We start from the raw sequence: 71,890 nt of genomic DNA, 5'->3' as shown, positions 1-71,890 counted from the left end.
TTCATCATCCAGTTATCCGTTCTGTGGGATCCATCAACAGGACAGAATCCCTGGATGAGAGTTAAGATGATTCAATGGCATTGAAATCCACATTCAAAAGTTTGGGCCAGTTTTGAGTTCTCCCAAAATTCTTTAACATCCTAAAAAAAGGAAAATAAAGAAACTGGAGAAGAATCAACCATTTATATCAATCATGCACAGTTATATCAACTATGAAGTGCACAGCTTTAAGTCAAATGCAGAATGGTAGTTATGAAGTGTTGGTATCAAATTATAGTTCAGCTTCAACCAAAACAATATGAGAGCACACAATAGATAATGAACTCATGGTAAACCGATGCAAACTAGACTGCAGAAAATATGATTTCAGCAACAGAGTGATCAATGCCTGGAATGCACTACCTGACTCTGTGGTTTCATCTCCAAACGCCCAAAACGTTAACCTTAGACTGTCTACTGTTGACCTCACCCCATTCCAAAGAGGTCTGTAAGGGGCGTGCATAAGAGCACCAGCGTGCCTACCGTCCCTGTCCTAATGTTTTCTTTTATTCATACCCTTTACATGTGTTTATAATTATGTTTACATTTGTATCTGTCATAAAATACATGGTGAAGAAAATAAATAAATAAATAAAATAATAAATGGTCTAAACCTGTTAAAATAAACTAATGGCATGGCTTAGCGTGGCTTATCCAGAGAATGTCCAGCAAAGGCAGTTTGAGCAGGAAAATATGGCCTTGATCCAACCCCAGACAAGCTTCCTTTGTTCTTCCAATTAATTTAGCTTCTACTTAGCATGTGGCAAATCTACAATTAGCTCTCAAACGAGACCAAAAACAAAAAAGTTCTTCTTGAATAAACGAAGTGAAGATCCCAAAGAGACCATCTAGCTGGCTTTGCCAGTGTGCTTCTCGTTGTATCGTTTTCCATTTAATTACTCCACAGCTAGCTTCTTTAAAGCAATTCCATGGGTCTGGTATTCCCCACTGGGGTAGGGAAGCAGTGGGGCAGGAAAAGTTGCTGGAGAGGTATTTTCTGCAGAGGGAAGGGATGCAAAACTGCCATAAAGTTTGACATTTGAGCTGCATCTCATAGGGTTTTTAACATTTGGAGGGAATGGGAGTTATAAATCAACTGGAAACGCCTTTTTAAAAGAGCATAACACCAGAAAACAATTAAAAATTCATCAGGACACATTTTCCTTTTGGAGGACAAAGGCTTCCTAACTTTATTAAAAAGGAGGAGGAGGAGGAGGAAGAAGAAGTGGAAGAGGAAGAAGAAGGGGAAGGGGAATAGGAATAAGAATAAGAATAAGAGGAAGAGGAAGAGGGGGAAGGGGAAGGGGAAGGGGAAGGAGAAGGGGAAGGGGAAGAGGAAGAAGGAGAAGGGGAAGAGGAAGAAGGAGAAAGGGAAGAAGAAGAAGAAGAAGAAGAAGAAGAAGAAGAAGAAGAAGAAGAAGAAGAAGAAGAAGAAGAGGAGGAGGAGGAGGAGGAGGAGGAGGAGGAGGAGGAGGAGGAGGAGGAGGGGAGGAGGAGGAGGAGGAGGAGGAGGAGCAGGAGCAGTACGACGAGGAGCAGGAGGAGGAAGAAGAAGACGAGAATCAATAAAACCAAGTTGAAAAAGTCAACTTATAGGCGAAATCCTTGAGATATTGAAGGGTTCCAAAACTCAAATCTTTCTTCCATGTGCTTCCTCTTGGCACTTTCTTAAAACAGCTTTGAGACGTGATGGGAAACCCTCCCAAAAATGTCTTAGACCTCATCACCATATTATTATTATTAAATTAATTTGCTGCCCATCTCAGCATAAGGGTATTTAGGCAGATTACAACAATAATAATAGCCTACTAAGATATGATGAAATGTCTTCGGAAGCGCTGGCTCTTCGTCTTTGAAACGGAGATGAGCACCGCCCTCTAGAGTCAGGAACAACTAGCACATATGTGTGAGGGGAACTTTCACCTTTACCTTAAGATATGATTTATCCTGGCTGGAATATCTGCATTGGTTCATGCAACACACTAACCAATAAACAAAGCTACAAAAACCTACAAGGGTTTTTGCAATTTGCTAAGCCCAAAATAAACCAGGACAATGAAAGTTTAACCTCACACCTGCCAGTACCAATCAAGTGACTGCTTCAAAACTTTCAGAGTTGGCTTGATGTCAGCATTCCAAGTATGCGCATTTTCTATGCACCCATAGAAAACAGAACTCCGAGGCAGGCAGGCTCATCAAAGAACAGTTTGTTGCAGGAGTCTCCAACCTTGGCAACTTTAAGACTTGTGGACTTCAACTCCCAGAATTCAACTCTCAGAGCTGGCTGAGGAATTCTGGGAGTTGAAGTCCACAAGTCTTACAGTTGCCAAGGTTGGAGACCCCTGGTTTATTGGATACTTCATATTGGCACAACTGGTGAAAGCCAACTCTGAAAGCTCCCACGGCTTTCACCTAATTAAAAGTTTTCCCCTTTCCCTCAAGTCACTGGTCATGCTGTCCAATCCAGGTGCTGTCCGGTTGCTTGGTTACTTGCCCCTCCTCTGGCCAGCCACCTATGAGAATGTCCTTGGTTCCCACAGGGAAAACTTTCTTGTTTTGGCTACAAAACCCCATCTCACTATTTTCCCCCCCTCCCACTGTTGTGTGGCAACCCTGAAGCCTCCAAGATGGCCTCAGCCCGGTTCACTTCAGGGTTGACATCTGTTTTCCCCACATCCTTCATTCAAAAGGATCAAACATTGTTCAGTTGAGCACTTCACTTATACGATTCTGTGTGAACCAGCTCGACTTTCTGCAGAATTCATCCTATATACAGATCGGTTTTGTAGGAAGAACTGTGTGTGTGTGGGGGGGTAATCCTTAACCTACAATCAGAATTGAATCCGAAATGTCTATTCTTAAGCAAGGCAGTTATTAAGTGAGTCTTGTCTCGTTTTACGACCTTTCTTGCCACAAGGTGTTAAATGCACCCTTGCAGGTGTTAAGGGCCTCTGGTGGCTCAGACTGCTAAGACAATCTGTTATTAACACAGCTGCTTGCAATTACTGCAGGTTCAAATCCCACCAAATCCCATCCTGACTCAGCCTTCCATCCTTTATAAGGTAGGTAAAATGAGGACCCAGATTGTTGGGGGCAATAAGTTGACTTTGTATATAAATATACAAATAGAATGAAGACTATTGCTAACATAGTGTAAGCCGCCCTGAGTCTTCGGAGAAGGGCGGGATATAAATGCAAATTTAAAAAAAAGAAGAAGAAATTGCAAGTCATAAATATGAACCAGTTGCAAGTGTCTGGATTTTGATCCCGTGAGCACAGGGATGTTGCAATGGTCGTTAAGGGCGAAAAACAGTCATAAGCCCCTTTTTTTCAGGGCTGTTGTAACCAGTCACTGAATGAATGGTTGCAAGTCAAAAACTACCTATCTGTACAGGAAACAGAAGCCTGCTTTCCTATGTCATAGTGTTAATGCTAACAAAGTTTTGTTCTGCTTTTCCTAGTTCTCTTCAAACTGCAAAAGAATGGTATCTAAGTCAACTGTGGAAGACTTTATTGGGCATTAAAGAAGCCTCAGGGAACATAATGGAGAGTAGTAAGATTCCTTCATGAAGCTTTTACATCCCAAGAGGTTCTATTAAATACTTCCTAGCTCTTTCCACTTCCTTAAAATGCAACCACTCCTGAGATTTAAGCCTCGTTGTTCAAATTCCCAAATCATTTACAAGCCTATATGTCTTTAGCTTGCTCTTGGGAACGTAGGCATGCAAGTTAAAAGCTAAATTGCAGAATGAGCTGATAATTAATCCCTGGTAACATTTATTTTTTTTTACACAGCAGGCTGCACAACATGATGGAAGAGGGGCTGGTAATAAAAACGCAAGGACGGCATGTTGACCAGTAGCAAACTGGACATTGCTGGAAAGAAAAGATGATTGCCTGCTAGGAGTTTCCATTGTGACACACAGCACAATGTTTATAGAGCCATTGATGCCCTGATAGGATCTCCTGCCTGAGCAGGGGGCTGGACTAGAAGACCTCCACGGTCCCTTCCAGCTCTTGTTGTTGTTGTTAGTTGCGAAATCATGTCCGACCCATCGTGACCCCATGGACAATGTTCCTCCAGGCCTTCTTGTCCTCCACCATCCTCTGGAGTCTATTTAAACTCATGCCTTCTGCTTCAGTGATTCCATCCAGCCACCTCATTCTTTGTCGTCCCCTTCTTTTTTTGTCCTCAATCTTTCCCAGCATTAGGCTCTTCTCCAGTGAGTCCTTCCTTCTCATTAGGTGGCCAAAGTATTTCAGTTTCATCTTCAGGATCTGGCCTTCTAAAGAGCAGGCAGGGTTGGTCTCCTCTAGGACTGACTTGTTTGTTCTCCTGGCAATCCAAGAGACACGCAGGAGTCTTCTCCAGCTCTGTTCTGATTCTAATTTTTCAGGATGTATTTCAGCACCACGGATAGCACCCAGGTTAGGAGAAGTGCTGCTCCATTGGGTCATAACTGAATCTTTCACCCAATCAGCCACCTTTTTAAATTGGATTTGGCATATTTCTCCTTCCCCAGGGATGACAAAGTCCTTCCCCAGGGACTTGGCAAAGGCAGACTTTGTCATAGGAGGGGGTTAAAGGTCGCATATTGTAAACTGTTCCAAGTAAAGCTGCCTTGTTGTTATTATAGTGCGACACAAGAGTCCCGCTCCGACAGTAAAATTCTCCAGCTATCTCAGGCAGCCAGTGCGAGGCCATGTTGTTGCCAGGAAAGTAATGGCACACAAACCTTAGTACAAATAAGATACAAAAATAAGTTAAAATTCAGGGCCTGCGTTCTGTCATTCTAGACAACTGTGCACTAGAGGGCAGCATATGATCTACGAGTGGATTTGGATTTAAATTTCTAAAAGTTGAGAAGCACCAAGGAGAAGGTCAGTCAAGGAGAAAGCAGTTGATTCTTTCTGCTGACCAAGTAACAACTTTAGTTGCTAAGTAATAGCGAGAGAGAGACACAGAATAGACCTGGTTGAGCTTCCAAAATCCAAATCAAAAGTAATAACAACAGAATTGGAAGGGACCTTGGAGGTCTTCTAGCCCAATCCCCTGCCCAGGCAGGAAACCCTACACTACTTCAGACAAATGGTTATCCAACATCTTCTTAAAAACTCCCAGTATTGGAGCATGGAACTTCTGGAGGCAAGTTGTTCCACTTATTAATCCACTTATTAGTTCTAAGTTGCTTCTCTCCTTGATTAGTTTCCACCCATTGCTTCTTGTTCTACCCTCAGGTGCTTTGGAGAATAGCTTGACTCCTTCTTCTTTGTGGCAACCCCTGAGATATTGGAAGACCGCTATCATGTCTCCCCTAGTCCTTCTTTTCATTAACTAGACATACCGAGTTCCTGCAACCGTTCTTTGTATGTTTTAGCCTCCAGCCCCCTCATCATCTTTGTTGCTCTTCTCTGCACTCTTTCTAGAGTCTCAACATCTTTTTTACATTGTGATGACCAAAACTGGACGCAGTATTCCAAGTGTGGCCTTACCAAGGCCTTATAAAGTGGTATTAACACTTCACGTGATCTTGATTCTATCCCTCTGTTTATGGTAGTGCTTGTGATAGTATCCATAAAGGGGAAAACCCTACAGCCTATAGAACAGGATCTCTGCTTTCTCTCTCGTAAGAGACAGGAATTAAAAAAACGAAGAACAATAACCTGTCCAGCTAGGAATCAGCATGAAGGAAAAGGTTAAAACTTTTCTCTGAATGTTGAAGACTCTCATGCAAATCAGGGGATCTAAACAGATGGATGGATTTATAATTGCCTTTTGGAAGCGGGCGGACATGATGGGGGTTTTATTGGACGAGTAAATCCATCTTCCTGTTGGCTCTACGGTGTCCATGTGAGGCCTTACCGAGCTGAATGCTAAGGAAGCCATTAGCTTGCTGACATTTAAAAATAAAATTAGAAAGGATAAATCTCCCAAGTATCTTTTGACAGGGAATACAGCACCTCCTCTGCCACGGAGGGGAAGGAACCACAATCTAAGAGTTGCGTTACTATCTAGGCCTGATATCAGGAGTGGGCTGCTGGGGGTTCGCAGGGGTTCGGGAAAACCTCTAGCTAAGATTCTGTGTAGCTTGGAGAACCCCCAAATCCCACTCCTGGCTGGCCCTCCCCATCCCACCCCACCCCTCCCAGGAGTCTCCACGTGGCCCGTTTTGGATGCAGGTAAGGGCAGGGTGTGCGCTGAGGCTTGGGGAAGGCAAAAAATGGGCCTATCGGAAGTTTGGGAAGGCTGGAAACAGGCCCGTTTCTGGCCTCCAGAGTAGGGGCCTCCAACCTTGGTCCCTTTAAGACTTGTGGACTTCAAGCTTTGCTGGCTGAGGGACTCTGGGAGTTGAAGTCCACAAGTCTTAAAGGGATCAAGGTTGGAGGCCCCTGATCTGGAGGGTCTCCGGAGCCTGGGGAGGCCGTTTTGCACCCTCCTGGAGGCTCGAGGAAAGCCTCCAGAGCCCGGGAAGGGCAAAAACGGCCCCACCTGCCATGGTGCAGGAGGCTGACTAGACCACGCCCACCATGGCCACGCCCACCCAGCAACCAGGCAGAGAACCCCTTGATAAAAATTTTGAAGCCTACCCCTGCCCAATATCCACTTTATCCAAAGGCTGTGTGTTTCCTAGGAGGGCACTGGGAATGGGAGAGGGGGGACAAATCAGTGGGAATATTTCGGAAATGAAGAGGCGGAAGGAGGAGGCTTCCTGCTACAAATCCTCTAGCATCATTGATCTGTAGAGTTTGTAAAAAAAATGCAAAACTGCACCCATGGTCCTAGGACACCAATGTCAGCCCATTGCTACTGCACACAAGCAACTTTTGCTGAAAAGTGTAAAAAAAATATCCTATGCCTTGTGGTCCCCTGTGGTCTTGAAACAGATCGAACCATGTTGAGTTGTTTTTTTTAACCCTTGGGGAGAAAAGGTTACTCTTAATATCCTTTCTTTGGAGAAAGAGCTTTTCTGTTCAGACAATAAATCATCATCATTATTATTATTTTTTGGAGCAGAACACTTGCAATAAATTGCTTGGGATTTGCAAAATATCCATTAGTAACAAATAAGTGATTAATTGGGCAGCCTTTGAAGGCAAATCCCTATCCGTGCAGCACTTAATCTTTATACAGGTTTCAAAAAGTCCCCAAAAATATACTGCAATATTTCATCGTGTCATAATATCACCAGAGGAAGGTCATTTGGGGGCTGAAGTAGTATTCTTTAAATCTTTTGTTTGGATATGAAAAGTAGGTCCAGGTACAGGTGCAACTGTGACTTTTGCACTCGAGTCTTTAGCTATTAATAAAACTTTCTGCGCATCAGCTGTTTAGCAGAAACAAAGGCTCAAGATTCTGCTGCTGAAAAAAATATATTGGGGTTATTTTTCTGCTTGTTGGGGAAAATTTTGGATAACTTTATCGATACTGTCTGTTGGAACAAATTACAGGTAGTCCTTGACTTACGAATGGTCACTTAGCAAGCACTGAGTTACGACGGATCCAAATAAAGGGGACTTAACAATCAACATCCAAAATTTGGATGGTCGTCCACCCAGTCATATCACCATACTTTGGGCGCTTGGCAAAGTGGCCACATTTATGGATGACGGCAGTGTCCTGTGGTCACACGACAGCATTTTATGACAGTTTTGCCCCAAACTATCACACGTTTCTGGTTTTTGACAAAACTGCTCCCCTTGTCAATCATGAATTTGATTAAAAACTCCGGTGTTTGCTTTATGGACAACACACACACACACACACACACAAAAGGTCAAAATATCGGGTTGGCCACCATGTCCAACTCATTTTGTGACTATTGCAATTTACAACCGTAGTGGGCAGGCTCCATTAGGGTCGTAACTCGAGGGTTTCCTGTAATTTATTTTGAGCAATTCGGTATTTACACTTCCAGCTTTCCAAGAAAAGAACGAAATTGTCCATCAAATGATGACTTGGAATATCAATACTCCGCTGTTTCTGAAAATACTCTTACGGAAGAAGAGTGTTTACTGCTCCTCACATCCCGTTTACTGCTACTTTTTAAAGCCAAAAAGTTCTTGAGAACTTCTGCTCCGGACTCATCTCCTGGAAAATGTTCATGAAGCTCTCCAATTTCTCAGCAAAACCTTTAGCCAGATTGTCCCAAAGGAACTTTTCCAAAAGGGCTTTCTTGGTTTTGTTTTTTCTTCCTTGAAAAGTTTTCGCTTCTCATCTGAGGAGCTTCTTCAGTTTTGCAGAATGAATTGAATTCTATAAAATGAACTGCAGAACTGAAGAAGCTTCTCGGATAAGAAGCAAAACATTTTCAAGGAAAAAACCCCAAGAAAGATTCAGTTTGTAATTTTTTTTTGGGGGGGGGGGGGGGAGATCCTTTGGGACAACCATGACTTGGATGACTGAGAATCTCCATAAACCTTTAGCAAGGCTATCGGGACAGCAATCGAACTGCAACAGGATAAGCAAGCAACTGCCGTACGTTTCACTGCCACACTTGGGATATAGAGGAATGCTTTTCAACCCACACACTTTAAAAACCCACCAAAAATCAAAACTAAGAAAAATAACTTGCCGGAAACTCTACTTTGCAAGTCAGCATTGGCCATCCAGATGCTTCAGGGAAGCTCAGAAGCAGATGGAAAAGCAAAATCCTCCTGTTGTTTATCCAGAGCTGATAACGTTAAGTGCCTCTAAAGTTTTGATAGATCCTGAAGGTGCCAATTCCCTTTTTGCAGCCATTAAAACCTGCAGTGATTGGCCCGGAAGGAAATAGAACTTAACTGCGCAGTAAATAAAGTGCTTCTATTTTCTCAGCCCAAAACCTGCCTCCGAACCACCACCTGTGAGTCAAGCAAACTGGAAAAGAGGCTCCAATTACATCATCTACAGTATAGAGAAATACTGAGTGGCATTTCAGCATTTTATTTAGACATGTTTAACAGCAGCAGGGTCAGAAAGATCTCAGGCTGGTTATACAGGGTATTATTTCGAACCGTCTCCCTCTGCTTTTCATATAACACGACTTCACTTGACAGGTCAAAAAATGATTATTTGGATGTCACCAACCATCGCTTTCTACTCTGCTCCATTAAGAAATATACAGCAGAAATTCTCCAGGGAGAGAGAGAAAACAATTAATCAGGGGAACAACTTGCCTGCAGAAGTTGTGAATTCTCCAACAACTGGAAGTTTTTTAAGAAGAGATTGGACAACCATTTGTCTGAAATGCTATCGGGTTTCTTGCCTACACAGGGGGTTGGACTAGAAGACCTGACTAGGTGGCTACTGAGCTTGTCGATCAGAAAGGCAGGCAGTTTGGTGGTTCGAATCCCTAGTACAGGTCTCCTGGGTGAGCAGGGGGTTTGACTAGATGACTTCCAAGGTCCCTTTCAATTCTGTTATTCTATTCTATTCTTTAGGGATACAGTTTCCTAACTGTATTTTTGTGGGATCGAGCACAAGATACGGCAAAACCGTTTGTTCAGCCGCTGCCAGCGTTCAAGGGAACAAAAACACACACCAGAGGGCATAAAAGAGCATAAACTTGGAAGGAAGAGCAGAGTCCCAAATCCAGGAAAATGTCTGTTTCCACCCCAGCAAGATCTACACAGTGAAGCAAAGGACCCACTGTTCTTTTTTTTTTTAATGCTCCTAACCTATTTCTGAAACAAACACTCCCAGGAGAGGGTCCCTGCTGAGCTCTGGCCAAGTTTATTCTGCAGCTTTAGAAGCTAGGGCAGTAATGCTCTAATCCGCTCATGTCCTCAACAGCTTAGCACTCCGAATACAAGACTTTTCCCTAAGAAGGCCGCATAGAGTAACTTGAGAGAGATTTTTAGCATGTTTACCACAACTGTCCATGGTTACCTTGAGCTAAAACTATACGTTCCCGAGGTTTAGGATCCCCAGTGGGATTGACCTCAATTGCTGCACATGCTTATCACAATTCCACCGAACCCTGGATTAAAATACTAACTTCCCTCTTTTAGCCATCGGAGGGAGATTTTATTTGGACACCGCAGACCCAAAAGCGCGTTTTCAGCCGTGATTTTATAAAGGCGCCTTTCAGGCATTAGAACAGCTTCAATATTAGATGCACCTAAGCAGTCATTTTGCAGCTACCGAGATGTAAAGGACAACCCTGAGTCTTCGGAGAAGGGCGGGATATAAATGTAAATAAATAAATAAATAAATAAATAAATAAATAAATAAATAAAAAACAGGGACTTCCAAGAACAGAAATCTACTGGTCATCTTTGAAAGAAAATGTGCATTTTATTATAAATCCAAGGAACTGGTCTCCATGGTTAGAACTATCAAGTGTCCTGCTTAAGGGGTACCCAGCCAATAACAAAATACTGTTACCATGCCAATATTATTGACAATTTACTTTAAAATGATTAACCGCTCAAATTTTTTCAATTATTAGCTTCCTCAAATCAATAACAGAAAATGAAGAAGAGTTACAGCTCAAGGGCTCCAAAACGGATTGTTTCCTACGTTAAACTTATTACTAACAGAGTAAGAGATCTGTAAATGACTCACAACACATTTTCATCCTTGTGCACAAAATAGGCTGACAGAAAGCACAACATTGTCGACCCACTAAGGAAAAGGAATTACAAAAAAGGAACCAGGGAAAGGAACGTTTTTAACATCCAAATCCACAAAAGTTCACTTGTATAGCATTAGCACTGTAGTTGACTCGTCAAGCTATCAAATTATGTTTTAATAATTACAATTAGTATAGAACATGTCAATTCCAAAAAGTGTGTGAAACTCACAATGCACAAGAAGTCAGAATAGAAACTGTTCCAAATCTAGGTATACAAGGTACATTAAGAACACAAGTTCTACAGCTGTAGAAAAATGTTTTTTACACACTAGTCGTTGGAAAAATAAAAGAAAACAAAAAAATGGTGTCTGGAAACCAGTGTAGGCTTGTAAAAATGTCTTTTTTCTGTGACCATCATAGATTATTGGCAGGCTGTTGAGAGAAAGATAGAAGAATTAGTAAGGATTGTCAGAAGAAAAACCAGTCACGTTCCCAAGTGAAATTTTAAAAGGTTGCATCCTGTACATTCCTAAAATGATACAAGTGGGATATTTACCTCATTCAGCACTTAAAAAGCCCAGTCAGTACTTATTGACATTGACAATTTTGTTCACTTTTAAGTGTGTGCAACTCTTTACTTTTCCCTCCTCTTATAAGCAAATAAAACAAATAGATAACCCTTGACTTAAGAGTGTAATTGAGCCTGGCAATTATGGCCGTAATTTGTGATGGCTTGTAAAGTTATGTCCTGACCAGAAGTGTTTTTACAATCTTTTCTGCAACGGTTGTTAAGCAAATGCCACCGTCCTTAAATGAACCCATTGCAAGGTGTTGCAAACGGCCATAAATGAGGGTCAATTGTTGAGTGCCCAAAATGTAGTCAGTTATATGACTGTAGGGGAGGGGGCAACGTCATAACTTTGAAACCAGGTTGCAAGTAGCTTTTTTTTGGGGGGGAGGGTCTGTTGTAACTTACAGCTGTAAGTTGAGGACTATCTGCATTATATCACATGCAGGTTGAGAACCTATATATTTAATAAATTCCTGTGCCATCCATGTCTCTTACATGTCTCATCCATTACATTACATTACATTACATTACATTACATTACATGTCTCATCCATGTGCGACGGAAGCCACAAAAGCCAATGCAATCCTAAATTGCATTAACAGAGGGATACAATCAAGATCCAGGGTGGTAGTAATACCACTCTATAAAGCCTTAGTAAGACCGCACCTAGAGTACTGCATCCAGTTTTGGTCACACTATAAAAAAAGATGTCGAGACTCTAGAAAAAGTGCAAAAGTGCTTAGGGGACTGGATGCTAAAACATACGATGAACGGTTACAGGAACTGCGCCTGGCTAGTCTAGTGAAGAGAAGGAGACAGGATACCAGCCTTCCAATATTTGAGGGGCTGCCACAGAGAGGAGGGGATCAAACTATTTTCCAAGGCATCTGAAGGCCACATAAGGAATAATGGATGAAAACTGATCAAGGAGAGATTCAACCTAGAAATAAGGAGGAATTTTCTGACAACGAGAACAATCAACCCATGGAACAGAAGATGCCTTCGGAAGTTGTGGGAGCTTCATCCCTGGAGGCTTTCAAGAAGAGATTGGACTGCCATCTGTCAGAAATGGTGTAGGATCTCCTGCTTGGGCGGAGGGGGAGTTGGACTAGATGACCTGCAAGATCCCTTTCAACTCTGTTAATCTGTTAAGGTGACTCCGGGCAGTTTACAAATTATTAAAAGTAGGTGAAAAATAATGTAAAAGATTGGTGATCCCAATCCAGCAATTGAGAGCCATTTCAGTCCTCCCACCCCCATTTAATTAGCAGTAACAGAGTTGGAAGGGACCTTGGGGGTCATCTAGTCCAGGGGTCTCCAACCTTGGCAACTTTAAGACTTGTGAACTTCAACTCCCACAGTTCCTCAGCCAGCTTTGCTGGTTGAGGGATTCTGGGAATTGAATTCCACAAGTCTTAAAAGTTGCCAAGGTTGGAGACCCGATTCTAGTCCAACCCCCTGCTAACGCAGGAAACCTGTACTAGGGATTCGAACCAACGAACTGCCAACCTTTCTGATCAACAAGCTCGATGACTTAGCCACTAATCTACAGAAACATGGAATCCTTTCAGAGTCAAGCTCACTTGAAGTCTTGGTGGTGGCCGCCTTGTTTTCTCCTCCTTCCAGTTCCTCCACTCCGGCCTGGGTCATGAGATCCGCGATGTTCTTCTCCAGGTCATCAATGCGGCAGCTCATGTCGTCAAGTGAAACCCGATTTAAGGAAAAACCACCCAGAGAAATGCAATTGAAGGGGAAACCCCCCCCCCATTTTTGACCCTCGATCATGGCATTCCTACCCCCCCAACCACGTGACTGACATTTTAGCAAGCCAATGGGGAAGTCAGCAGGAAGTCACAAGACACGTGGCGTTGCGCTGAATGACATGCAGCGATCCGCTTAACAACCGCAAGCAGGAATGACCTTGAAAGTCAGTGTGGGCACGACCTCACACTTTTAACAACCACACTGCTTGGTCACGGATTTGCAATTGTTAAGCCAGGAGCATCTGTACATAGGTAGCAAGTTTCTTTAGTTTAGGTGCATTATTTAAAAGGAGAAAGTGTCCAATATTTGTCCCAAAGGTGCTGTTTTTTTTCAAGAGGCAAGTAGACTTTCTGGTTTTTCCCTGAAGACGTTTTGCTTCTCGTTCAAGAAGCTTCTTCAGCTCTCCATTCCCCACCATCCAGTCAGAGCTGAAAAAGCTTCTTGGATGAGAAGCAAAACGTCTTCAAAGAAAAACCAGAAAGTCCACTTGCCTCTTGGGGAAAAAAAGACTGAGAATCTCCATATCTGACATTTGCACACTGAGTGCTGAAGTTGTACAAACTTTGGACAGCACATTTGGGAAGTGCGATCGGGGACACTCATCCTCTCCTAAACGCTGGAGGGGGCTGTTTCTTAAAAGAGAGAAGCAGAAGCGTGATACGATTCCCATGCAATTGTCACAGGGCTGTGCGGCTTTGCTTCGGGGTGGGGTGGGGGGTGGAGTGTCTCCCCCACACGTGGCGGGGTTCTGGCCCAAGGAAACCCTGCGGTGAAAACCATCCAGGTGGTCTTGGCTTCTTCCTCTTCCTTCCACGCTCGAAAGGATATTCCTGCCAATGATTTGGTCCGACATGATCTGGAACTTGTCCTGCATTTGTTGCAGGAGGGTCTGCACCTGATTTGGGATGGGGGGGGGTTAGGGGAGGGGGAAAAAAAGAATGTGGTTTTTAAATTCAACTGGGTCTAAGTGTTCCCAGTGCCACTGGCTTCCCTTGCAGGCCTGGCCCCCCAAAAAAGGCCACCTCAAAGCCCCCACCCAGGCGAAGGACAACCTTGGAGAAAGGCAAGGGCCGCATTCTCACAACCCGCCTCAACCCGGGAGGCTCTTAACCCGAGTTGCCGTCTGAAACGCAAACCCCTGGCTAAATGGACACGCGCTTTTGAGCATCCCCACCACCACCTCCGTTTCCACGGCAACAGACACCCCTCCCCCGAACCGCATCGCCTCCCGCCGTCTCCAGGGCGACCCCAACGGCCGCGCCCGGTTCCCTAGCAACGCTGCCACCGCCCTCACCCGTCTCCATGGCAACTCCTCCCTCTCATCTCCCCCCTCCTCCCAACCCCACCTCCCCCACCCAGGCTCCCCGGCGACCGCTTTTCCGTCCCCGCCGAGGCCGCTCACCACGGCCGTGAGGTCCTGCACGGTCTTGGGGTCCGTCTCCGCCATGTCGGTCCGCTTCGGCTGGCTTCGCCTCCCGGTCACCCGTCCAGGCCCGACTCCCAGGCGCTTCTGGCCTCCTCCGCGAGAACGCCGGCCCAACCGCGGACCTCTCGCCGAGTCTCGCGAGAGCTAGGCCCGAGAGTTGCACTGTGGGAAATGAAGTGCTTTCCCCGGTCGGGGACGCTCGCGGGCCTTTTAGGCTTTCTTCAATGACCCGGAGGGTGGAGAGGGGAAAGAATGTGGTTTTTAAATTCAACTGGGTCTAAGTGCTCCCAGTGCCACTGGCTTCCCTTGCAGGCCTGGCCCCCCAAAAAAGGCCACCTCAAAGCCCCCACCCAGGCGAAGGACAACCTTGGAGAAAGGCAAGGGCCGCATTCTCACAACCCGCCTCAACCCGGGAGGCTCTTAACCCGAGTTGCCGTCTGAAACGCAAACCCCTGGCTAAATGGACAAGCTCTTTTGAGCATCCCCACCACCACCTCCGTTTCCACGGCAACAGACAACCGCCCGCCCCCCCGAAGCCCATCGCCTCCCGCCGTCTCCAGGGCGACCCCAACGGCCGCGCCCGATTCCCTAGCAACGCTGCCACCGCCCTCACCCGTCTCCATGGCAACTCCTCCCTCTCATCTCCCCCCTCCCTCCTCCCAACCCCACCCTCCCCCCCCACCCCAGGCTCCCCGGCGACCGCTTTTCCGTCCCCGCCGAGGCCGCTCACCACGGCCGTGAGGTCCTGCACGGTCTTGGGGTCCGTCTCCGCCATGTCGGTCCGCTTCGGCTGGCTTCGCCTCCCGGTCACCCGTCCAGGCCCGACTCCCAGGCGCTTCTGGCCTCCTCCGCGAGAACGCCGGCCCAACCGCGGACCTCTCGCCGAGTCTCGCGAGAGCTAGGCCCGAGAGTTGCACTGTGGGAAATGAAGTCGGGGACGCTCGCGGGCCTTTTAAGCTTTCTTCAATGACCCGGAGGGTGGAGGTGAGGGGGAAAGTAAGGACCTGAACCCCGCACCGCTGTGTCTCTGGGGATGATGTGAATTGTAATCCCAAACCAGGAGTTCCGCCTTTAACCAAGCGGCGGGGGCGCTCTAGCCCTTTGCACCTCCACTGCACTGGACCAGTGACCGGAAGTGTTCGACTTGGGGAACTTGGCCAGTCAGCAATGATTGTCACGTGACAAGACAGTTGCAGGAGCATTCTGGGAAATTCAGTTCCAGTTTGGACACAGTGCATTTCCCTCCTATCAAACATGCAAAGGGGTGGGGGGGTTATTGGACTCCAAGGATCATGGTGCTCTGCCAAGAGTGGTTTTTGTGACCCTGTTGTTCCAGAGTTCGAAGCAAAGCGCTTGTTTTGGGCTGGACTACAGCTCCCATCAATCTCAGTCAACACGGAAAGAGAATGGGATCATGGGTATTGTAGTCCACAGCCTTTTCCTTTCTAGACTGTAATTCGAGCAATTTTATATATGAAAGAGATTGCCGGTTGAACTAGAATTGGCAATAAATTTAAATATAAAAAGCCATTCAACTCTGGGTATCTGTCTGTGTATATATAAAATTAGATTTTATAATAAAATATTTTATAATAAAATATAAAATAAAATATAATATAAGAAAAGCCAAAAATTAGATTTGAATACACACTTTCTCTCTCACACACACACACACACACACACAAATGTGTGTATATATAAAAATATAAAATGCAGAATAAAAATTAAACAATATGGTTCTAGCTGCATGAAAATCAGGAGAATTAAATGTTTGTATGGAGCCAATAATGGATTTCTGCCAATCTAAGGGATACACTCAAGTTCAACTAATAAACTTTCAAATTTTGATGCTTGAAAGCAGTCCATGTTTATTAGACTAGACCACACAAAGTTTAAACACATCATTCTGTTGTATATTTTGAGGACAAACATGGACGCAAAAAGAAACAATTGCAGTGGAAGAATTTGGGGAAAAGATTACGCATAGACTGACATGAAACTATTCTAAATACATGGTCTGTTTCTTAAACTTTCTCTCTCTCTGCAGCCCTTCCCACTTTTAAAAATTACAAAGGACCCAAAAAGAGGTTGTTGTTTTTTTACATGGGTTTTATTTATCAATATTTAGTGGACTAAAAATGAAAACTGTTAAAATGTGGTAACATTTTGTTTCCTTTTTATAAAATGTGGTTATTTTCATTTCCTTTGGCTGGTGCTATGCCCAAAGAAAATATTCCTTGTGTTAAGATTTTATTGTATGCACTGTTTCTCCATGACATCATCTTGGAAATAATAAACCGGAGAAACAATTGATCAAGCATTGCATCCTGTTCAAATTTGGGGAATGGACCAAACTCACATCAAAAAAACTCACTGGAATAACAGTCCCTTCAGACTGAGACAGCGACAAATCTCATATGTTTTCCATTGTAGTGCCAAATGTATCGTAGCTTGTCACAATGTTTTAATTTAATTTTATTTTGTTAAATTTATATGCCACCCACCTCACTCTGCACAGCGACAGTGGACTTTTTAAATCTGGCTTGGTATTTGCAATGCTGATCGCCTTGATTTTTGCACAAGCATAGGTGAAGCAAGCCAAACGTGGTTTATTCACCAAACCCTGGTCAAGAAAAACATGTGAAAAACGTATGAAGAACGGTTGCAGGAACTGGGTATGTCTAGTTTAACAAAAAGAAGGACTAGGGGAGACATGATAGCTGTGTTCCAATATCTCAGGGGTTGCCACAAAGAAGAGGGAGTCGGGCTGTTCTCCAAAGCACCTGAGGGTAGAACAAGAAGCAATGGGTGGAAACTGATCAAAGAAAGAAGCAACTTAGAACTAAGGAGAAATTTCCTGACAGTTAGAACAATTAATAAGTGGAACGACTTGCCTTCAGAAGTTGTGAATGCTCCAACACTGGAAATTTTTAAGAAAATGTTGGATAACCATCTGACTGAGATGGTGTAGGGTTTCCTGCCTGGGCAGGGGGTTGGACTAGAAGGCCTCCAACTCTGATGTTATGTTATGTTATATGTTATGTTATGTCTTTGAGAAAGCGTGAAGCCTGTCCTTTTCTAACTTAAGCTTAGCACGCTCTGGAAACGGTTTCCTTTACTCTGTGCTAAACCAGGATATCAGAGCAAACATTTTTATAAAGTCTGTTTGTTTCTTAAGAATTGCAGGTAGAAAATGATCGTTAACTGCACTCCGCAGATGCTATATTACCACTTCCCAAGCAGCTAGAGCTCTGCATAAGATGATAAAGGACAAAGCACACACACACTGTGTTAGCTCACCAACTAATACATTGACACACTAGTTCCTCCAAATTCCACCTAGCTCTGCTCAATTGTCTCTACCGCCTCGGCCAAGCTGGGCCAAGCTGGTCAAGTTTTCACGCCCTCAGGGCCTTCCACGCCTATGCAGAGCATCAAAAATGGGACTTGATTATGTCAGGGTCAGAGGTGGGTTTCAGCAGGTTCTAACCAGTTCTGCAGAACTAGTAGCAGAAATTTTGAGTAGTTCGGAGAACCAGCAAACACCACCTCTGGCTGGGCCCCAGAGAGGAGTGGGAATGGAGATTTTGCAGTATCCTTCTTCCAGGAGTGGGAAGGGAATGGAGATTTTACAGTATTCTTCTCCTGCCACGCCCACCAAGTCATGCCACGCCCACCAAGCCACACCCACAGAACTGGTAGTAAAAAATTTTTGAAACCCATGATTGGTCAGGGTGAGTGGGCGGAGTCTCCCACTGCCGGTTCGCCCCAACTGGATAGAACCGGTTGAAAACCACCATTTCAGGGGATAGAGACCTGCTTTCTCTTTCTCTTGGCCTTTTAAATAAAAGTGGGGAGAGGGCTTCTCATCTAGCCCAGATCCATGTCCAGAATAGTATCTCACACAGGACAGCTCTTGAGGAAGACTGCAACCCAAAGGGCATCATTCTCCTTCCCCGGCCCAACAAAACCCAAACCAGAAATGTTGAATGCTAGGAGGATTGCATTGCATTCAGCAAACCACACTGGTTTTCACCCTTTCCTGTATCATTGGCTCCCTGAGTTTGGTTGTTTCCTTGCAGACGTTTCACGACCCAACTAGGGAATATCATCAGTGCTAAAAAGGGAGGGGGCTTTGTGGAGGAAAGGAAGGAGACTGTGGAGTCCTTGGTGCTCTCTGAGCTGGGTGGTTTTCTTGGAGACATTTCATTACCCAACTAGGGAACATCATCAGTGCTAGAAGAGAGTGGGGTTGCTGTCTGTTTCTATAAACATGGCTTGGCCTGCCAGTGTTGGTTAGGAAGAGAGGGAGCATAACTCCATGTCTGGAGGCCCAGATTCGTTCGGGGCAAACTTTCAGACAGAGATCAAATGGTTGGGAGAACATCAACCAACGGGACATCATTACGAATCAACAGCTCCCAGTAATCTGGAATTGGCTCTTTAGCAAATATACAGCCTCAAAATGAGAAAAAGAGGTGGTGGGGGGGAAGAGGTTGGAGCAGGAGTTTGGAGGAAAGCCAAAAACAATTCGACTAAAGCCAAAAATAATTAATTGGCTGTGTGTAACAGACTGGGCAACAGCCGGTTTGCCCTATGGATAATGCGTTTGGAAGGCAAGCGTCTGGATTTTCGTTGTAGGCCTGCTGAGCAGGCTAAAACTAACGAACATCGAAATCCAGCTTGCTTCATTACAGCTTTGTCTCCCTCCTCCCTTCCCCCTCCCCCACCCCCCCCCCCAGTGATGGATGGCAAGGTTAGGGGATGTCATGAAAATTATTGGAGCGGAGAAAGTTTTCTCATGCTTAATGACATCAAGCAGAATGTGGAACACGGACGGCAGATTAATTAAAGAGAGGCAAAGTCTCGGGCCACGGGAAGTTCTTCCAGACGATTTTGCTCGTCTGGGGCGGCGAAAAAGCCGAGAGCCCTCCGAAGTCGGTCACAAGATTCTCTTTCCACCACAAAGGTGTGACTGGGAGTGGCGTGGAGCTGATTTCAACACACACACACACACACACACACACACACACACACACACACCAAAAAAAGATGATGAAGGGGTCAGCTTGCAGGGGTGTGAGGAGGAGGAGTTCTGATAAATGGCTTCGGAAAAGTAGCAGGAGGAAGTATGCATTTGCAAGAAGTGTATAGACAATACAGGGGTTTTGTGTATCTTTTAGGCAAAAGTATCATCTAGTTAAGTTAACAGGGCAGCCTGTTAAAAGTTGTCTCATTATCTATCTACTTATTATCTATCATCTATCTGTCTATCTCCCATCCCTCCCTCCACATCCCTCTATCTATCCCTCCATTCCTCTATCATCCATCCATCCATCCATCTTCAAGGTGTTGGTTACTACCTTTAAAGCGCTCCATGGCTTAGGGCCCGGGTACTTACGGGACCGCCTTCTGCTACCGAATACCTCCCACCGACCCGTACGCTCACACAGAGAGGGGCTTCTCAGGGTGCCGTCCGCCAAGCAATGTCGGCTGGCTAGCGGCCCCCAGGGGAAGGTCCTTCTCTGTGGGGGCTCCTACCCTCTGGAACGAACTTCCCCCTGGATTATGTCAACTGCCTGACCTTCGGACCTTCCGCCGCGAGCTGAAAACCTATTTGTTTATTCGCGCAGGACTGGCTTCGTGATTTTTAAATTTTATAATTTTTATAAATTTTAGAGAGTTTAATTTTAATGGTATATTGTTTTTAAATTTTAGCCGATATATAATAAGTTTTTTAATCTTTGTTTTATTTGTATATTGTTCTATTTTTATTATGGCTGTGAACCGCCCTGAGTCCTTCGGGAGAAGGGCGGTATAAAAATCTAATAAATAAATAAATAAATAAATAAAATCTCCCTATCTATCATCTCCCTATCTATCATCTCCCTATTTATCCCTCCCCATCCCTCTATCTATCCCTCCATTTCTCTATCATCCATCCATCCATCCATCCATCCATCCATCCATCCATCCATCCATCTATCTATCTATCTATCTATCTATCTATCTATCTATCTATCTATCTATCTATCTATCTATCTACCTTTGTCCAATACTTACAAATGAATACCTTCAGCTAAAGTTTGGCAATTGATGCTGCTTCTTACTGTTCTAAAAATGGGAAGTCCGCTCTAAATTAGATTTCTTTTAAAATTACTGTACAGGGACAGCTGAATTAATGCATTTTAAAGTGAATTTCAGCGACTCGCTCTCAAAACTGCAGGCTGCAAAGTCAAAGGACTTCGGGATGTGTCAAGATAATTCTAAAGCCTGAATCTCCAGTCTCCCTTCTCTGACAGCAATTAGCCCTGCCAAAAAGTATTTCCCCCTATGCTTAATATTTGTAATAGGATTTTGTTCTTGTGTCCCCGCTGCAGATCTGATTCTTTGGCTTTCTCCCTGCCTCTCTAAAGGTCAGGTAAATTGTTAGTTGCGAAATCGTGTCCAACCCATCGCGACCCCATGGACAATGTTCCTCCAGACATTCCTGTCCTCTACCATCCTCTGGAGTCCATTTAAGTTCATGCCTACTGCTTCAGTGACTCCATCCATCCACCTTGTTCTCTGTCCTCCCCTTCTTCTTTTGCCCTCAATCTTTCCCAGCATCAGGCTCTTCTCCAGTGAGTCCTTCCTTCTCATTAGTGGCTAAAGTCTTTGAGTTTCCTCTTCAGGATCTGGCCTTCTAAAGAGCAGTCAGGGTTGATCTCCTCTAGAACTGACCAGTTGGATCGCCTTGCAGTCCAAGGGACTTGCAGGAGTCTTCTCCAGCACCAGAGTTCAAAGGCCTCCATTCTTTGGCGCTCAGCCTTCCTTATGGTCCAACTTTTATCGCTTTCTTAAGGTCCAACTTACTTCAGGTAAGTAAGGACCATGAATTTAAAGTCTAGTTGCTGTGGATGGTGATCTCAACTTCCGTGGGCCTGACTCTAATTTCCTTCTTTTCCTGGTGCTGAACATTTCAATCATAGGACAAATGATACTATTGATAATCGTCATCATCAGCAGCATCATCATCATCTTTTAACGATCCCATAATCCCTTGCAGGGTGGAGTCTGAGCAACTGAAGAGCTGAGAGTTTACTGGCCAGATGCCCTTCCTGTTGCCAATGCGGAGTTTTGTTCCGCAAACAGATTCTCAGTTTGCCCAGAGAGAGAAATATCTGCCTCTACCTAGGATCGAACTCACAGCATCCTGATTGTGAGGCGACAGCTCACCTCTAGGCCACTGCACCACTCACCAATGATACTTTTGATGTTTGGGGATGAATCAGAGATGGGTTTCAGCAGGTTCTGACCAGTTCTGGAGAACCAGTAGCAGAAATTTTGAGTAGTTCGGAGAACCAATAGTAAAAATTCTGACTGGCTCCGCCCCCATCTATTCTCTGCCTCCTGAGTCCCAGCTGATCAGGAGGAAATGGGGATTTTGCAGTAACCTTCCCCTGGAGTGGGGTGGGAATGGAGATTTTGCAGTATCCTTTCCCTGCCACACCCACCAAGCCACACCCACAGAACCGGTAGTAAAAAAAAATTGAAATCCACTACTGGAATGAATGTTTACCAAAGCTGTTGGGAGACACTGATGGTCAGTCCATGTCTCACTACCTCCCTGTATGGTTTATCTTGGGAGCTCCTTGGACATGAACCTCTCCTTCTCCAGTGGTCAAGGACAGTGAAGTGATTTGGACCGTTTCTGAGCCTAAATCCAGGAAAATAGTCCTGCCTAGCATTTCTCTTAGGGAGAACTTTTGACAACGTTTTAAGGAAGAGCAGGGTTTCCTTAAGCAGTGAGAAAAAGGCTATTTCAAAAAAAAAAAAAACAGGAATAAGAATGAACTGTTATCATTCAAAGCCACATACTTTCTTTCTGGCCGATGGGGAAGAGTTGCAGAAGAAAACTCACGCTGTTCGTTCATCTGCAAGAGAGCCTGTAGTGAGAGAGACTTTTTGTATTTCTGCACCATCTGCTAAGCAGGAATCAAACAAAGGATCCAATGTGCTCATCAAACACCACAAAAATAGTCGAGCATAAATCAGGGATGAGGCTGTGGGGGAGGGGCTCTCGTTGAGACTCTCCTTCCCCATCCATCAGGGTGGAATCAGTGGTGGGTTGCTACCGGTTTGCCCCAGTTTGGGCACTGTCCCAGGTAGTGGCGGCGGCGGGAAGCTCCGCCCACTCACCCAGATGCTTCTGTGCATGCGCAAAAGCGTCGCGCGCGCACACGAGTGAACCGGTAGCAAACTAAACTGAAACCCACTAAATTACACTGAAATGGGTGGAATGCAGGATTAGCGATATAGATTGGAGATATTGGATTATTTGCAATGGTGTGTTATTGGGAGTTTTTGGGGGGTATCTCACAAAGGCATCATTTTTTTAGGAAGGAAGACGGGAGGGAGGGAGGGAGGGAGGAAATGAGGAGAAGGAAGGAGGAGAAGGAAGGAAGTTGAAATAGGAAGGAAGGAAGGAAGGAAGGAAGGAAGGAAGGAAGGAAGGAAGGAAGGAGAGGAAGGAAGGAAGTTGAAATAAAGGAAGGAAGGAACTGAGAAGGAAGGAAGTTGAAATAAAGGAAGGAAGGAACTGAGAAGGAAGGAAGTTGAAATAAGAAAAAGGAAGGAAGGAAGGAAGGAAGGAAGGAAGGAAGGAAGGAAGGAAGGAAGGAAGGAAAATGAAATAAAGAGAAGGAGGGGAAGGAAGAAAGTTGAAATAAGGGAAGGAAGGAAATAAAGAGAAGGAAGTTGAAATAAGGGAGGGAGGGAGGGAGGGAGGGAGGAAAGAAGGAAGTTAGTTTAGCAACATTATTCTCAATACTCGTGGCATATTCATGGAAAAGTCCTAGTGGCTTCACGCTCAAAAAAAATCCCAAATGACAGAGATGCTCATTTGCTTATGGCACAGAAGACTACTGTATGCCTTTTGTCTCTCTGCCAATCTAGGGGGTTTCTTTGCTTCTCAAACCAGAGGAAACCCCTAGATTACATCACTCTTTCCATGCATTTCCTGCTGAGGATTGTGGGAAAAGCCATCCCCATTTTTCAGCGGTTTGAGCAGCTCTGAGACCTCTCCAAAGAAAAAGCAGGGTTTAGAGGTCACATGAAAGTCGGGGCTACTGGTCAAGGGTGTCTGCCCCAGGGATGGAATCTACTGACCTTCCTTACTGGTTTGGAAGTGCACAGGCCGTGTGCGCAGACCTTCTGCGCATCCACAGAAGGTAAAAAACACATTACTTCCTGGTTAAAATAATAGATACAAACTCAAGGTAAACTGCTCCAAACTTGATTGCAGAAAATATGACTTCAGTAGCAGAGTGGTCAATGCCTGGAATGCACTACCTGACTCTGTAGTTTCTTCCCCAAACCCCCAAAACTTTATCCTTAGACTGTCTACTGTTGACCTCATCCCATTCCTAAGAGGTCTGTAAGGGGCGTGCATAAGCGCACCAGTGTGCCTACCATCCCTGTTCTAATATTCCTTTTTACTTACTCTTTTCATTTATCCAAATTATGTTTATACTTTTACCTGTTATCTTATATATGATTGACAAATAAATAAATAAATAAAATAAAAAAACAGGAAGTAATGACACCTGGGCAAGTGGGCGGAGCTTTGCTCTGCCATCGCTCCCGGATCGCCAAACCACCAGCCACGATCGCTACCGGATTGCGAGATCCGGTCAGAACCGGAAGCATTTTACCCATGGTCTGCCCTACTTGCATCCTTGCTTGAGGCAATTGCCCGATTACAAATGATGATTCGTCCAATGCTTTAATGGGTGGTTTCCTTCCCCTTTGCTTCCCGTGACATTTTTCCACAGCAAAATTGGATTTTTTTTTCTTTTTGCAGTTCGAGATTAAAGGAGACAAAAATGGTAAATTCAACGTGCTGAAGCTTCTCTGCACTCTCCCATCCTGGGAACCGAAAGAGGGATCAGACCAATTTAGAAAGGCTATTCAAGGAGTAATTAATAGGAAATGTTGGTTACTAACCCCCAGCTGTGCTCAACAGGAAAGCAATAAAACCAGCAGAACTTATGGTCGGTCGGCATTGGGGGGGGGGGTTATCTTGTTAGCGCTTAGCTTCACGCTGCAAATGGCAGAACTATGAGTTTGTTTTGTTACTTATTCATCCCCAAACACAACGAAGTTAACCCTGCAGTCAAATGTGAGATGACAGATAATTTTCGACTTAGGACCGGCCACTTAGCAACTATTCAATGTTACGAGGGAACCAGTGGTGGGATTCAAAAATTTTTACTACTGGTTTTCTGGGCGTGGTTTGGTGGGCGTGGCAGAGGAAGGATACTGCAAAATCTCCATTCCCTCCCCACTCCAGGGGAAAGATACTGCAAAATCTTCATTCCCTCCCGACTCCAGGGGAAGGATACTTTATAATCTCCATTCCTACCCCACTCCAGGGAAAGGATACTGCAAAATCTCCATTCCCTCCCCACTCCAGGGGAAAGATACTGCAAAATCTCCATTCCCTCCCCACTCCAGGGGAAGGATATTGCAAAATCCCCATTCCCTCCCGATTGGGGCCAGTCAGAGGTGGTATTTACCATTTCTCCGAGCTACTCAAATTTTCCGCTCCTGGTTCTCCAGGACTGGTCAGAACCTGCTGAAACCCACCTCTGGAGAGAACTCCCCCAGGCTTGGAACCTATTTAATTTTGATTTGATCGGTCAAACTTTAGGTGCACTGGAATGTCTTCAGATGAGATGAACAAGTTTTTTTGAACAGTGTCTCTCTCTATAAAAATAATTGATCCAAGAAAATCTTGGTTGCCTTCCAAACTCTGTTGGGCCAGGTCTTCAAGGTGGGCCAAGTTAAGAAACCAAGACTGCCAAGGTTCCAGAAATTATAGGGTACATAACAGAGTCTTGAAGGCTTCTGAAGATCTTCACTGCTGCCTTTTTGAGGGCAAGTTCAAGGCAGAACTGTTTGGAGCAGAGGTCTCCTATCTTGGGAACTTTAAGCCTAGTGGACTTCAATTCCCAGAATACCTCAACCAACAAAGGGGAATTCTGGGAGTTGAAGTCCACCAGGCTTAACGTTCCAAGGTTGGAGACCCCTGTTTTTAAGGCTCTTTCTCCTGCTTTTTTTTTTTTTTTTTTAATTTTGTAGGCTGAGTAATGGTGTCTTCTCACCCACTTCCTTCTCAAAGCCAAAGTTAAATTCTGCGTCCTGGGAACCCTCAACTCCACTTCTTGCCCAAGAAGAAGGAGGCAGAGAAGAACAAGAATCACCACAGCTGAGAAGAAAACAGGGGTTGTCCCTGCAAACAGAAGGTGGAGAACAGACAGACGGATGGACAAGGCAGACAAACCGAAATACATACACATATTTTTGGATCTGAAACCACTTCCAGCTGGGAGATTTGAAGGATTTGGGGGATTTGGGGGGAGATTAAATTTTGACCTTCCTTCCCTGAGGCTTATGTGATTTTCAGTTTCTCCTTGACCAGATTCATGGGCTGTTTTTTTAGGAAAGAGGCATTTTGTTTTGTTGTCAGGATTTCAAGAGAGATTCCACGCCCACCAGCGGTTGGAAGGCAACAAAGAGAGGGCGTCATGATTTCCACATCCCTTCAGTTCAGCCCTCCCTTCTTGGACACATCTGGAAATGAAGGAGGAGAATGCAGTGGAGCGGGCAGGATAGAAACTGGAGGGCAAGCACATATTTACAGGCAACGCTGGTGGGAAAACTACATGGACTCATCTGGCCACCACAGTGACCATCTGAAAAGACCCAATTGTCCATATACTTAGATTTTGATGATCTTATTTTGAAGTCCATAAAAAGCCAGTTCTCCCCACCCTCCAGGTTGCTTGACACAATATAGATAAATTAGAAGGACCTCCTCCTCCTCCTCCTCCTCCTCCTCCTCCTCCTCCTCCTCCTCCTCCTCAGCTTCCTGTTGGTAGCTCTTCTGTTCCTGGTGTTTTGTCTTTGGGTGGACCTCTTTAGATCTCCAAAGTCTTCCTCATCAGATGTGGAACTTAGCAAAATGGTGAGCTTCTATCTCCGTCCGCCTTCCATGTGTTCCAGCTTACCGCTCGATGAACATCTTCCTACGTTAACTTGAATGTCCCAATCTAGCTTGATCTTGGCGTGGCTCCACCAAAAGCTTTCAGCAGTCCAGCTCCTGATTTGAAATGCTACCTTCCCCATTGATTCCGCTGAAACCGGAAACTTTCCACTTCGTTACAAAACAGCAGGAGTCTGAAATTTCTCCTCGCTTGGGCACAAAGGAAGAGGTACAATAAATTACAGTAATTCAACCCATCTGTTTTGTTTTCTTTTTACTTCTCGGGAGTGCTCAATAAAGTTAAGTAACCGGGCTGCCATTTTACAGACCAACCCAAGGAAGGCTGGATTGTATCAAGCTTCTTTGTGTCATCTGTTTCTGATCCAAAATGGAGGCCAGGTAGAACAGTGGTGGGTTTCCACTTACCTTTGCTACCAGTTCGCTTCTGCGCATGCGCAGAACATATTTGATGACGTCCGGGTGGATGGGCGGAGCCTCCCATTGCCGCTGCTACTGGTTCAGCTGAACCAGGGTGAAATGGTAGCAACCCACCACTGAAGTAGGACATCTGAAAAACAGGATGGGTTACCCAATGTTTCTTATCCGAAAACTGTCCCAAGCTTTGGAAAAACCCAGAACATGGTTGATTTGCATCTGGCTTAGCACATTGAGGAAATCCATGTGGGTTTGTAAACTATGAATCCTGGCTTAGTGCAACGTGTGAGCCAGACCTAATGGTTGTTAGTAAGAGTTGAGCCCCAAAGACTCCTGCAAATGAGGCAACCAGGTTTAAAAGGTAAGAAGCGATCAACTCTTTTAGGAATATGCTGTAGTTTCTTTTTCTTTTTTTAAAAAATCCGTGTTAACACAGAAACTCTCTTTGAAGTGATGCAACAACGCAAACCGACAAACTAGGGCAGTTTGCCAAGATGCCAAAACTGTTCTTTTAAGCGCATAGTCCACAAACGGTTTCCAAATCTTCCAGAAAATATCTATGCGCTTGGAAAATTGGACGCTTCAGTACCTGTACCTCGAGAACGTGGATTTTGGCAATCATGAGGATATATCCGAAGACCCAAATCTTCCTTTTATGTATAGCACAAGGGTGTAATAATGTATTTTTTTTGTTTGTTTGTTAAAAAAAATTTAAAAATAAAAAATTTAAAAAAAACAACAACTGTTCTTTTAATTAAGCCTGGTGATGCAATGATACAAACGGTGGTTCTTTGCTGACCCAATCCTTGCTGATTATGACTGCCACCAGACAGAATTAAATCACATAAGTACAAAATGTTCTTTTCAACATATTGCTTCCTTTTTTGGAATGAAGAAAAAAAAATACTCACAGAGAATAGAATAGAATAGAATAGAATAGAATAGAATAGAATAGAATAGAATAGAATAGAATAGAGAAAAGAGAAGAGAAGAGAAGAGAAGAGAATATAGAATAGAATAGAATAGAATAGAATAGAATAGAATAGAATAGAATAGAATAGAATAGAATAGAATGCAGAATGGAATGGAATAGGATTTAGAAGGGAAGGGAAGGGAAGGGAAGGGAAGGGAAGGGAAGAGAGGAGAGGAGAGGAGAGGAGAGGAGAGGAGAGGAGAGGAGAGGAGAGAATATAGAATAGAATAGAATAGAATAGAATAGAATAGAATAGAATAGAATAGAATAGAATAGAATAGAATAGAATAGAATAGAATAGAATAGAATAGAATAGAATAGAATAGAATAGAATAGAATAGAATAGAATAACAGAGTTGGAAGAGACCTTGGAGGTCTTCTAGTCCAACCCCCTGCCCAGGCAGGAAACCCTACACTACACGAAGGCACACAAAAGATAAAATCTAAGAAAAGGAGGAACAAACCAGGACTCAGCTGGCTGGATTGAATCATGCAAGAACAAACCTCAAACAACTTTAAATGGCTTCTGACCGGTTTATCTTTAATCATAGAACCCAGAACATAAAATCATAGGGCTGGCCTGGAAGGGACCTCGGAGGTCTTCTAGTCCAACCTCCTACTCAAGGCAGGAGATTAGACCATCCCAATCAAATGGTTGCCAGTAAAAAAATTTGTGTTTAAAAAAACAAACAAACCTCCAGGGATAGAGATTTTCAAAAACAGACGTCTGTTTTGACTTCAGTAGTGAGAAGTGGTCCTTTGAGCTAAATTAGTTGCAATTCGCATACAAAGTGTGTTTTACATCAGCCACAAGCACTGCTGGAACTCTGCTCCTCCATCAAGAGATTGAGAGAAACTGTGAATAAAAATAGAGGCATATTTAACCGGGCTTCTAATCTGTGTGCGTGCAAAACTTGTGTGCAAAATGGAGGAAAGGAAGATTCCATCAGCACGTGTTTAAAAACACTTTTATTTTCGCCTGCGTAAGCTCAGCTTTAGGAACTATCTTATGAATTAGCTTAGCCATAAATTTAAATTATAAGTAGATTCTTTTTCTCCTTTACTATAATGCTGTTGTGGTCCGCCATCAGCCTGCAGAGCTGGCAACCCAGTCAGACAGCAGTGAGGCTGAGGAAGAGCATGGGCCAGTCTTGGAGGCTGGGGAAGACCTGGATGAGGGCTCTGTGTCAGAGGCAGAGGTTGGGCCAGGGCCATCTGGGAGTGATGCACGGACTCCAGAGCCTCCAGAGACTGACAGTAGTGAGGCAGAGGAACAGGAGGAGCCTGTTCCTAATGCACGCATGAGAAGAGCTGCCAGAAGGCAAGAGGAGCTCAAGCAAAGAGGACGACTCCGCAGTAGGGCCAAGAGATGATTGGTTCCTCCCATAAGGCTTAAAAGACCATCAATGGCATTTGGGCTCTTTGCCGGAAAACAATGTTGATAGCTTTGTCTTCTTGCATTTATTTTTTTTATTGGTGTCTTCTGAACTTTTGCCAAGAAAGGCCTTTGGCAGTTTGCCTAATTGGACCAAGGTTGGTGATAGGACTGAGGAATTTGTGTTGGGAGGAATTTGCTTTAATTTAGTTGAACTACGCTGAGAATGAAGTAATTCTCAGCTGTTCGAATAAAGTTTGTTTTTACACTGACTGAGTTTCCTACTACCTATTTGGGCCTGGGTCACAACAAATGTTCCATTGCTGCCCATGTCAACATTTCAGTTCAAGATTTTGTTTTGCCTATTTCCAACAAGTTAGAACCAGTTCACCTATTTTCAGTAGATCTGGGGCTTCAAATCATGCAAATTCAAATAATGTGACCATTTCATGGTACTCATAAATGACACTAATCGGGACCAACCTGAAAGGTTTCCCTCCCCATCTTTCTGTGGCACTACAGGTAGTCTTTGACTTACAACAGTTCATTTAGTGACCATTCAAAGTTACAAGGGCAATGTTGTAAAAGGAACCTCTGACCATTTTTCACACTAATGACCATTGCTGCGTTCCCAGAGTTACACGATTTACATTCAGATGTTGACAACTGACTCACATTTATGACCGTTGCAGGGTCCCAGGGTCATGTGACTCCCTTTTGCAAAGTCAAGGGGTAAGCGCGATTCGCTGAATATTAGCAAATATTCAGACACCGTCCCATTGTTCCACCTCTTACAATACTAGACAACACAGTATCAACAGTAGAGACCTTCAAATTTCTAGGTTCTACCATATCTCAAGACAGCTAACATCAAAAACTTCATCAAAAAAGCACAACAAAGAATGTTCTTTCTGCGCCAACTCAGAAAGCTCAAACTGCTCAAGGAGCTGCTGATCCAGTTCTACAGAGGAATTATTGAGTCTGTCATCTGCACCTCTATAACTGTCTGGTTTTGCCCTGCAACCCAACAAGACAGACACAGACTTCAGGGGATAATTAGAACTGCAGAAAAAACAATGGCTACCAACCTGCCTTCCATTGAGGACCTGTATACTGCACGAGTCAAAAAGAGGGCTGTGAAAATACTTACAGATACCTTACTTCCTGGACATAAACTGTTTCAACTCCTACCCTCAAAACGACGCTATAGAGCACTGCACACCAGAACAACTAGACACAAGAACAATTTCTTCCCAAACGCCATCACTCTGCTAAACAAATAATTCCCTCAACACTGTCAAACTATTGACTAAGTCTGCACTACTATTAATCTTTTCATCGTTCCCATCACCCATCTCCTTCCACTTATGACCGTATGACTGTAACCTTGTTGCTTGTATCCTTACAATTTTTATTGATATAGTTTCCTGATTCCTTATTTGTACCCTATGACTATCATGAAGTGTTGTACCTCATGATTCTTGATGAATGTATGTTTTTTATATACACTGAGAGCCTATGCACCAAGACAAATTCCTTGTGTGTCCAATCACACTTGGACAATAAAAATTCTATTCTATTCTATTCTATTCTATTCTATTCTATTCTATTCTATTCTATGCTATGCTATGCTATGCTATGCTATGCTATGCTATGCTATTCTATTCTATTCTATTCTATTCTATTCTATTCGTGTTATTAGCTTATCAACTGCCATGATTCACTTAACAACGGTGGCAAGAAAGGCGGTAAAAAGGAGACAAAACTCACCGAACAGCTGTCTTGCTTAGCAAAATAAATTTGCGTCTCGGTTGCGGCCGTAAGCCGAGGACTACCCATACCACGTTTGAAATAATACGTTGCAGTCTCTCTTTTGCTCACTTTTTTTTATTATTATTATTGTTCCTTAGCTCGGTAAAGAAGATGTGAAAAGAAAAATAGGGTTGCAACGTTCAATGGGAGCAGGCTGGATTTTCCAGGAAGGGGCGTTCCTTCTTTTTCACTCTTCTTTTGGGAGAAGAAGGTGCTAAAACTGAGTTGTTTATTGTGCAAACCTCATGCAGCTAGAGATCAGGGGGACGAGGCATAAAAAAGCATCGGGAAAGGTTATTTTCCCCCATTTGGGGCATTAGGGGATCGGAGGATCCATGATGAAGAGGCTTTTGGGGTTCGGCGTTGTGGTACAAAGAAAATATTTTGATCGTTGGATGAAGCCATTCCTCTGCTTTGAAGTCACAGGCAGCACTAAAGGTTTTCTTGAGGCTTCTAGAACTCCGGGAAAACTCCCTGCTATTGCTGCCTTCTCTTATTTAGTCCAAATTGGGAGGGTGAGAAGTTTTCTATCCAAATGTATTTCATTCTTTATACCGTTTCCATCTTCCTTTAAAACATGAACAGGACCCAGAATGGGCTGAGAATCAGGGTCTCCGCTAGATGGTCGAGCCGAAACTAAGTTACTCAACTAAAATTAACAAACTGCCTCAAACCCCCCCATCCCCCAAAAAATAAGTTTCCCAGGCCTAATCCACATATCAAAGGATACGGTCTGCAAACACAGAGTGAATTAAATTAAGTCTCCCAGCATGTTCACAAGAATACATACCTACACACACACACATACACCCTTCAAGTATCACCCTAGAATCAGCACAGTGACATTTCCACATCCTGGACAAGCTCTCCCCACCCCGTGTTTCCCCGAAAATAAGACCCTTTCTTATATTGTTTTGAACCCCGAAACAAGCGCTTGGCCTTATTTTCGGGGAGGTCTTATTATTTTGGGGCGCGTGGCTCCTCTTGCCGTCTTACCTGATTTCCAGCTCTGCGTTTAAGGGAAGGCTTATTTTTGGGGGGATGTCTTATTTTTTGGGGAAACAGGGTATATAAATCTGACACTGTACCCCATTTCTCAGCAGCTCCCCCTAAAGCCAAATGGCTTTGCTTTTAGGAATAAATATTTCTTCTTTCCTCACAGAATGGCTGGATCTCATTTTATTTATTCTTGCACAGACCCGGCTCCAGTTGGAACCCCAAATGATTCTTCTGACAGGAGGGAGGGAAAGAGGGAATGGGATGGAGTGGAGAGGAGGGGGGGAGCTGCAGTCCAGATTGCCACTGTTTTAATCACCCTGATGGAACAGCTGGCAGAAAATGCAGCCTTTCGCTGCCAGATATTCCTCTCCTATTAACCTTCGGTTGGGTGGAAAAGGATTCGTGGGCACCCAACGACACGACTGGTGACGGGATCTAGTGCCAGCTAGCACAACGGAGTCAAGAGCTGGGAAGCTCTAGTGCGGGAGGGGATGGTTTCTAGATTGAATTTTTATTAGATTTTTATTCCATCTCTAATGTTTTATAAGTAACTCAAGACGGTGAACATATCTAAATACTCCTTCCTCTGCCTATTTGCCCCACAATAACAGTTTGTGAGGGGATTTGAGCTGAGTCAGAGGGACTGGCTCAAAATTACCCAGCCAGCTTTCTTGCCTAAGGTGGGACTAGAACTCACCGTCTCCTGGTGACTGGCCCAACGTCACCCAGCTGGCTTTCCTATCTAAGGTGGGACTAGGACTCACCATCTCCTAGTGACTGGCCCAACGTCACCCAGCTGGCTTTCCTATCTAAGGTGGGACTAGAACTCAACATCTCCTGGTGACTGGCCTAAAGTCGCACAATCAGTTTTTGTGGCTAAAGTGGACTAGAACTCACCGTCTCCTAGGGATTGGCCCAAAGTCACCCAGCTGGCTTTCATATCTAAGGCGGGACTAGAATTCACTGCCTCCTGGTTTCTAGGCCAGCACCTTAACTACTACACCAAACTGTCTCTCATCTCATAAATGTGATACGTGAGTAAATAAATAAACAGACCAATTTTCCAGGCCTTACAAAATGTTGCCTGGACATATTTCTATTATGGCTATAGGTACCTGTATATGCATGAAGGCTGAGAGAAGCAGGTTTCAGCTGGAATAGCTATAGTTTTAGAGTTTACAAAACTATGCTGGGTTCTACAAGAGACTTTAAAAACTTTACTGTCTTCTATAACTTTAAAATGCTCTTCAAATCTCTCCAGCAGATCTCAGGTTGCCCTAACTACTACTACTACTACGTCTTCTTCTTCTTCTTCTTCTTCTTCTTCTTCTTCTTCTTCTTCTTCTTCTTCTTCTTCTTCTTCTTCTTCTTCTTCTTCTTCTTCTTCTTCTTCTTCTTCTTCTTCTTCTTTGTAGGATGTGGGTGAGAAGGGGGGCATTCTATTAATTTGAAAGCTTTTACAGAGTGTGGTGGACTTGAAAAAAAAACACGTTAAATTTAATTTAAAACTGGTGTTTTGTTTGTTCAAATTCCCCATGGTTTGATTCATTTTTAAAAAAATTTGCCTCTCTGGTGATTTTTTTTTTTTATCCTGGCTTGCCTACATTGGAGCCTTCACACTACTCAAGGCAAGGTATTGTCCCTTTGCCCAGAAAAGTGTTGCAAAAACATTTGCTGTCTACGGGGATAAGGAGGGGGAAAGGGAAGGGAAGGAGAAAAAGGGAAAGGAAAAAAAAGAAAGCAGCTAGGAGAAGAGAAGAGAAGAGAAGAGAAGAGAAGAGAAGAGAAGAGAAGAGAAGAGAAGAGAAGAGAAGAGAAGAGAAGAGAAGAGAAGAGAAGAGAAGAGAAGAGAAGAGAAGAGAAGAGAAGGGGGAAAGGGAAGGGGAAGGGGAAGGGAGGAGACAGGAGGGAAGGAAAGAGGAGTGGAGAGGAGAGGAGAGGAGAGGAGAGGAGAGGAGAGGAGAGGAGAGGAGAGGAGAGGAGAGGAGAGGAGAGGAGAGGGACAAATGGACACATAAGAGCTAGGATGAGCAGTGATCAGAAAGGCTATTCTTTCCTCTCTTAGTTTACACCTTGTCCAAGAGCCATCTGATTGGATTTGAGGCCGGTTTGCACCATTTGATAACTAAATGGGGGAGTCCTCCAATATACCGGATTCCTAAATGGGCTGCACATCACCGCATCACAAACAAGTTAACCCAAGCTAAATCTAACCAAGCTTTAGCAATGTTTCGTGACACTTTAGTGCAGCGTTTTTGCTCTGGCAAAGCTCTGGAAGCCCGGGACTCAAACTTCTATCATCTCGAACACAGTCCAGCGGAGAAGATGGGGACTTACAGCTCTACACGCTGAAAATCCCCAGTTTACAGAAGGCTATCTTCTGTAGGACTGCAACTTGATAGGCCCAACAAGTCAGGTTTCTTTTCAGATGCTGAAGACAGCAGCAGGATTTGATAGTCTCCGTTCCACTCTACAGATAGTAATCTTGTCCATTTCTGTCTGATCTCACCCAGGCATCCATGGCTGCATCTCAGCAAAAGGTGGGTTGCAAGAGGTGGATGGCAAGAGCTGAAGACTACCTATCATCTTTGGGAGGAAGGCCCGGCAAATCGGTGATGGTGGTGGTGGCGGCGGCTTTGAAGTCCATGTTCCGTAGCCAAGGAGATGAGCCTTATCCTTTGAAGATGTACTTGATGGGGTATTCGCTATCGTCCGAAGCGAAACTCTCGCTCTCGTTGAAGATATCTCTTTCGCTGATCGTGTTGGCACTTTTGATTCTCGAGAGTTGGGCGTGGAGTCGCTTGTGCCGTTTCCTCAGCTCCGCATAGGAATGGGAGAAGGTATGGAAGATGGAGGTAGCTGGAAAGGCCATAATTAGAATCCCACTCAAGATGCTACTGAGAGCCACCATCTGGCCTGGAACGCTTCTCGGGACCATGTCGCCGTACCCCACCGTAGTCATGGAGATGATCGCCCACCAATAGGAGGCCGGGATGCTGGTAAACTCCAGGACCTTGCCAGATTCATTCTCTGCAAGGTAGACCAGGGGAGAAAACAGGGCGATGGCCACGCACAAGAAGAGCATCAGGAGGCCAAATTCACGAGTGCACCTCTGCATGGTGAGGCCTATGGTTTGTAAGCCCAAAGAGTGCCTCGCCAGGCGCATGACGTACAGTATCCTCAGCGCCCGTAAGACCCGTAGTACCAAACCCACTTTCTCAAAATAAGAGTTCCCACCCGGGCGGTGGTCGTGCTCCAAAACATCATCGTCCCCCATGATCAAGGAGGCGTAATAAGGAGAAATGGCCAGGAAGTCGATAATGTTCAAGGGCCCTTTGAAAAATTGGCATTTGCTCTTGGCTTGGATGAACCGCAGGCAAAATTCCAAGGAGAACCAGGAGACGCAGATGGTCTCTATGATGAAGATATAGTAGCACTTTTGGGAACATTCACCCTGGATGCAGAAAAAGGGGAAAAAGCGAAAAGAGTGTTAATATCCTGCGGTTTTATTGTACAGCAGTTTAATGAAAAGAAGGACTAGGAGCGATACGATAGCAGTGTTCCAATATCTATGGGGCTGCTACAAAGAAGAGGGGGTTAACCTATTCTCCAAAGCACCAGAAGCGGAGGAGGTATTCAGCCAATTTCACCCAAACCGGTAGCGGAAATCGCAGGTGGGCCTGCCCTGGATCTATGCCATTCTATTTAGGCACGTTTTTGAGGCTGAGCACATGCGCGGAAGGCCCATGCGTCAGCAAAGCACATGCGCAGGAGGGCTGGCGCATGCATCGACGGAGCACGTATGAGCGAAGCGACCGCACATGTGTACATGCTCATATTTGCGAACCGGTAGGGAAAGTAAATGAATAGCACTCCCGACCAGAAGGCAGGATAAGAAGTAACGGATAGAAACCTATCAAAGAAAGATCCAACTTAGAAATAAGGAGAAATTTCCCGAGAGTTAGAACAGTTAATCAGTGGAACGACTTGCCTCCTGAAGTTGTGGGTGCTCCTTCACTGGACATCCCTTTGTCTCAATTGGTATAGGGTTTCTTGCTTGAGCTGTGGGTTGGATTAGAAGACTTCCAACTCTGTTATAGACACCCAAAACTCTTACCTTCCCATGGAAATTTCTATCTATCTTGCCTATATCTAACTATCTCTGTCATTTAAACCAGGTTGAAGATTCAGATAAACTGATCTATTGTTAAAAGCTTCTGCACAGGAATCTTCTCAACTAACGGATGACACCTGGTTAGAATTAGATCAGGGTCAATGACACTCAAGAGGGGTTGGACTTGTGGCTATATAGAGATTATTTTATTTATTTATTTATTTGTCAACAAGAACAAGGAAACAAGTAACAGTACAGACATAGACCTGGACACATGAAAAAAATTGGCACAATTAAAAGGATATAAATAGGCAAAACAGAGGCATAAACACATAGAATGATTACATATAATTGGGAACAGCAGGACAGGGACGGTAGGCATGCTGGTGCGCTTATGCACTCCCCCTTAGGGACCTCTTAAGAAACATGAAAGGTCCACAGTAGACAGTTTACGGTAAAAGGTATGGGCATTAGCGAGACTAACAACAGGATCAGGTAGCGTGTTCCAGACATTGACTACTCTATTGCAGAAGTCATCTTTCCTACAATCAAGATTAGAGCGAATTACTTTGAGTTTGAATCTATTGATAGCCCTTGTGTTATTATGGTTGAAATGAAAGTACTCATTTACAGGTAGAAGGTTTTGGTAAATAATCTTATGAACTAAGCATAGTTTGGAATGTAGACGGCATAGTTCGAGGCTATCCAGACCTAAAATTTCAAGCCTGGTGGGATAGGGAATTTTATTTCGAGCAGAAGATTTGAGAACTCTCCTAGTAAAATATCTCTGGACCCTCTCTAATGTAATGATGTTTGAAATACATGAGGGTTCCAGGCAGGTGAGCAGTATTCAAATATAAGTCTGGCAAAGGTTTTACATGCCCTAGTTTAGAGCATAGTGTTAACAGAGAGAAAACTTCTAGGTTTTCACTCCACCCCCATTCCTTCTCCTCCAACATATATCTATCTATGTATCTGGGCTAAAATGCACAACTCATTGAATCTTCTTAAAGAACTCAAAAGCATTCTAACAGCAACGAAAATATGGCCCTATCTTCAAACAAGAACCATTAGGGACATTAGCTCATTCCTTTTCATTAAGCCACTCTTTTAGCTGAAGGATTTCAGTTGCTTACAATAAGATGCAATATAACCATTTCCTTCCTAATGGAGTCCAGGGCATGAAGAGCAATGAACTTAATATTGTTGTCTTTGGGAAGACTTCTCACCACTTGGAAGTAAAATATGTTTCTTGCTCGCAGAGAGTCCCTTATAGAAAGATGAGACAATAGTGGCCAGGTTTTCTCGGAATAGGCCATGCCCCATGAGCTATCTGGTTCGACAGAAGCAGAATTGGCAGTCTTGACCCGTGTATTTATTTGTATGGTCCCTGAAGCATCTTGACCATTGTAGAACATGAGACCAGTTCTTGCAAAAACAAATCAAAAGCCTTTCCAGCTTAATATCTTCTTTCCAACAGCATCCAAGGAAGGCCAACAACTGAGCAGAAAGCCAGCTGGTGTTCTTGTTGGGGATTCCTATGAAATATCTCCCTTGCGCCTCACGAAATGTCACATCCCAGGATTCCCTGGGGAACAACTCCCTGTGGGTGATCTTATCTCATGGTCTAGCCTCCTACCAGCCAGATGCTATATTTGGAACTTCAGAAAATTCTTTTCCTGTGAAAATAACATCTATCTATCTATCTATCTATCTATCTATCTATCTATCTATCTATCTATCTATCTATCTATCGTATCTGTCTGTCTGTCTTCATCATTCACCCACCCACCCACCCACCAACCCACAAACATCCATCTACCTACCTACCTACCTACCTATCTATCTATCTATCTATCTATCTATCTAACTATCTATCTATCTATCTATCTATCCATCCATCCATCAATCCATCAATCTATCTCTATCATCCACCCATCCACTCATCCATCCATTCATCCATTATCTATCTATCTATCTATCTATCTATCTATCTATCTATCTATCTATCTATCTATCTATCTATCTATCTATCTATCCAGTCTACAGTATCAGTCTGTCTGCCTATCTATCTCCTTCCATATGAAAATTAGGATTATCAATTTGATGCGATCACCAGTCCCACCCTCCAACCTGCGAAAAAGCTTGCCAGTATTCAAAGCAAAATTATGCTTTTCCCTACAAGTTCTGTAATTTTACTGTAAACAATTAATACTCATCACATACACAGCACACACACACACACACACACACACACACACACAAAAAGGAAATGGATAAAGCTGTACAAACTAGCTAGCTCTGCCCAATTGACAAGAGACAAAATTCGTAAGAAGTAAACACTGCAATGCAGAGTGATGATTGCATTGAAATTAATTGCAAGGATATAGATTGGGTTTTGCTGGCATGTTTTAATTGTGTAATTTTAGGAAATGCATTCCTTGGAAGAAGATCTGCTGGAAAAAATTAGCTGAAAATTTTTGAAGGACCGGTTGGTCATAAATATTTACTCTCCCCAGACTAACACCTTCCAGAAGTCATGAAACTGGTGTATTCAGAATAAATTGTGGATGACAAGGTTTCTAACGGATCTGGAAAAGATTTTTTTCAAAGAAATATGACAAATAAGGAGATCAATGAGTCAACACTGTTTGTGGGTGTGAGTTCCTCTGATTCTCAGCAGAGAAATCTCCAACCCTATAAGGCATACTAGTAAGAAACTCTTGGCTTCAAAGCATATTTTACTCAGCGGTCATGCAAAGTTGATAACACCCACACTCTGATTTCAGAAATGGACTTTGCACTTGCTTCGCTACCTAATCCTTGTTATTCCCATCCATTTTAATAAACACACGAGAAGACCAAAAACACAGCACATTAAGTCCAGTATCAAATGCCATCCAATGGTCTTTGAAGGTAATCTTGACCACCTGGATCTTAAAAAAGCACCATGTGGTGATGAAGACTAGAATTCTTGCTCTGAAGCTTGACTATCCAGGGAAAATTCCGTTTTGATGTCAGGTCTGGCCAATGGGAAGTTGTAAGAAAGTTGTAAGAAATTTTATCATACATAAAATTATCTACCTCAATGTCCTATCTGTCAATGACTACTTCAGCTTCAACCACAACAATATATGAGCACACAATAGATACAAACTCAAGGTAAACCGCTCCAAACTTGATTGCAGAAAATACGACTTCAGCAGCAGAGTTGTCAATGCCTGGAATGCACTACCTGACTCTGTTTCTTCCCCAAACCCCCAAAACTTTAAGCTTAAACTGTCTACTGTTGACTTCACCCCATTCGGGCAACTTGGCTTTACATGCCACTTTGGGCACGTGTGCTATAGATTCGCCATCATGGCCTTATACCATTCTAGACAATGGCTGTCCAATCTCTTCTTGAAAAGCTCCAGTGATGAAGCACCCACCAATTCCGGAGGCAATCCATTCTATTGATTAATTATTCTCAGGAGAATTTCTCCTTAGTTCTAGATTGGATCCCTCTTCGATAAACTTCCACCCATCACTTCTTGTCCCATCCTCAGATGTTTTGGAGAATAGACAGACCCCCATCTTCCCTGTGACAGCCCCTCAAACTTAGAAAGGCTGCTGGTATTTCTGAGTATGATGGTTTTAGCCAAAGAGTGAGAATCAATTTGGAGTTCAAATCTTTTGACTGGCTAACTAGGTACCGTAATAAAAAAAAAACCCAACAATCTGGATGTATTAACAATGTTTTGAAGGTTGACATTCTCCTTCCTTAAAATTGCTAGAGATTTTTCCTCAATAAATAAATGATTAGGTATTTGACATCAAAATTCTCCTACCACTTATAACCATCTGAAAACGACTGAAGCCTCTCGCAGCTGCATTCCTATTAGAAGGGCCTCTGAGTCACATTTTTTTTCTGCATTGCTGGTTATATTTGAATAATTAATCCAAGCTAAATCAAGCCACTCAAGGTGAGAACTGGGAAATTTTTTTAAAAAACAACAACACTGTTAGTAAGAAGCTACAGCGTGTAGCAGCACCAAACGTAAACCTACATATCTCCCTCTTCCTTAAGCAATAAATAAAACCATAAGCCCCAGTAAGAACTGTTCTTTATGGATCATTGGGAAGGTTTTATTTAGTAATGCTATTTAACACTAAAGGTTATACAACTATTCCCTCTTTCCCTCCCCAAAGCAGAGATCTGATTTTAGAAAGCATTAGGAAGTTTTAAAAAGGGAGTTCCACCTAAGAAGAAAATATCTTTTAAGCTCATTTCTGGGGCAGGGGAAAAAAAAAAGAGATTAGGAGGCAACTGTTTTGATAGGATATGACTGGCAATGTGATATGATCACTAGCTCACTGGATGTTGAAAAGACAGACCAGGATTAAATGCACAGTCAGCCATTAAGTTTAATTTCCTTTCACTTAAGATTGTGTGACATGACTCTTTTAAGTCAATGACTTGGACGAGGGGATAGATGGGGAACTCATCAAATTTGCAGATGACACCAAGCTGGCAGGAATAGCCAACACTCCAGAAGATAGGCTCAAGTTACAGAAAGATCTTGACAGACTTGAACATTGGGCGCTATCTAACAAAATGAAATTCAACAGTGAAAAAAGTAAGGTTCTACATTTAGGCCAAAAAATCAAAATGCACAGGTACCGGATATGTGGTACCTTGCTCAATAGTAGTACCTGTGAGAGGGATCTTGGAGTCCTAGTGGATAACCATCTAGATATGAGCCAGCAGTGTGCAGCAGCTGTTAAAAAAGCCAACACAGTTCTGGGCTGCATAAACAGAGGGATAGAATCAAGATCACGTGAAGTGTTAGTACCACTTTATAATGCCTTGGTAAGGCCACACTTGGAATATTGCACCCAGTTTTGGTCGCCACGATGTAAAAAAGATGTTGAGACTCTAGAAAGAGTGCAGAGAAGAGCAACAAAGATGATTAGGGGACTGGAGGATAAAACATATGAAGAACGGTTGCAGGAACTGGGTATGTCTAGTTTAACAAAAAGAAGGACTAGGGGAGACATGATAGCAGTGTTCCAATATCTCAGGGGCTGCCACAGAGAAGTGGGAGTTGGGCTGTTCTCCAGAGCACCTGAGGGTAGAACAAGAAGCAATGGGTGGAAACTGATCAAGGAAAGAAGCAACTTAGAACTAAGGAGAAATTTCCTGACAGTTAGAACAATTAATAAGTGGAACGACTTGCCTTCAGAAGTTGTGAATGCTCCAACACTGGAAATTTTTAAGAAAATGTTGGATAACCATCTGACTGAGATGGTGTAGGGTTTCCTGCCTGGGCAGGGGGTTGGACTAGAAGGCCTCCAAGGTCCCTTCCAACTCTGATGTTATGTTATGTTATGTTAAGTGGAATAGGTGGAGAAACCTTTGGCAGAAAGGGTGGTATAGAACCAGGAAAAGTGTAATCGTTTTTTGGTGTTTCTTTTTTTTTTTAAGAAAAAGATATATCCATCTTTAAAAGGTAGACTAAGGGCAATTCCCTCTTCCTCTTCACAGTTTTGGGAGATGTTTCCAGAATCCCCCCTTTTTTGTGTGTGCCAGCACATTGAGTTCCAAAGATCTGGCACATCAAGATTGTAGCTTGGCCTTAGACAGGCTATTATATCTGGAGTTGGTCACAAGGTGAAATTGCAAGAACAATCTTGGTACGATCCTGGAAAAGGGGACCCTTCGTAACAATCTTAGGAAAGCGAACTTTGAATGTATGGAGCAATGTCAAAATTGGATGGATGGGTGGGTTGGTGGGTGGGTGGATGGATAGATGGACAGATGGACGGATGGATGGATGGATGAATAGGTAGATGGGTAGATGGGTGGATGGGGAGAGAGAGAGAGAGAGATTATAGGTAGGATGGAGAGAGAGAGAGAGAGATGATAGCTAGATAAGAAGATAAGAAAATAGGTAGGTAGGTGGGTGGGCGGGTGGGTGGGTGGATGGATGGATGGATGGATAAAATTGGAAGATGTCACCGTATCAAATCCAAGCTATAATGAGTTCTTCAGCACCATGATAGAGGGCTAAAACACCATTCCATCCATTTTTCAGCCTTTTTCTGTTGTTACCAGGAGCTTTTTCCGTAAACATTGGGCAATGAACCTGTTCACCTTCTTCTTGTCAAAAATTCCTGCAGCTGAATTCTGCAGATCATCTCCTTGTTAAACACACACACACACACACACACACACACACACAGAGAGAGAGAGAGAGAATTATTTCTGGTTGGATTTTTGTTGTTATTGCTGTTGTTATTTCAGGTCAGCTGGCAATCTTAAAGAAAGGATAACCTATTTCCCCACCCTTATTTCCCTATGAAAATCTACCACTCCTTGCCACCCTTTGCCTTCAGAGAAAATGAAGAAAATGGGGATATATATATATATATATATATATATATATATATATATATATATATATATATATATATATATATATATATATGCATTATAGTGCTTCCATTGTCAGCTTCACTCACTCTCCCTTTCATCCTTTCTTGATTCTCTCGAAGCCTCAGGCCTTGGGGATGTCAGTCCATAAATAATGCATGCCTTGGATGGAAGCATCCAGAAAAGCTACATACGTCCATACATCTACTTATCTTATCTGCCTATCCATCAGGGGTGAAATCCAGCAGGTTCTGACAGGTTCTGGAGAACCGGTAGTGGAAATTTTGAGCAGTTCGGAGAACCGGAAAATACCACCTCTGGCTGGTCCCAGAGTGGGGTGGGAATGGAGATTTTGAAATATCCTTCCCCTGCCACGCCCACCAAGCCACACCAAGCCCACCAAGCCACTCCCACAGAACCAGTAAAAAAAAAATTGAATTTCACCACTGCTATCCATCCACTTCTGGTTCTACAGGTGACTGATACATGTAAAAACGTAAATATTCTTCTTGTAAAACTCAGGGCCAATTGAACAATGTTTTGATCTGAAATCTGTTTTAATTGCTCCCTCCATCTGTCATTAAAACATGCCTCCATGTGGATGATGCACTCTCCCAAGGTTAAGTTTCAGATCAGTGACAGCATCTTCTCAGAGGAAATGGGAGATGGACAGCAAAACATTCAAGAAACAAGTCCTGTTGCGTTCCACTAAATCGAGGAAAGCGATGCGTGGAATTTCAGGTGTACTCATCCACCTCCAACATTTCCCTTTCAAAGAAAATGAGCAAGCTGTAAAGGGTTTCTGAAGGCCACCATGCAGTGGTGAAATCCAATTTTTTTTTACTACTGGCTCTGTGGGCGCGACTTGGTGGGTGTGGTGTGGTTTGGTGGGCGTGTGGTGGGCATGGCAGGGGAAGGACACTGCAAAATCTCCATTCCCACCCCACTCCAGGGGAAGGACACTGCAAAATCTCCATTCCCACCCCACTCCGGGGGAAGGACACTGCAAAATCTCCATTCCCACCCCACTCCGGGGGAAGGACACTGCAAAATCTCCATTCCCACCCCACTCCAGGGGAAGGATACTGCAGAATCTCCATTCCTACCCCACTCCAGGGGAAGGACACTGCAAAATCTTTATTCCCATCCCCCTCCAGGGGAAGGATATTGCAAAATCTCCATTCCCACCCCACTCCAGGGGAAGGATATTGCAAAATCTCCATTCCCACCCCACTCCAGAGGAAGGACACTGCAAAATCTCCATTCCCACCTCACTCCAGGGGAAGGATACTGCAAAATCTCCATTCCCACCTCAATCTGCAGCCAGCCAGAGGTGGTATTTGCCAGTCTCTGAACTACTCAAAATTTCCGCTACCAGTTCTCCAGAACCTTTTAGAACCTGCTGAATATCACATCTGCCACCATATCAATTGACACGGTGGCCTTCAACATCATTTTTGCACCTTGATCATTCAGCTCAAAGACCTCATGGCTTTTTCAATGCCACGCCCTCCGTGGTAGGTAAAAATGTATGGACAACAGTCAGGCAGTGCAAAAAAAGAGGAAAAAATAAGAACTCTTGAATGACACCTGTAGCAAGGTGTGCTTTCGTAGCCACGTTCTTGCTTATGGATTCTGCCTCCAACCCCCAAGTCTAAATCTGGATGGTAGGCATGTTTACTCAGAAAGAAGTATTGCTAGATGAAGTCTATCAAGTTAGCTACCTTGGATGAAGATGTTCCATCTAGGATGCCCAATGGCTAACTAGTCGCATCAATCAAATCAAAAACTTGATTGTGAAATCAAAACATGGGCCAGAAATTAAAGAATAGCATAGTGTCACTTCTTTGAAATGAACCTCACATAACCCTTACAAAACAGGGCCTCAAACCTATCTCCATCAATAGGCTTAAAATAGATTGGACAGTAACTTTTTGGTCATTTGGGCAATACTGGAATTTGTAGTCCTACCCCATCTGTTAGGGCGCAAGATCAGGGGAGTTTGCCTTGGAGATCCAGGTTGGTTGAACTGAAGTGCTCTCTCTCTCTCTCTCTCTCTCTCTCTCTCTCTCTCTCTCTCTCCCCCTCCCTCCCTCCCTCCCTCCCTCCCTCTTTCTCTCTCTTCTCTCCTACCTACCTCTCTCCCTGTTTCTGTCTTCTCTCTCCTCCCTCTCTCTCTTCTTTCTCTTCTCTCTCTCTTTCTCTCTTTTCTCTCCTCCTGCGTCCCTCCCTCTCTCTCTCTCTCTCCTCTCTCTTTCCTGACTCCCTCTCTCTCTTCGCTCTCTCTTTGTTTCTTTTCTCCTCCTGCCTACCCCTCTTTCTCTCTCTCTCTTTCTCTCTCTCCTCCTGCCTCCATCTCTCTCTTCGCGCTCTCTTTGTCTCTTCTCTCTCCTCCCTGACTCCCTCTCCCTCTCCCTCTCCCTCTCTCCCTCCCTTCCTCTCTCTCTCTCTCCTCCCTCCCTCCCTCCCTCTCTTCTCTCCTATCTACCTCTCTCCCTGTTTCTGTCTTCTCTCTCTCTCTCTTCTTCTCTCTCTCTCTCTCTCTCTCTCCTCTCTCTCTCTCCTCCTCTCTCTCTCTCTCTCTTCTCTCTTTCCTGTCTCCCTCTCTCTCTTCGCTCTCTCTTTGTTTCTTTTCTCTCCTCCTGCCCACCCCCTTTTTCTTTTCTCTCTCTTTCTCTCTCTCCTCCTGCCTCCATCTCTCTTCGCACTCTCTTTGTCTCTTCTCTCCTCCTGACTCCTCTCCTCTCCCTTTCTCCCTTCCTCTCTCTCTCTCTCCTCCCTCCCTCCCTCCCTCTTTCTCTCTCTCTCCTCTCTCTCTCCCTGTTTCTGTCTCTCTCTCTCTCTCTCTTCTCTCTCTCTCTCTCTCTCTCTCTCCTGCCTCCTCTCTCTCTCTCTCTCTCTTTCCTGACTCTCTCTCTTCGCTCTCTTTGTTTCTTTTCTCTCCTCCTGCCTACCCCCTCTTTCTTCTCTCTCTCTTTTCTCTCTTTTCTCTCCTCCCTGCCTCCCTCCCTCTCTCTCTCTTTTTCTCTTCTCTCTCCTCCCAGACTCCATCTCTCTCTTCGCGCTCTCTTTGTCTCTCCTCTCTCCTCCCTGACTCCCTCTCCCTCTCCCTCTCCCTCTCTCAAACCCTCTCTCTCTCTCTCTCTCGCTTTCTAGATCATGGCCCGCACCATCTTTTGAATATTCTGGACAGTTAAGAGTTTGGTCAGAGAACTTTGTGTTGACAGCTTGTTACCTTCAGCGAAGTTTGGATCTAGCTCAGAGCTGCCTGGGACTGTGGTTAGAAGAACCACTTACACACCAGCCACTATTAAGCGGGCAGTAGATATTAGAGGTGACTGTGCAGTATTTGTGATGGCTGATAGGTTGAGAATGACTGGTTTAGTCTTCATGATGGCAACTTTCAAAGTCTTTTTCTAATGAAGGGGAGAGGCTCAAAATAAAGGAACAACTGGGTAGTGTTTGGGGTGGGTATTTAAGGGTAAAGAGCCCTTACCATACTTCAAAGCTGCTATTTATCCCTCATCTTTTCAAGAGAATGTCTGTAGAAATTCAGGGGGAAAAGAAATGATGCTTTACTACTCAACGTTGGACAGCTCCAAAAGCCAACTGCTCAACCTGACATCCAGATGTGTGGTATGGCCCTGATCTTTGACCTACACTGAGCAGGCATAGGTCCATAGATACAGAGAGCCAAGTCTCCTGCCAAGAGACAGCTTTGAAATATCAGCTCTAAACTCTAATGGTCTATTGAGCATAGACCAGGGGTCTCCAACATTGGCAGCTTTAAGACTTGTGAACTTCAACTCCCAGAGTTCCTCAGCCAGCAAAGCTTTGCTGACTGAGGAACTCTGGGAGTTGAAGTCCTAAGTCTTTGATTTATTTTGCAAGTAGACCGTCCTTACCCTGTCTTCTTCTTCCCTCAAGTCTGGCATAGTGCTGACACAAAGGCTTATTGCTGTGGTTGCCACAAAGAGAATGGAGAGACAAGCAAAGATTTTCCCAGGGAGACCCGACTGGGGGTTTTCCACCATGTCCCTCAAGTTGTTCATGAAACGGCCATATCTGGTCTCCTCCTTCTGGGTACAGGCCACCAACTTGGCCCTCTGCAGTTCATCTTCTTTGTGCTCCTCCGACAGTTCCTCCACCTTTTGAAGGAGCTTCTGGAAACAGCAGTTCTCCAACCTCGACTCCGCGATCCCCCAATATTTTAACTCCTCTCGAAAGGACAGGGCACACGTATTATGAAGGAGCATCAGTTTGCCCGCCGCCAGGAAGCTGACGATCATCCCAAAAGCACTTGGGCTCCGGTCAAAGAAGAATTCATGGGTGTCTTCATCATAGTCGTCACAGATCTGGGTGATTTCTTCATAGCTGTTGCACGATTTCAGTTTGCTCAGCCTGGAAGAAGGGAACTCGTCCAGGGTGCTCCAAGGTAGGAGGTATTTGCTGCCACCAACGTTGATCATGACCTCCTTCTTGGCATCGACAGCTCGGAGTTGATCTGAGCAGTAAATTCTCTGGAACTTCTGGTAATGGATCCCTTTGGTGGGAGGGGACTTGACCCCTGTGATGGGAAGCAGATGGCTCCAAGATTTGCTGGAAGCAAAACTGTAGTCATGTTCTTTGCTTCCAGCGAGAATAGGCATCTCTCAGGATGATCATGGAGGAGCTGAAGCAGCATCTGAACAACGCTAACAAAGGGAAATTGGGGGTGGGGAGGGGGAGAGAGAAGAAGGTTAACAGAGGCAGAGTGTTCTATCCCCCTCGCCTCAGTCCGAGCAATGACTTAATTAGCCGGCAACTATCAGCTCTGGCAGCAAACTAGCGAGCGTCTTCCAAGTGTCTCTGTTATTTATTTATTTATTTATTTATTTATTGTTCAAATTTATATACCGCCCTATCTCCCACAGGACTCAGGGCGGTTTACAGGCATTTAAAAAACAGATAAATACAATCTAAAAAACAATTAAAAAACTTATTATAAAGCCTAACAATTAAAATAATTAAAAATATAAAAAATAAAACCCCACTTAAAACCCATTAATTAAAACCTAACTCAGTCCTGCGCAATGAAATAAGTATGTTTTGAGCTCACGGCGGAAGGTCCGAAGGTCCGGAAGTTGGCGAAGTCCCGCGGGCAGTTCGTTCCAGAGGGTGGGAGCCCCACAGAAGGCCCTCCCCTGGGCGCCACCAGGCGACATTGCCTCGCTGGCGGCACCTGAGAGTCCCTCCTGTGAGGCGCGGGTCGATGAGAGGTATTCGGTAGCAGTAGGCGGTCCCGTAAATAACCCGGCCCTATGCCATGGGCGCTTTAAAGGTGGTCACCAACACCTTGAAGCGCACCGGAAAACCACAGGTAGCCAGTGCAGCCTGCGCAGGATGGGTGTTATGTGGGAGCCACGAGGGCTCCTCTATCATCAGCGCAGCTGCATTCTGGACTAACTGCAGCCTCGGATGCCCTTCAAGGGAGCCCCATGTGAGAGCATTGCAGTAATCCAGGCGGGGCGTCACGAGTGCGTGGTGACCGTGCACAGGGCATCCCGGTCCAGAAAGGCGCAACTGGCGTACCAGGCGAACCTGGTAAAGCGCTCTCCTGGAGGCGGCCGTCAAATGGTCTTCTAAAGACAGCCGTTCATCCAGGAGGGCGCCTAAGTTGCGCACCCCTCCGCCGGGGCCAATGACTCGCCACCGATGGTCAGCATGGTTAGCTGACTGTGCGGGATGCGGCATCCACAGCCACTCTGTCTTGGAGGATTGAGCTTGAGCCTGTTTCTCCCCATCCAGACCCGTCGGCCTCCAGACACGGGACAGCACTTGATAACCGTTGGGGTGGTCCGGCGTGGAAAGGTACAGCTGGGTGTCATCCGCATACAGCTGATACCTCACGCCGAAACCACTGATGATCTCACCCAGCGGCTTCATGTAGATGTTAAACAGAAGGCGAGAGGATCGACCCTGCGGCACCCACAAGTGAGGCACCTCGGGCCGACCTCTGCCCCTGTCAACACTGACTGCGACCGGCCGGAGATGGGAGGAGAACCACCGATAAGCGGTGCCTCCTCCCAATCCCTCCAACCGGCGCAGCAGGATACCATGGTCGATGGTATCGAAAGCCGCTGAGAGGTCTAATAGGACCAGGGCAGAGGAACAACCCTATCCCTGGCCTCAGAGATCATCCTGCGACCAAAGCCGTCTCCGTGCTGTAACCGGGCCGGAAACCGGACTGGAACGGGTCTAGATAGACGGTTTCATCCAGGTGTAGGGGAAACTGATATGCCACCATACTCTCTACAACCTTGTTATCTCTCTTGATGCCGATGAGTCAGCCAGAAAACCAGGAACAAACAGGACTTCAGCTCTAAGCAGTTGGTTTGCTTGCCACGAAGTGCTATAGCAGCCCTTGCTGCTTTTACATCCTGTGGGGTGTGGCTCCATGACTCAGCACTTCCTAGGCCTGGCCCACCCCTGCTTCTGTTGTTCCTGCCTCTCCTGTCTACGAAACCTAGGGTCCAGCCAGGCCTGATTGCCATCAGCCAGGTCTGGAGGGTTGGCCTGGGGTGGGGGGAAGAGTCAGGGGACGGAGGCCTCATTATCTCCTCCACCTGGCCTGCCTCTGGTTCCTGGAGCTGAGCCAGGGAAGCCGATGCTCCCGAGGTAAGTCCTGACAGCCCTTCCCCCTCACTTTCTGAGTCACTTTCTGGCAGGGGGCCCAGCTCGGGGGGCGCAGACACAACAAAGAGAGAGAGAGAGAACGGTGGTCACCGTGAGATGGAAGAATCAAAATCACCAGGTGTCTAACCCAATTTTCTTTCTTTCAACTCTGCTTTGGAGAACATCTCAGTCATTTCTGAACAGAGGATGCTGCCTGATGCACCGTGGCACGACAAGGACAGACTGCCACTAGATCTGCAGTTTCAGGCCAAATAATAATAATTATTATTATTATTCCATGCTATGTGGAAGTGCCCGGACTTGACTAAGAGATCTCCTGCATAGAGGAGTAACGTAGTTTTTAAAACATGAAGACCACCTCAAGGAAATCACCCGTAACAGTCCTTGCTTGGTGGAGGAACTAGTTCCAGTGTGAGCAGAATAACTCAATTAAAAAAAAAAAAACAAGCAATAAAAGCACCCAGCAGCATCAAGTCCATCTGGCCCACTTTCCAACAGAGGATGTCAAAAAAAGTTCATCCACTATATATGCAGGAATTGATTTTCCTCCACCGAGTGACCCTGTCACCTGCTCGTCAGAGGCGGATGGTCCTTTGCGTGGGAGATGCTTTAACTGATGGTCAATCAACCCATTCCTGCAAGTTATCTAATTCTTTTTAAGCTATCTGAATCGGGGACTTTCCCACAGCTGGATCCACACTAAATTAATTAGGCTGATATGGGGAGGATTGCGTTGGCTTGACCCAAATCTGTTGCAAATCAATTTCATTAGATGACAATATTTCCGGGACGAAGAATATCTAGGAGGGGTTACCTTTGTGTCTTTCTCTGCTTTAGCACATTACAATCATAGTTGTCCGTCCTTAGCTGGATACTTTGCATATTAATGTGTTGGTTTTTTTTAATCTCGGACACGGTGAAGTGGGTCTCGTTTTAAAATAACGACCGACACAAGCCCGAAGAAATTCCTAGCCATGTTTTCTAAACCAAGAAACTGATTGCATTTCAGATCATGGGATGGACAAAAGCCTGTCAGGATTACTTAATTCCAAACTGATTAAGCTTTCGCTTTTAACCAAGGGGAACATCTGCAGCTAATCATGCGAAATTCAAAACAGCCTCAACTTTCGAAATTGCCGAGCTACTGGGTGTGTTTGGAGGGTCATCAGAAAGCGCTGGAGGAAGTTGCAAACTTGCATACGATTCCCCCCCCCCCCCAAAAAAATCCCCCTGTCGGCTGTTTAATAGAAATTTCGATTAAAAAGTAAGATTGTAGCTTAACGATAGCAGCCTTAATTGCTATAAAATATATATATTTATATATATAAAAATAATTGCTACCAACTTGCCTTCCATTGAGGACCTGTATACTGCACGAATCAAGAAGAGGGCCGTGAAAATATTTGCAGATCCCTCGCATCCTGGACATAAACTGTTTCAACTCCTACCCTCAAAATGACGCTATAGAGCACTGCACACCAGAACAACTAGACACAAGAACAGTTTTTTCCCGAAGGCCATCACTCTGCTAAACAAATAATTCCCTCAACACTGTCAGACTATTTACTGAATCTGCACTACTATTAATCATTTCATAGTTCCCATCACCAATCTCTTTCCATTTATGACTGTATGACTATAACTTGTTGCTGGCAATCCTTATGATTTATATTGATCTATTGACCATCAATTGTGTTGTAAATGTTGTACCTTGATGAACGTATCCTTTCTTTTATGTACACTGAGAGCATATGCACCAAGACAAATTCCTTGTGTGTCCAATCACACTTGGCCAATAAAATTCTACTCTATTCTATTCTATTCTATTCTATTCTTAGAGAGTTTTTTGAAGGGTTCCTAGCTTTTAGACAGTCTAATAAGGCTTCCAAGCAACCTGGTAAGGTAGAACTAGGTGATTTTACCCCCAAAAGGTTGTATCCGGAGACATGCAACCCTATTTTGTCCCTTCCCTTCTAAAGAGGATGCTGTAGAACCACACAAATTGTGAATGGCTGGTTGAACAGATACATGCCTGTTTTTTTTTCCCATGCAGGGTTTATTTTTCCATGCATCGGAAGGCAGCCTAGCCTCCTGTGTGCTTTCTGAGCCTCCAGGGACTTGGTAAACCATAACCCAACTGGGGGTGGGGTGGGGGGAAACGAGGACCTTGGTGTCCTTCCGTCCCTCTCGTGCCCTGCAGCAAGCCGACAGCCGTTCCCCAAACCAACTTTCTCAAAGTTACTTACTGCGCTAAACACCGGCTGGATGCAAGCTGTTTCCCTCGCCAACCAGAGCAGGAATTGGATTTGCATCGCTGAGCGGGACTGACAGCTCGACCGACATCTGTCGCCTGGATTCCACCGGGAGAGAATAAACAGCTCTTGTCAGCCGTCAGGGATCTGCATCTCTCTCCCGGTGAAGGTTAGATCTCCAAGCATCTTTCCTCCCTTTCCTGCATAGGGGCATCCAGCAGGAGCTTCCCAAGAGCTGGAAGTTCTTCTTCATCTGCAGCCAAAGGCAGGCAGGGAAGCTTTGCTTTCTCCCTGGAGATTGTCAGCATGGACCAGAACAAGGCAAGGAAGGGAGGGAGGGAGGGAGGGAGGGAGGGAGAGAGGGAAGGGCTCAAAGATCCTCTTTCCCTTCCCTTCTTTCCAGCATCCTCCAGTCCTGCCTTCCTGGAGCTGACTGCAGGAGAACCAACCATTCGGGATGTTTCAGAGACAAGTTTATTGGGGAGCTGAGGCTGGCCAAGACAATTTGAAAAAACAGACCTTTTTAAAATTTAATTTAATTTATTTGTATTTCGTCAAGCATGTGTTTGATGACAGATACAACTGTAAACATAATTATAAATACATGAAAAGGATAGGATTAAAAGAAAACAATAGGACAGGGACGGTAGGCACCCTGGTGCGCTTATGCACGCCCCTTACAGACCTCTTAGGAATGGGGTGAGGTCAACAGTAGACTGTCTAAGGTTAAAGTTTTGGGGGTTCGGAGAAGAAACCACAGAGTCAGGTAGTGCATTCCAGGCGTTGACCACTCTGTTACTGAAGTCGTATTTTCCGCAGTCTAGTTTGGATCGGTTTACCATGAGTTTGTATCTATTGTGTCCTCTTGTATTGTTTTGGTTGAAGCTGAAGTATTCATTTGCTGGTAGGACATTGTAGCAGATGATTTTATGTACTGTGCTTAGGTCAGATCGAAGACGGTGAAGTTCTAAGTTGTCTAAGCCCAAATTTTCAAGTCTGCTGGCATAAGGTATTTTGTTGCGAGCAGAGGAGTGGAGGACTTTTCTTGTGAAATATCTCTGGACTCGCTCAATTGTATTAATGTCCAATATGCAGTGCAGGTTCCAGACAGATGAGCTGTATTCAAGGATTGGTCTGGCAAAAGTTTTGTATGCCCTAGGTTGCAGTTCAATATTACCGCAAGATTAGGTTAACAACTCTTAATGTTTTTTTAGCAATGCTGTTACAGTGAGCTCTGGCATTTATATCATTTGAGATGAGTATTCCAAGGTCCTTGACAGAGTGAGGGTCCTGTTAGGTCGTATCCACCCAGCTTGTATTTTGTGTTCTGAATTTTTTTTTTTTTTTTTTGCCAATGTGTAAGACAGAGCATTTGTTGGTTGAGATTTGGAGTTGCCAATTGTTTGACCCTTCTGACACACAGTGAAGGTCTTTTTGTAGAGTAGCAACATTGTCAGTGGTGTTGAATAGTTTTACATCATCCGCAAAGAGAACGCAGTTGCTTATAATATGATCGCAAAGGTCATTTATATAAAGTATAAAGAGTGTGAGTCCTAAAACGCTGCCTTGGGGGACACCGCTGTTAACAGGTGCAGGGTTAGATAAGGCGTTCCCTATTTTGACTACTTGTTGCCTGTTTGATAGGAACGCAGCTATCCACTTATGCAGGAATCTGGAAATGCCATAAGATTTTAGTTTTAGAAGTAGCTTGTTGTGTACCACTGAATTGAAGGCTTTACAGAAGTCTATATAAATTGCATCTATTGATTTCTGGATACTTCCAAAGGGATGCAGTTCCCTTGGTTTTGGTTTTGTTTTGACTTTGGTGGTGCTTCAAATGGAAGGTTTGGGGGTTTTCGTTTCTCAGGAGCCAGGATGTTTCAACTAAGGTGTAAGTTTCAACTAACTCAAGACCTAAACATGCTAAACAAAATGGGGAAAACGATGGGGAAAATGGGATTTAGAGAGCTGGGGTGGGGAGAGAATGGCTAAAATAACAGATCAAAGGAGTCGACCGTTTGCTAGGTGAAAAGTCTCCCTCCCCATTCAGTTCATAAAAGAGGACCTGTGGGTAGGACTGCATGTAAAGTCTCCACATTTTGGGAAGCTACGTTCAAGAGAATCATCCATCCCCACCTGGCTGGATTTGACTTTTCACTGAGTGTAGCAATTTTCACCTGTGTGCATCAAGGCTCTCGCTTGGATGAAAAGTTGACAGGTGTTCAGGAATCCTGACAAAATTTGTGAGTGTGTTGCACATACTTGTCAACACACACACACACCTGACAGACAGACATGTAGGCAATATTCCATTCCCACAACTTTTTTCATTATATTCTAATGTTGCTATGATTGCTTTGGCATTAGAATCCTTCCTTCCTTCCTTCCTTCCTTCCTTCCTTCCTCTCATTTTTCTCCCTCCCTCCCTCCTTCCCTTCCCTTCTTTCCTCTCCTTCCTTTCTCCCTCCCTCCTTCCCTTCCTCCACCCTTCCTTGCTCACATTCGTTCCTCTCCTTTCTTTCTCACTCTCTCCCTCCCTTTCTTTCCTCTCCTTCCTTTCTCCCTCCCTCCTTCCCTCCCTCCTCCTTTCCTTCCTCACATTCTTTTCTCTCATTTCTTCCTCCCTCCCTCCCTCCTCCCTTCCTTCCTCACATTCGTTCCTCTCCTTTCTTTCTTCCTCCCTCCCTTCCTTTCTTTCCTCTCCTTCCTTTCTCCCTCCCTCCTTCCCTCCCTCCTCCTTTCCTTCCTCACATTCTTTTCTCTCATTTCTTCCTCCTTCCTTCCTTCCTTCCTTCCTTCCTTCCTTCCTTCCTTTCTTCCTGGACTTCTCAGAGGTAAATACCCTGCAAGGCCAATCCTACCATTAGACAAATTCAGTCCCTGGTGGTTGTTGTTTTCCTGTGCATTCCCACTCAGTGGGCACCACAGGTGTCCTCCATGGCCCATGGGCCTATGCCAGGGCCTGGGGTTGAAGTAACAATGTGCCACCAGCCTGATTTCTTTCTGCATATGAAATCTCTGCCTCAGGCAGCAAACTGTCTTAGGAACTTTAGCTCTGCTGAAGTGATTTTTTTCCCCCAAGATTTTGCTGGTGGCTAAATTAAAAAGAAAATGGTTGCATATAGCTCAGGATTGCCTCTTGCTAGCCGATGGGTGAAACCTTTGCTACAACATTACCCCATGGGCCACTTAATATGAATGATTTTTCTTTAAAAGAAGAATCCTAGAATATTTTGCATTTCTAACTTTTCTTCAGGAATTTTACATTTCACGCATCTGATTTCATTATCAACACTGCTATCTTTCATTATCCATCACAAACACAATATGGACATACACAAAACACACTGTAGATTTCATTCCTGGATACATCTTGTTGTTGTTTTTTAAAGTCCAAATTGCTTCCTCAGATTCTACTGCCATCTGAAATATTTTCAACGTTTTCTGCCTTGCCAAAAAGAAATACTGTAAAAGGTCAAGTAAAATTAATATTGCCAAAATTTGCGTGGGCGTAGCTTAGACAGAAAACTTGGGTCGATTATACAGTAAAGCTAGCCCTTACAAATAACAATAATTCAAATGCATCCAACAAAACATCAGTAATAAAAAAAAGGAACACAGTGAGCAGCAGGTGGCCATGAATGTCAGCCAAGATGCCAGGAGAAGAAACATTGCATTGGCAGTAGAAAGACAACAGAGTTGGAAGTTTTAGTAGACCATTTCAAAACAAGGTGGCAACCATTGAAACCGGAGTGAAATGCTCCTGGTTCAGAACGGATCAGCCAATCCGGTAGCGATTGTGGCGGGTGGTTAGGAGAGCTGGTAGTGATGGCAGCACGAGGCTCCACCCACCCGGTTGTCGTTACTTCCTTGTTAAAACCAGGAATGTGTTTTTTACTCTCTGTGCATGCTCAGAGGGTCTGTGTATGCATGTGATGCGCAAGCATGCAAGAGCACTTCCGAGCTGGCAAGGAAGGTAAATAGATTTCACCCCTGACTAAAACCAAAAGAACCATCTTTTGCAAAAGTCTTGAACCTGGACAATTATGATACTGAAAGCCAGAGTCTAAATTCTCTAAAAGGGGTTTCCAGCAAACCTCTTTTTAAGACTCTGTAGAGATTCTCAGTCCTCCAGGTCATGGTTGTCCCAAAGGTGCTTTTTTTTCAGGAGGCAACTGGACTTCCTTGTTCTTTCTTTGAAGACGTTTCACTTCTTAACCAAGAAGCTTCTTCAGCACTGACAGGATAGTGAGGAATGGAAGGGTTGATATTCTTTGCAGTCAACTGGTCATTTGCATCCTTTTTAGAGAGTCATTGAGGCCACATGGATGTTTATCTGTGTCCTCACGGTCACCGGAGTGATGCTCCTGGTTCCTGTAGTCTGCATTTCCCCACCTCTGGAAATCCATTCCTACTCCCACCCCATCCCAAATTGTATAGCTAAAAGTCTGTAGAGATTATATAGCTATACTACCCTGTTTCCCTGAAAATAAGACCCAACCAGAAAATAAGCCCTAGCATGATTTTTCAGGATGCTCGTAATATAAGCCCTACCTGCAAAATAAGCCCCAGTTAAGATTGTCAGCCAGATGGATGGATTTAGTACTGTATTTCCCCAAAAATAAGACCTAACCAGAAAATAAGCCCTAACTCGTCTTTTGGAGCAAAAATTAATGTAAGTCCCGGTCTTATTTTTGGGAAAACACGGTATATAAATCCTTCCATTCCCCACTATCCTGTCAGAGCTGAAAAAGCTTCTTGGATGAGAAGTGAAACATCTTAAAAAAAACAAGAAAGTCCACCTTTGGGATTTTTTTAAGACCTTCAGTGAACCTCTATATATACATTACAGCATTTCGGGTCTCACTCATGTTCTGTTCTACTGTTATAGGTGGCCCTGAAGATGGAACTTCTTGCAAAGTAATATTTTTGAGGGTTCTCTTATCAAGGCAATCTATCTTGATGTTTGAAGAACCATAAGCCTCTCTTTTCCTACTTCTCCCCTTAGTTCAATTTCCAGAATGGGTACTGTATTTTTCAGAGTATAAAATGCACCCTTTTCCCCAAAAAAGAGGGTGAAAATCTGGATGCGTCTTATACTCTGAATATAGCTCCACCCAGCTTCTCAAACGGAGGTTTCAGAGGCTGAAAAAAGCATCAGAAATGGAACTTCAGAAACGAAGCCCCCAAACAGAGCTTCAGAGGCTTTTTTTCTGAAACTCTGTTTCGGAGGTTTTCAGAGGCAGAAAATAGTTTTTTCTGAAACAGTTTCAGAGGCAGGGGGTGTTGTGTCTCGTCTGATCTCACCACAGCCGGGGCCTTCTTATCTGCTTCTGAACGCTGAGGAATGTCCTAGTATGCCTCCCGGCCCCAGCCCTGGCTCCATGCCCAGACAGGCTGAAGAGGAGGAAGTATCTCCAGCCCCCAGCTCTGGCTCCATGCCCAGGCAAACAGAGCAACTAGACCCCTCCCCCTCCTCCACAGCATGTGAGCCTGAGGGAGGCCAATTGCCAACAGCTGCAGACTGGAGTGACCCTCGCGTCAGAAGACTTGATAGACGGAGGCAACAGAAGGAAGGGAGGGGCAGGCCTGGATAAGTGCTGAGTCATGGAGCCACACCCCATGGCCTATATAAAGGACCTGCTTTCTGGCATTCTCTGAGTCAGGCAAAGTCTAAACATATCTTGCTGAAGTCACTTTCTGGTCTCCTGCCTGCCTTGAGGACTTTGCTAGGACTTTGGCAGAGCTGCAGAGGCACGCCTGATTCGGATTTCCCTGACCCGGCCATCAGCGGAGGAGTGGGACATGACAGGGGGAAAAAAAGCCAAAAAAAGCAAGGCACAGAGCTCACAACCAAGGAACCTGTTGCTAAAATTCACTTCTGGGAACAGCTGATTGGGGGTCTTCCGGGAGGCCAATCCACCTGCCAATCAGCTTTTTTCTTATTTTCCTCCCCAAAAACTAAGGTGTGTCTTATACTCTGAAAAATACGGTAGTTTGTTAAAAACAAAAAACAAAACAAGGAAGTAATTCATGGGGCTGGCAAGGAATAAATGTGTTGGTTCTTATATTTCAGAAGGATTGCTAATTTCATTATATATTTCAGAAGAAGTATTAATTTCTTCTCTGTGGCAGAAGCGTATGTTTTGTATTCTGCCTTTTCCTCTATTTATCCGGACCAGATGGGAGAGGTTGAAACATCTGTAGGTGTCGGTGGCAGAGCTGATGAAGAATTTAAAAAAAATACTTCGTTGCTTTGCACTCATTCTGTTTTCCTCCACTTTTCTTCCCTGGGTACATTATGATCAACTGAATGAAAAACAAGTCATTTAGCTGCCTCCAGATTGTCATCGTTGTAGGTGTCGGTGGGTGAGAAATGAAGTCATAGGCATTCCTGACATCACTGAATAACTGATGCATCTTGGCACAAGGATGGTAACAGCTGCTTCTTGAGAAACTACAAGACCCATCTGCCTCATACAAACAAGACAAAACTCTTAGTGCCAATACAATATTTGTAGCTCAGGGTTGAAAAGAGGGATCCTTGCGGGGGTGAAATTCAAAATTTTTGCCTACCGGTTCTGTGGGCGTGGCTTGATGGGCATGGCAGGGGAAGGATACTGCAAAATCTCCATTCCCACCCCACTCTTGGACCAGCCGGAGGTAGCATTTGCTGGTTCTCTGGACTACTCAAAATTTCCGCTACCGGTTCTCCAGAACTTGTCAGAACCTGCTGGATTTCACCCCTGGATCCTTGGTGCTCTCTCAGCTTGGTGGTTTTCTTGTAGATGTTACATTACCCAAGTAGGTAACATCATCAGTGCTAGAAGAGAGTGGGGTTTGAGGAGAGGAGGAGGAGGAACTGTGGAGTCCTTGATACTCTCTCAGCTTGGTTGTTTTCTTGCAGACATTTCATTACCCAAATAGGTAACATGGTCAGTGCTAGAAGGAACTGGGGTTTGTAGAGCGGAAGAAGGAGAAAGGAGACAAGAAAAGGACTATGTAGTCCTTAGTTTTCTCTGAGATTGGTTGTTTTCTTGCAGATGTTCCATTACCCGAGTAGGTAACATTATCAGTGCTAGAAGGGAGTGGGGTTTGAGGAGAGGAAGAGGAAGAGGAGGAGGAGGAAGAGAAGGAAGAGGTGGAGGAGGACTGTGGAGTCCTTGATGCTGTCTGAGATTGGTTGTTTTCTTGCAGATGTTTCATTACCCGAATAGGTAACATTATCAGTGCTAGAAGGGAGTGGGGTCTGAGGAGAGGAGGAGGAGGAAGAAGAGGAGGAGGAGGAGGAAGAGGAGGACTGTGGAGTCCTTGATGCTGTCTGAGATTGGTTGTTTTCTTGCAGATGTTTCATTATCCAAACTAGGTAATATCATCAATGAAGATCTCAAAGATCTCCCTCAAAAATCAGACTACTCTTAGCTGACAGATAGAGGGTTGAGGTAGCAGTGCAGATTGAAACTATCTCTGGCTCAGTTGGCAGGAGCTCTCCACAATTTCATTTTTTACACACCTGAAATTACACTGAAATTCTCTCAATTTCCTCAAGATGATATCCAACCTTGGCGAAAAGCTACCCTGAGAATCCTTTGATCATCTTTGCAACGTGCTACAAGATTCAGCCAGAAAGAGAAAATGGACTCAGAGCGTTGAAAAACATCACCAAAGAGCTTTCCAATTTTTAACCCAGTTTCTTTAAAGTATTTTTTTTTTCTTGCTCTCTGGTTGGGAGGAAAAAAAATGACTAATTCCAATGTTGTCCCTGCTGCCCATAAGAACATGCTGCAAATCCTGGATTTTGGGGGCGGGCAGGGTGGGGCGGGGACCATTTCTTTTTCTTTTTCTACTTTCGCAGAATAAAAAGGATTTATTTTAAGCGGCCACCTCGAGACCAGCACATTTATTATCATCTAAGCTTTTCTACATCCTAGGTCATTTAATCAGATGGACTACAAATCTGGAAGGTTTATTCTGTATTTATGCTGTAACCATTTTTTTGAGCCTTTAAAGTGCCCCAAAATGCTTCTCCCTCTCTCTCTCTACTCTCTCCTCCCTCCCTCCTCTCTCTTCTTTCTCTCTCTCTCTCTGTCTTCTCTCCTCCTTTCCTCTCTTCTCTCTCTCTTTCTCTCTTCTCTCTCCTCCCTCCCTCCATTTCTTCCTCTCTATCTTTTCTCCTCCCTCCCTCCGTCTCTCCTCTCTCTTCTCTCTCTCTTCTCTCTCCTCCTTCCTCTCTTCTGTCTCTTCTCTCTCTTTTCTCTACTCCCTCCCTCCCTTCCTCTCTCTCTATTTTTGTCTTCTCTTTCCTCCCTGCCTCTCTCTCTCTCTTTTCTCTCTCTCTCTTGTCTCTCCTCCCTGCCTCTCTCTCTTCTCTCTCCCTCTCTTCTCTCTCTCTTTCTCTCTTCTCTCTCCTCCTCCCTTCCTCTCTTCTTTCTCTTTTCTCTCTTTTCTCTCCTCCCTCCCTCCCTCTCTTCCTCTATCTCTCTCTCCCTCCCTCCCTCTCTCCTTTTTTTTTTTTTGGCTCTCCTAAACTTCCCAGCATTTGGAAGCAGTGATGTTCTTTCCAGACAAGAGCTGTCATATGTGAACAGGAGGCATGCCAGTTTTATATATAATCTCCACTAAATTATATATTCCAAAGGAGAGTTTGCAACTCCATTGCCTAGATGAGGGTCGTCGAAGCAATTAAAGTTGATTTCCAAAAGCAGACAGAACTGTTTGATAGACAAGGGACAGAATATTTGATTCTGAAGGTCTGGCTTAGCCTCCTCTTCATCAGAGGACATTCATGATTTCTTCTGACCTTCTAAAGCCTGAGTTTGAAAGGTGATCTGGAGATTGGGGGGCGGGGGGAGATGCTTCCTTTTCAAAAGGAGCAGGCAGATTGAGTTGGATTAATTATAACAAAACGGCGTTTGCATGAAGGAAAATGTTTTCAAATCATTTTCTGGGTCAATTGTTGATTTATAGCTGCTGTAGGAACCAGATGGGAGTCAAGACTTCGGTATTCTGCAGAAGTCACAATTTCCATGTGAGCCACAATAGTGTGGCCAGGAAAGGGGGGGGGGTTCATTTCTGCCTATATTTCAAAGGGGGAGGGGGAGGGGATTACAGCTTTAAAATTTCGCATTGTTGGGAAATGTGAACAGAAAGCTACACGTGTCTTTTAGAACGAGCGCCGGTTGTCCACGATAGGAACAACGCGGGAATTACAATGAAGGTTTCCAATCTTCTCACTTGGGTCACAATTTCTCTTCCGCCTCAATCTAAGATGTTTTCTTTCAGTTGTTCCTGGTTCTTTAAATAATGACATTATGCAAAGGCAGCCCGTTTTTAAACCGATGTACAGTACATAAAATAAAATAAAAACGAGGGAGGGAGGGAGGGAGGGAGAAAAAAAGAAAATATATAATTCAAAACAACAAATAAAAAGACCAAAAAAGACCAAAAAACTGCCCAACCAGAGGTGAAATCTGGCCAGACCTATCCGGCTCACACGAACTGGTAGCATCAGCGGTGGGAGGCTCCGTCACTCGTCAAGACGTCATTATGCCCTGTTTTTGACCTTCTGAACATGCACAGAAGAGGGGCACATGAACATAGCGTGCGCATACATGCTCACACTCCCCAACTGGTAGCGAAGGTAAGTGCATTTCACCGCTGCCCCAAACCCCTTGTAATTACAAATATATTCTAGGTTCCCCTGATTTTATAAAACTTTGAAAGAGGAAACGAAACTTTGAATGGTTGCTGAATGTAAGTCGAGAACTGCCAGGAACCACAGCGGTGTAGTGGTTAGAATGCAGCATTGCAAGCTAACTCTGCCGACTGCCAGGAGTTTGATCCTCACCAGCTCAAGGTTGGCTCAGCCTTCCATTCTTCCGAGGTCGGTAAAACGAGGACCCAGATTGTTGTGTGCAAGAGGCTGACTTTGTAAATCGCTAAGAGAGGGCTGTAAAGCACTATGAAGCAGTATACAGGATAGCAGTCTTAAGTGCTATTGTTGTTCCTCCCTCCCTCCCTCCCTCCCTCTCTTATTCCCTTTTTCATTCTCCTTCCTGGTGGCGCAGTGGTTAGAATGCAGCATTGCAAGCTAACTCTGCTGACTGCCAGGAGTTCAATCCTGACCAGCTCAAGGTTGACTCAGCCTTCCATCCTTCCGAGGTCAGTAAAATGAGGACCCAGATTGTTGAGGGCAAGAGGCTGACTCTGTAAACCGCTTAGAGAGGGCTGTAAAAGCACTGTGAAGCGGTATATAAGTCTAAATGCTATTGCTACCTATAAGGGAAAATGTTTGAATCACAGAGAACTGGAGAGGACCAGTTTTGTTTGGGCTGGACAATTCTGTTTTGAAGGCCACGGTCCTTCAAGAGGAACATCCCAGAGAGGTTGATCATGAGTACAAATGACACAAGTTGCCCAACACACGCACGTCACATTTCACAATCAGAAAAGAGGCAAACATGTAGAAGACAATATTGTTCCGCACAAGTTTTGGTGTTTGAATTTATGTTTCTCGGATAAAGAGGGTGACTAGAGTGTCTTGCAGCCAACCACTTTTAGTGAACAAGAACAAAACTCTCTGAAGTGGAGAAGAGAACATCTAAATATTTAATCACTTTAATATTTGATGCCTGGACGTTTACTTTTGAATTTAAGACAGAGTTTGGGAGGGGAGCAGCCAACATATTAACCACCACCACTGTAAACTGCAAAGGCTGCAGTTTTAGCACTGATGGATTCATTTAATAAGGCATTGCTGCTACCAAAGTCCCAGATAAATGTGGACATGAGTTTTATAGGAAGTTGGAAAGGCAGAAGTTGGACGAAGCTTTGAATGTAAGGTTTTGTTTCATGCTGGTGAAATGTGGTCCAAGCAACCTTGGTGAACCTCAAAGACGGTAGGCATCTCATGATAATTAAAGGATAAGTAAATTAGGTCAATGAAGAAACACATTGATTTAAAAGGTTGGATAACCATCTGACTGAGATGGTATAGGGTTTCCTGCCTGGGCAGGGAGTTGGACTAGAAGGCCTCCAAGGTCCCTTCCAACTCTGATGTTATGTTATGTTATATTAAAAGACTAAAAAAACAATAACTCAGGTAAAATAAAGGTGCAACATCCACAGAGCATGGTCAACAAAAAATTCAAGTTGGCAGCTATAACAATGGGATCACAGTTCTGGCTTTTTTAGATATGTATCACATAATTATGCCAAGAAGGAAGACTGAGTGCCAAAAAAGAGAAAGAGAGAGATCCAAGGGACTCCTACGAGTCCCTTGGACTACAAGGCAATCCAACCGGTCAGTCCTAGAGGAGATCAATCCTGACTGCTCTTTAGAAGGCCAGACCTGAAGAGGAAACTCAAATACTTTGGCCACCTAATGAGAAGGAAGGACTCACTGGAGAAGAGCTGAATGCTGGGAACAATTGAAGACAAAAGAAGAAGGGGATGAGAGAGAATGAGGTGGCTGGATGGAGTCACTGAAGCAGTCGGCATGAGCTTAAGTGGACTCCAGAGGATGGTAGAGGACAGGAAGGCCTGGAGGAATGTCATCCATGGGGTTGCGATGGGTCGGACATGACTTGGCAACTAATAACAACAATCACATAATTTATGCGAGATGGCATGTTTATGCTTAGCCTTCTGATGGTGTTCATGCTATTGTATAAAATGAGACAATATCCTTTCAAAGGGCTAGTATCCTAGTGTAGGTGTATAAAATGTCAATTGGACCTTTCAGATAAGTAGAAGTGCCATTTTGTTTCAAGTAACCTGCACCATGGTATCTTCTCTCTGGTCTGGCTTTATTTGATATCCTATCTGAGGAATATCATTCTTTCATTGATTAAATGAAGGAAACTAATCTCTCTTTATCTCTCTTTATTCTTTCCTAAGTAACACTCCCATAATTAAAAAAAAATGAGAGTGTTTGTCTTGTGTAGCTTTTTCTCCATTGTGTCGTTTAATCTCCCCAACAGAAATGCTTTTAAGGAGAGAAGCAACCTGGACTCAAGGAGAAACTTTCTAATAGCGAGGACAATTAACCAGTGGAACAGCTCGCCACAAGATGTTGGGGGTGCTTCATCACTGGAGGTTTTTATGAAGTGATTGGACAGCCAGTTGTATGGAATGTTACAGGGTCTCCTGCTTGAGCCGGGGGTTGGACTAGAAGACCTCTAGTGTCCCTTCCAACTCTCTTATTCCATTAGGAGACAGGTGTCAACTGCACTCTATTAATTTTAAGTCAACCATGTGCCTTTCATGCTCCCTTCTTGAAGGCTCCCTTGTACATATATTATATGGCTTTGGCATAGCCAAATAAGAGGACTCCATGATACAAACTTCCACTACAAGAGGAAGTTTCTTTTATGTACTCCGAGAGCGTCTGCACCAAGACAAATTCCTTGCGTGTCCAATCACACTTGGCCAATAAAAAATTCTATTCTATTCTATTCTATTCTATTCTATTCTATTCTATTCTATTCTATCCTATTCTATTCTATTCTACAAGAAGCCACAAGACTAACAATAGACGTAGTTACCTAATGTCTTGCAGATTTTTCTTTGCCCAATAAGGTAACATTATCAGTTTAAAGAGTGTGGGGTTTGCTCCATCCTCCTCCTCCTCCTCTTCTCCACTCCCCTAACCCCACTCCCTTCTAATCTGATGATGTTACCTAGTTGGGCGATGAAACATCTGCAGGTCAACAACCAAGCTCATAAAGCACCAAGGACCCCACAGTTCAAACTTGAGCTACTACTATATGAAGCTTGCCTTTCTATCAAATATGAATTTTCAGCTTCTTTTTATTTAAAACCTTCAAGCAGTTGCAGAAGACACTGAACTCAACATGTGGCATTCACATGGTTGGAACCACTTCTAACGGTGTCTTAAAGAGGCACAGAAGTGGATTGTACAAACTCAGTGCCATCTGGGCAGCAAAACACGCAAAGCGTTGACTCGGGGGGGGGGGGAAATCTCTCCTTCCACCAGCCACTCATGTCACCGACAGCAGCAGATTCTGCACAGATGCAGAAACAACTTTTGACAAGCAATTCAAAAGCAGGATGAGTTGCCACTTGGCAGCAAGACATCCACCAGAAGAGATCAAGGCATCCTTCAAGTTAAATTCCATTCAAAGGAAGCTGCCCCTTCAGCCCTAGAATTGAAGAGTAGCCTGTTGTGACCAAGGCCCAAGTAGTGATTACTAAACACAACTCAGTCCTCAACAAACCTATTTCATTAAAACTTATTTCATGGGCCTCTGTGGCTCAGGCTGCTAATGCAGTCTGTTATTAACAGCAGCAGCCTGCAATTACTGCAGGTTCTAGTCCCACCAGGCCCAAGGTTGACTCAGCCTTCCATCCTTTATAAGGTTGGTAAAATGAGGACCCAGATTGTTGGGGGCAATAAGTTGACTTTGTATATAAATATACGAATAGAATGAAGACTATTGCTAACGTAGTGTAAGCCGCCCTGAGTCTTCGGAGAAGGGCGGGATATAAATGTAATTTTTTTTTTAAAAAAAATTAAAAAATTTAAATTTAATTTAAATTTAAATGTAAATTTAAAACAGCTGAGAATGAATTCATTCTTCGTCCAAAACAAAATTCTTAATAACCAATTTGTCAGCCTTATCACCAACCTTTGATGTCTTTGGCAACCTGCCAAAGGCTTTTCCTGGAAAAAAAACCCCAAAAGTTCAAGAGACGCTTTGCATCACCCATTGCATCACCCAGCAAGGTTCAACCAAACCTATCTCAGACAACCTCAGCTATAACCTCTGAATAGCCCCATGGGAGTCTGACAGCAGTCAATAGAATACATATCCTAGCACAGAAACAGGAAGCTCAAGTGCAAAGCCCAAGAGAGGGTATAAATACCTCTCACTCTCCACTCCATGTGTTCAGCTACCCAAGACCTCAAACCCACAGGGTCCTGTTCACCAATAAACCATCTTTCCAAGCAGCCTCCAATGTTTCCAGTGTCTTTCTCCCCACTTGAAATTGAACCAGATGGATATTTCTTCCAACAATGCTATTTCTTTCCCTCCCTCTGAAGCTGAGCAGGTGACCCCGATTTCATTGTCTCGGGAAAGCAGCGGCTTGGATTTTTTTGGGGGGGGGTGTGTGGTTTTCCCCACCCAGTTGCGAGAAAGAGCCACCAAACAGCAGCTGGCCTTTTTTCCAGGGAAATATCAGCTGCCCGAGAAAGCCAGCTAGGCTCAGTGATCTCCTTGACTAAAGACGGTTTCAGTTGTGTCTCCAAGGCTAAGATGCAGCCAAAATAATGGGATCTGCCATCTGCTCCCTGTCCTCAGTTATGGCCTCTTTTGTGTGTGTGTGGGGAGAGCGTTGTCATTTTAGGAGCCAGCAAAACTGTGGGACTCCTCAGTCGGAAATGGATGGAATAAACAAAAAAGCAGCAAGATGTCTCTTAGACTCTCCACCGCCAGGGACAGGAGAGACAACTAGTGGTGGGATTCAAATAATTTAACAACCGATTCTCTGCCCTAATAACCAGCTGGTTGGGTTTGTGACAGGCAGCACTCAGCATCCTGCACCCTCCTGGGAGCAAAAACGGGCCATGGGGGAGATGCACCGCCCCCCACCCATGCACCATTTTCAGCCTAGTAGGCCTTCATGCAGCCTCCTGGGAGCAAAAACGGGCCACAGTGGGGGCGCCACCCTCACCCCCGTTTTGAGCCTAGGAGGCCTCCCTGTACTTACCTGAGAGCCAAATTTGTGGGGGGGGGGGAACTCCTGAAAGGGGCGGGGCCAGCAGCAATTTATCTACAGGTTCGCCCGAACTGGCTGAATCCCACTACTGGACGAAACCCATCCATTCTTATTCTGTGCAGGCCTGCTCAGTTTTGATCTATGGTAGACACGGACCGATTGAGGAGAATTTCTGTAGCTCAGGGTTGACATGAGGGGACCTTGGCGCTCGCTGAGCTTGTTTGTTTTCTTGCAGACCTTTCACGACCCAACTAGGTAACGTCACCCATGCTAGTCACTATCACCGATGATGTTACTTAGTTTGGATAACGAAACGCCTGCAAGAAAACAAGCAAGCTCAGCGAGCACCAAGGACCCTACAGTCTTCCTTCTCATCTTCTCCTTCTCTGCCATTCCACAAACACTATTCCTTTCTAGCACTGATGATGTTACCTAGCTTGAATTTATTTATTTATTTATTTATTTATTTATTTATTTATTTATTTATTTATTTATTTATTTATTTATTTTGTCACAACAGTATATATAAGCATAAGCATGAAATAACTATATAATATATAAGTATATAAGCATGAGTATGAATTAACTATATTAATTGGATATAATGAAAGGAAACAATAGGACAGGAACGGTAGGCACGCTTGTGCTCTTATGCACGCCCGTTACAGACCTCTTAGCAATGGGGTCAGGTCAATGGTAGACAGTTTTTGGTTGAAGCTTTGGGAATTTTGGGAAGAGACCACAGAGTCAGGTAGTGTATTCCAAGTATTAACAACTCTGTTACTGAAGTCATATTTTCTGCAATCAAGATTGGAGCGGTTAACATTAAGCTTAAGTCTATTGTGTGCTCATGTATTGTTGCAACTGAAGCTGAAGTAGTCTTCAACAGGATGAACATTGCAATAGATGATTCTATGAGTTAAACACAGGTCTTGTCGAAGGCGGCGGAGTTCTAAGTTTTCTAAACCCAGGATTTCAAGTCTGGTGGCATAAGGTATTTTGTTGTATTCAGAGGAGTGGAGAACTCTTCTTGTAAAATATTTCTGGACATGTTCAATTGTATTGATGTTTTAAATGTGATATGGGTTCCAGACAGGCGAGCTGTATTCAAGAATTGGATAATGAAATGCCTGCAAGAAAACACGCCAGCTCAGAGACACGGGCCAGCTGAAATTCCGTAGTCCTTGAAAATGTACTCTAATTTTCTCTGATCAAAATGGGCCATGCATGAAGGGAAATCGTAGGACAGGGGGTGTCCGAACTTGAAAACTTGTGGACTTCAACTGCCAGAATTCTCCACCAAGGGAATTCTGGGAGTCGAAGTCCAGGAGTCTTAAATGAACTGTTTCTAATGAACCGCTTCATTCCATGGCTGGTTGTCTGATTCTAAATAAGAGAGGAAGCTACTCGATCAAATTACCACATTTAAACACACACACACACAAACACGTGCACACGGCTCCCATCTGTCTGAAGTGATGTCATAAGTTCACACCCACGCAGCCTTAGTAACAAATCAGTCTAACGGTTCCAGTCATTAATGTTACAGATTTCGTGGGTCTCATTATACAGTTGTCTCGAGGCTAGGAGAAGTTTGGTTTTTGCAGCCAAAAGTAACGTTCGCAGAGGTGTGAAAATCTTCGTGGAAACTCTCCATTTCCTATAAAGTTTAAGCTGTACCCAAAATAATTTATTTTTTTAAAAAAAATAGAAAAAGAAAGCCAGATGCATTCAGAATGTTTTCCATTCTGTTCAGACAGAAGCCTTTGAAATGAAAAACGCTCAGATATGTCACCCTTATTTGGGAATGAATATCATCCTCTCCCTTCCTGAAAAGTTATTTTTTTTTCATGGTGGTGACTGTTTTTATGTATTTATTGTTGTTATTGTTGTTTTTAAGGAAGTGAGGAATGCCATCAACTTTGCATGAGAACTGAACAGCTGCATAAATTAGATGGATGGATGGATGGATGGATGGATGGATGGATGGATGGATGGATAGATAGATAATAGATAGATTAGTATGTAGATAGATAGATTAGTGTGTAGATAGATTAGTAGATAGATAGATGGATAGATAGATAGATAGATAGATAGATAGATAGATAGATAGATAGATAGATAGATAGATATAGAAAGACTGAGATAAGTAAGTAGAAAGAGAAAGAAAGAAAGAAAGAAAGAAAGAAAGAAAGAAAGAAAGAAAGAAAGAAGACGGAGAGAGACGGAGGAGGGATGATAGATAGACAGACAGACAGACAGACAGATAGATAAATGTGAAGAAAGCTGAAAATCAATTCAACTTGGGTATTTCAACTGATCATCGGAAATAGATGCCAAGCACCTAAATTGATTGTGGGGATGCTGCAATCATTGTGAGTGTGAGGATTGGTTGTAAGTCACTTTTTTCAGTGCCATTGAAACTTTAAATGGGTTTGTGGAGGAGGAGGAGGAGGAGGAGGAGGAGGAGGAGGACTGTTAGGTCCTTGATGCTCTCTGAGCTTGGTGGTTTTCTTGCAGACGTTTCATGACCCAAAGTATGTAATATCATCATTGCTAGAAGGGAGTGAGGTATGTGGGGAGGAGGAGGAGAAGGAAGAGGAGGGGAGGAAGAAGAGGAGGAGGAGGGGAGGAAGAAGAGGAGGAGGAGGAAGAGGAGGAGGAGGAGGAGGAGGAAGAGGAAGAGGAAGAAGAGGAGGAGGAGGAAGAGGAAGAGGAGGAGGAGGAGGAGGAGGAAGAAGAGGAGGAGGAGGAAGAGGAAGAAGAGGAGGAAGAGAAAGAGGAGGAGGAGGAGGAGGACAACAACAACAACAATAACCATGGGATCCTTGATGCTGTCTGAGCTTGGTTGCTTTGTTGCAAATATTTCATGCCCAAAATACGTAACATCAATGTTACAGCTGATGAAGAATTAAAGACGTTCCTTAATTGGCTCATGAAATGTCTGCAAGAAAACAACCAAGCTCAGAGAGCACCAAGGACTCCACAGAAATAGCTGTCTTTTACGAAAGGAGAGAGAGAGATAGAACTCTTAACAAATAAATACCTGGATAAATCTGAATGGTCCATTCATTTTGTTGATTTGATCCACTCTGAGTTACCGTTTCAAGTTTGAAAAATGGAGGCAATTCAGGGCCTTCTTCTAATCATCATTTGCTTGTTCGATCTACCTTGTGGATTCCAGATCGAAACATTTGATTTGATCTCGAGATTTACCCATGAATCGAAGCTCCAAATCAAATTTCTCACACGTGCCGGAGAACCATCTCTAAAATGCAACCCTTCTCCCTCCTTCCCAATTAAGCATATGCCGCCATCTGGTTTCATTATAACAATCTGTGTTTCCTGCTTTGTGCATTATTTGCCGATCAAAGTTGATCAAGGGGGGAAAAAAAACACATTCAAACAGTATCTGGTGGAGGAGATATCTCTCTCTTTTTTTTTTGTTCTCAGCATTTACCAAAAAAAAAAAAAAAAAAATACCCACCACAAACGCCTTCCTGCGAAAGGCTTTGTATATTTTAAAAGCCGCCTGTTATTGAGATTGTCGGCTTTTGAAAGGTCAAAAACTGTTTTTCTGCATAGGTTTTTCCGTTTTTAGATTTTTCCTTCTGTCGCTCTGAGAAACGAGAAGAATTTTGATTTGATGGTAGGTATCGGGGAATGGCTGATTGCGAATCACAGAGACAGCAATAACGCGGAACAAAAATGAGAATGCAATGAACCAGAAAAATAGCTGGGCTGCTGCTGTGGATGCCATTACTTAGCATTCGTTTGTACGGGTAGCCCTCAACAGTTTATTTAGTGACCAAAGTTACAACAGCACTGAAAAATGTGACTTATGACCAGTGGTGGGATTCAGCCAGTTCGCACCACTTCGGGAGAACCGGTTGTTAACTTTCTGAGCAGTTTGGTGAACTGGTTGTTGGAAGTAATCATTAGGGCAGAGAACCGGTTGTTAAATTAGTTGAATCCCACCGCTGCTTATGACCGTTTTTCACACTTGCAACATCCCTATGGCCGCATGATCAAAATCCAGAAGCTTGGCAACTGGCATGTACTTATGACGGTTGCGGTGTCCCCGGGATCACGTGATCCCCTTTTGTGACCCTCTGACAAGCAAAGTCAATGGGGAAGCCAGATTCGCTTAACAACCGTGTCGCTAACTTAACAATGGCAGTGATTCGCTTAACAAGTGTCGACAAGAAAGGTCGTCAGCAATGGTGGTTACAGCCGGTTCGGACCAGTTCGGGCGAACTGGTAGCGGTGACTTTTCTCGGCGGTGTGCCAGCCTACTTAGCCACGTTTTCTAAGCCTCGTGCATGCGCACAAGTAAAGCACATGCACAGAAGGCATGCATGCACATTTTCGGTGCATGGCAAACCGGTGGTAAAATTATGTGAAGCCCACCTGTGGTCGTCTGATGGGGCAAAATTCACTTAACAACTGTCTCGCTTAGCAACAAAAACGTCAGCCTCGATTGTGCTTGTAAATCTGAGGACTCCCTGTCATTTGGATTTGGGTTTTTGTTTTTGTTTTTTGCTATTAGCAGGAAAGAAAATCTTGCAAACTTACCATATAGGTATGCTTGTTTATGTACATATATGTGCATCGTCCTCGTGTTACGGCCGAAACGGAGGCTGGAAACTGGCGTGATGTCTAATTGCCAAGCGAATTTAATAATAATAATAATAATATTTTAATTTTTATACCGCCCTTCTCCCGAAGGACTCAGGGCGGTGAACAGGCAAAATAAAAACAACAATCAAATACATACAGTAGAATAAAATATTAATTAAAAAACTTATTTAAATTAGCCCAATCTAAAAATACTTTTAAAATCCCAAAACCTAATTTAAAAATGTAAAACCCTAAAAACAACTAAAATTCTATGCCAGTCCCGCACGGATAAATAAATAGGTCTTAAGCTCGGGGCGAAAGGTCCGAAGGTCCGGAAGTTGGCGAAGTCCAGGGGGAAGCTCGTTCCATAGGGTAGGGGCCCCCACTTCTCTGGGGTGAAACGCGAAACAAAATTTCAGCCGCCCTAAGGATCTAAGAGAAATATGAACATCTGTTTTCCATGTGAAGAACACTTCCCTAGCAAGCCCACGATTAGCGAAAAGTTGCCTGTCAAAACAACAGTGGAAAGGACTTTGCGTGGGAACTTACATCCTTTGAGCATTTCTTCCCGGCATTCATAAAAATCTGAGCTATTATCCAAGCTGGGTGAAATGACAGTTTTTAATCCCGTTAATCCAAATTACCTCTGGCGTGAACCAGCAGGGCCCAGCCTTCATTGCCCAGCTTCCGAAAACCCTGTCCCTAGCTTCCTCCCTTGTAAACAACCACCTTTGCACCGGCCCTGACAGAATCCCTGTAATTAAGAAAACCCAAATTAAAAAGTAAGAAAGATTAAACAGTTTTTGTCCCTGACGCTGTAATCCATCTACAGGAATGCCAAAAACCAGCCCAGCGGAGTGGCCGGTAATCAATTCCGTATCTACAACAGGGTTGCAAGCTGTGTATTTTTAGACTTCGTCCTACTCTAGTGGGGGAGGTTGAAACTCCTTCGGCGATGCCTGATCTCCTCGGGCATCTTCTTCCAGATGCGAAACTCAATAAACCTGACACACATTTGTTCTTGATAATTAGCCCCACTCAGTGGATGCCGAAACTAATTTTCTTCCTGCTTTGTTTCTCATCTGGGATGGCT

General features: G+C 44.2%; 2 protein-coding genes across 2 annotated transcripts; both read right to left on the bottom strand.

Moving 5' to 3' along the window:
- Positions 1-12,757: 12,757 nt before the first annotated feature.
- HSBP1 (heat shock factor binding protein 1) lies at positions 12,758-14,598 on the bottom strand (the record flags this gene model as incomplete). Its single annotated transcript, XM_058155325.1, has 3 exons — positions 14,334-14,598; positions 13,760-13,826; positions 12,758-12,870 (listed from the first exon to the last, which is right to left on the bottom strand). Coding segments are annotated over exons 1-3 (225 nt in total), but the record flags the coding sequence as incomplete, so codon positions are not given.
- A 19,324-nt stretch (positions 14,599-33,922) lies between these two features.
- KCNG4 (potassium voltage-gated channel modifier subfamily G member 4) lies at positions 33,923-51,720 on the bottom strand. The gene is made up of 3 exons (XM_058155308.1): positions 51,430-51,720; positions 46,414-47,202; positions 33,923-35,433 (listed from the first exon to the last, which is right to left on the bottom strand). Exons 2-3 carry the CDS (start codon positions 47,155-47,157, stop codon positions 34,651-34,653), a joined length of 1,527 nt encoding a protein of 508 aa, XP_058011291.1. The 5' UTR covers positions 47,158-47,202; positions 51,430-51,720; the 3' UTR covers positions 33,923-34,650.
- Between the last annotated feature and the right edge of the window lie 20,170 nt (positions 51,721-71,890).

This window comes from Ahaetulla prasina, chromosome 12 (genome assembly GCF_028640845.1).
Source record: "Ahaetulla prasina isolate Xishuangbanna chromosome 12, ASM2864084v1, whole genome shotgun sequence".
NCBI lineage: Eukaryota > Metazoa > Chordata > Lepidosauria > Squamata > Colubridae > Ahaetulla > Ahaetulla prasina.
The sequence above is the reverse complement of the archived record's forward strand: the minus strand, read 5'-3'. Positions and strand labels throughout refer to the sequence as shown.

What these genes read in the sequence shown, in the direction of transcription:
- KCNG4 (XM_058155308.1), bottom strand. Translation starts at nt 47,157, where the DNA reads ATGCCTATTCTCGCTGGAAGCAAAGAACATGACTACAGTTTTGCTTCC. An exon ending in TGAGGGAAGAAGAAGACAGG is followed by an intron (nt 35,434 to 46,413) that starts GTAAGGACGGTC and finishes TTCTGCATCCAG; the next exon opens with GGTGAATGTTCCCAAAAGTG.